This window comes from Parambassis ranga, chromosome 2, assembly GCF_900634625.1.
Source record: "Parambassis ranga chromosome 2, fParRan2.1, whole genome shotgun sequence".
Taxonomy (NCBI): Eukaryota; Metazoa; Chordata; class Actinopteri; family Ambassidae; genus Parambassis; species Parambassis ranga.
In genome coordinates, this window is record NC_041023.1 from 25095846 (window position 1) to 25156793 (window position 60948).

Genomic DNA, 60948 nt, shown 5'->3' on the forward strand with positions numbered 1-60948 from the left:
GGAATTTAACCCTTTTAAATGCCAACACAATCGTGTGCTGGGTGGGGACACGTGTGAGGGTTGGTGAACATTGTTTGGTTCTCTTCCTGATCTGATGACATGTTTCCTCTTTTTCACATTTTACACACCTCTGTGTGTCAAGGATAAAAAAGAGGGACACAACGCATTGCCTATGGCCTCAGAGGAGCTGAAGTCTGAGCATCCCTGGTTTTATAATTATGCAAGGCACAATGAAATTTTGTTTAACAGCTCTTGGCTTAAGGCACACAGCTAGACACATGGAATGAAAAAAGGCAAAATATATCTAAATAAATATAAAATAGAATAATGAATAAATCAGTAAAACTAAGTGACCAGTATGAATATATTTCAGCATATTAATGTTCAAAAGAACAGTCTGTCTGTGTAAAGACTTATTGCTCAGACTTTGGGTGGGTGGGATGTGTATGGGAAAGTGGGGTGATGGATTTCATAGCTCTGGGGAAGAAGCTGTGTCTCAGTGTGTTGGTGTGCATTCTGATGCTCCTGTACCTCTTTCCAGAGGGAAGAGGTACAAACAGTTGGTGTCCTGGGTGGGTGGGGTCTGCAGCTACACGACCAGCCCTCCTTTGAATCCGGCTGTTGTATGGAGTCCAGCTGTGGGAGAGGACTCCCCACAATCCCCTGTGCTGTCTTCAGCGCCCGGGCCAAGTCCTTCCTGTCCTGTGCAGTGCAGCTCCCATACCACACTGTTGCACTCAGACAGAGGATGCTTTCTATTGTGGCCCTGTAGAAGTTTGTCAGAAGCTGAGGGGAGAGTCCAGTCCTCTTGAGCTTCCTGAGGAAGAACAGCCTTTTTGCACTTTCTTCACTAGGTGGGACGTGTGCAGGGACCAAGACAGGTCAGATGTGATGTGGATGCCCAGGAACTTGAAGTTGTCCACCCGCTCCACCTCCTCCCAATAAATGAGGAGAGGGATGTGTTCCATCCTCCTGGATCTCCTAAAGTCCACAATGACCTCCTTGGTCTTGCTGGTGTTCAGGACAATGTTGTTGTCTGAACACCATCCTGTCAGGTGCTGGATCTCCTCTCTGTAGTGAGTCTCATCATTGTCTGATATGAGACCCACTGCGGTGGCGTCGTCTGCAAACATGAAGTGAGGCCTGAAAAACCTGCAGTAGGACTCCCGTCTTAGCCAGGCCTGTCTGTCTGTCCGTGGTCATCTGAGGCATGATTAAGCGTGATGAACCTCTTTACTGCACATATGAGCAGCTTACTGAGTGTCAAACAAACCCTGATGTGTTTGTGCTGCAGAATTCTGACATACACTGTATATAAAGGTAGGTGACATGACAGCTCCCTGAATGTGAGGCCCCCTGCTGGCTGGCTGCATTCCAGCTCATAGACCCTGCCTCCTCCATGTTGGGATGGAACATGGACCCACGTGTACCTGGCTTTAATGAGCAGGCTGTGCTCATGGCTGAGGTGGGTGACCTCACCTCTCAACCTCTACTGGCCAGATCCTGGTTCCACACCTTTTTCCAACATGGCAGCACCCATCAGTGAGATATCTTAGCTTCATTTAGTACCATAGGCAGAGCCACATTCTCCATCTCTATAGGTGGTGGAAAGTTACTAAGTAACTAAGTAAGTATTTGTACCACGTGTGTCAGGGGTTGTGAGATGGCGGACACAAATGCAGACTTAGCCGGAGGTGAAAACAAACACGGGTGATCAGTCAACGTGGCAAAGGTATCCAAAAGGCAAAGGCAAAAAAGCAGTAGTCAAATCCAAAAAAACAAGTCACACACAAGAGAATCCAAAACTTACTCGAAAACACGTAGGGAAAAAACACAAGAATCCAAACCTTGCTCGAGAACACGTAGGGAAAAATCACAAGAGCAGAAAGGCTACTTGGACGGCTGTGTCGCATGGAAGACTCACAAAACGAACTGGCCACAAGGGGCAGGAAACACACAGGCTTTATACACAGGAGGGCGGGAAGAGGCAGGTAATCACAGGTGGGGGAAGGGAGCACACATGAGGAAGGGGAAGTAAACAGAACTGAAACACAGGGGGAAGATCGAGTTTCAAAATAAAACAGGAAGTGACTAGTAAAACTACAACTAATACAAACAGAAAATGAACTACAAAATAAAAGACCTGGCTGAAACCATGACAGTACCCCCCCCTCAAGGAACGGCTCCCAGACGTTCCACTAGAAACCACCAGTCTGAACAAAAACACAGGGAGCAAAAAAAAAATCAGTCTAATAAGAGTCCAGAAAACAAAAACTCAGAAAACTGGGTAGAGACCCAGCGTGACGAAGTCTGGGGGGGCTCAGAGAGCAAGGCCAGAGGCTGAGAAGGCCGAGATTTCCCAGGGTCGAGAGAAACGGCAGGGGAACACCAGAGACGAGGTTGCAGACCCTCCAGGGTCTGGGCGGAAGAACAACAGAGATAGAGACACGGCCCCTCCAGGGTCCGGGCGGAAAAACAACAGAGACGGAGACGCGGACCCTCCAGGGTCCGGGCGGAAGACCACCAGCGATGGAGACGCGGACCCTCCAGGGTCCGGGCGGAAGACCACCAGCGAGGACGAGACGACGGACCCTCCTGGGTCCGGGCTGAAAACCAGCGAGGAAGGCAAGCCGACGGACCCTCCTGGGTCCGGGCTGAAGACCAGCGAGGAAGGCAAGACGACGGACCCTCCTGGGTCCGGGTAGAAGACCAGCGAGGAAGGCGAGACGGACCCTCCTGGGTCCGGGCAGAAGACCGGCGAAGACGATGGGGCTGACCCACCAGGTCCAGGGCAGACGGTCAGCGGAGACGAGGAGGCTGACCCACCAGACGAGGAGGCTGACCCTCCAGGGTCAGGGCAGAAGGTCGGAGACGATGAGGCTGACCCACCAGGGTCAGGGCAGAAGGTCGGCGGAGACGATGAGGCTGACCCACCAGGGTCAGGGCAGAAGGTCGGCGGAGACGAGGGTGCTGACCCACCAGGGTCAGGGCAGAAGGTCGGCGGAGACGAGGGTGCGGACCCTCCAGGGTCCGGGCAGAACGCCGGCGAGGACGAGACAGAAGACCCTCCAGGGTCCAGACTGGAAGCCAGAGCCGAAGACGAGGCAGAAGACCCTCCAGGGTCCAGACTGGAAGCCAGAACCGAAGACGAGGCAGAAGACCCTCCTGGGTCCCGACAGGAAACCAGAGAAGGGGACCCTCCGGGGTCCGGACAGGAAACCAGAGCAGGGGACCCTCCGGGGTCCGGACAGGAAACCAGAGCAAGGGACCCTCCGGGGTCCGGACAGGAAACCAGAGCAGGGGACCCTCCGGGGTCCGGACAGGAAACCAGAGCAGGGGACCCTCCGGGGTCCGGACAGGAAACCAGAGCCGAGGGAGGACCACCGGCGTCAGGGCTGAAGACCGGGAGCGGTGGACCTCCGGGGTCCGGACAGGAAACCAGAACTGAGGGAGGACCACCGGCGTCAGGGCTGAAGACCGGGAGCGGTGGACCACCGGGGTCGGAACAGGGACTCGGGAGCGGTGGACCACCGGGGTCGGAACAGGGACTCGGGAGCGGTGGACCACCGGGGTCGGAACAGGGACTCGGGAGCGGTGGACCACCGGGGTCGGAACAGGGACTCGGGAGCGGTGGACCACCGGGGTCGGGACAGGAAGCCGGGGACGGAACCCCACCAGGCTGAGGGCTAGAAACTGGAGTTGGGGGTTCCCCAGTGACAGAGTCAGTCGCTGGGGCTGAGGGTCCCTCTGGGTCAGGGCCGGGACCCAGAACAGATGGCCCTCCAAGATCAAGGCTGGATGCACCCCCTGCATCCAGACAGGTGGCCTCCAGTGTCTCTGCCACTCCAGTCTTGGCAGGAAGTCCTCTGCGGGGGGCACTGGAGGTTTCAGGGGCAGGTGGCGATGTCTGGAGCCCGCCCTCTAGCCGAGACGGGAGGAGTGATGCCGTCTGGGGCCCGCCCTCTGGCCGCGACGGGAGGAGCGACGCCGTCTGGAGCCCGCCTCCGGGCGGAACCGGAAGTGGCGACGTTGTCGGGAGCCCGCCTCCGGGCGGAACCGGAAGTGGCGACGTTGTCGGGAGCCCGCCCTCTGTCCGAGACGGGAGGAGCGGCGCCGTCTGGAGCCCGCACTCTGGCCCGCCTCCGGGCGGAACCGGAAGTGGTGACGTTATCGGGAGCCCGCCTCTGGGCGGAGCCGGAAGTGGTGACGTCATCGGGAGCCCGCCCTCAGGCGGCACTGGGGAGAACGGCGTCAACTGGAGACTGGGAAACCAGGAGGGCAGAAAGGAGGCCACAGGCGCTGGGAACTCCTCCATTTCCTGGAACGGCCCTATATAAAGGACGTGGAGCCAAGGCTCTGTGTTCTGTGCTTGGTCCATGCCAGCTTTCAGTAGCTCTTTCCAGTTCCATAATGTCCCCAGTTGCTGAAGCAGGACAACCCTGCGGTTAACCATCCGCCACATCTCCTTCTCTTCTGTGGGCGGTGAGGGCAGGTTGTCCAACAGGTTTAACTCGGCCTGGACAGTTTCCCTAAGCCGGTAAACCTGGCTCCAGAGGCGCACCATTTTAAACGGTGCCCACTGAAGGCTTCGGCTTTTAACAGCCACTCCGACCTCTTGCATGTCTGCTGCGTCCTTTACTGGCCAGTTCGTAATGTCAGGGGTTGTGAGATGGCGGACACAAATGCAGACTTAGCCGGAGGTGAAAACAAACTCAGTTCCTTTAATATAAGCCAGGGTTCGGTACACGGGTGATCAGTCAACGTGGCAAAGGTATCCAAAAGGCAAAGGCAAAAAAGCAGTAGTCAAATCCAAAAAACAAGTCACACACAAGAGAATCCAAAACTTACTCAAAAACACGTAGGGAAAAAACACAAGAATCCAAAACTTACTCGAGAACACGTAGGGAAAAATCACAAGAGCAAAAAGGCTACTTGGACGGCTGTGTCACATGGAAGACTCACAAAACGAACTGGCCACAAGGGGCAGGAAACACACAGGCTTTATACACAGGAGGGCGGGAAGACAATTGGACACAGGTGAAGCACATTAGGGCGGAGCAGGTAATCCCAGGTGGGGGAAGGGAGCACACATGAGGAAGGGGAAGTAAACAGAACTGAAACACAGGGGGAAGATCGAGTTTCAAAATAAAACAGGAAGTGACTAGTAAAACTACAACTAATACAAACAGAAAATGAACTACAAAATAAAAGACCTGGCTGAAACCATGACAACGTGTTGATGAAGATTCTCAGTCATCCAGGTCATCATACGTAGAGAAGATTGAAGCAAGGCGTCTGGACTTGATACATTTTATGAACACAGTGCTGGACTGATGTGAGGTCAGACTCTGCATGGAGGTGGTGTCACGCTGCCAGCTGTGTTTCTATAATGAGCCTCAGTCATGATGCTGGTGCACTGGCTCAGTTAGCTAACTAGTTAGCTACTGTCTGCTAACACCAGTCCATCCATTGTCTGACATGAATCATAACATTAATCTACAGCATGAATACTTACACAGCAAAAATGCTGAATGCCTGTTTTTTATTAGCAGCCTCTCTGTTCACTTGATGCTGTTGGGGCTATGTAGGTAAATTGTATCATATTTTGCTCTGTGTTAGAAAACTAGAGTCTGTATATTCTGTTCTTTGCACATTCCACTCTTTATCACTCATGTGCCAGCCAAGGCCACAGAAGGGAGTGAGGCACATGCACTCCCATGATGAAAGGGCTCCTCATTAAAAATATCAATATGTAAGCTTTTAACCCTTTACCTGCAGGCCTGTGCTCATGTAGTGTAGTTTCTGGCTTGTATATGGAGTTATAGGGAGTATTTTAGCACATAATTGTGTGTCTACACACTGTGTGTGTATGTTAGAGAGGAAGAGAGCCATTTGCACACTGTCAGGGAAGGACAGTCAGGAAAATAAAGTTACTAAGTAAGTGAAGTGTACCTAATTCAGACGTACAACGGCGATGCATAAGCATGTAAAATGAAAACATCCAGGAGTTCTGGCGTCTGAAGTTGTGGATGGGTAAAATAGCTGTTTTTTTTTTTTTTAGCTTTCGGAAAACACGTCCTCCAGTAGAGTGACTTTACTTTTAGGTTAGTGTCTCAGTTGAGATCACTGAATTATTCTAAGTGAAGTCTAAGTGCCCCTTTTCCATGGTGTGTTGCGCTCCACACGACCATACGTACATGTGCATGTTACTAAATAGACAACATAGATAGATAACTTGATAACATAATAAATAATCATTGACTAACCAAATCTACAGTTTAGTCCCCTACTAAAATTAGTATTAAAAGTAGTTTAGTAAAGTAAAGTAAAGTAAATTTGTTGCAGCCCTAAAAGTAAGTGCCGGGCCCTTTGATGCTGAGAGGTTCAGACTAAACAAAACAAAAACACTAGTGGACTTGCATGCATCCTCCTGGTCATTTAATGGTGACAAGAGCAGCAAGCAGCATGAAGAGAGGATTCACCTGTGCATGAGTGAAGGATTCACTTGTGAACGAATGAAGGATTCGCTTGTGAACAAGTGACGGATCTACTTGTGCAGCCTTCACAGCTTCACAGCCTGGCCCTTCATAGAGCCAGGCTGCACAATCATTTCCAGAGATTGTGCAGAAGTGAATCCTCTCTTCATGTTGCTTTCTGCTCTTCTCACCATCAAATGACCACAAGGTCACATGTAAGACCACTTACCTTTTTGTTTTGTTTAGTCTGCACCTGTAGACATCAAAGGGCCACACGTGCATAGCAACACTTTCTTTGTTTTTGTTTACTATGAAGACTCTGTGGTTGTGTGTACTCACAGACAACAAGATCAGTGTGCAAATGGCTCTCTTCCTCTCTAACATACACACACAGTGTGTAGACACACAATTATGTGCTAAAATACTCCCTATAACTCCATATACAAGCCAGAAACTACACTACATGAGCACAGGCCTGCAGGTAAAGGGTTAATAACGCCTGTGTAACCCACCCCAACTGTTGGTGGTAAAGACTGGGTGATACAGATATATTTTTCAGTGTATTAATTATCTTGTGGACCAGCAAATCAGAAGCCTAAACCCGCTATAGGAGAAAGGGGTATTAGCAATTTGCATTGAGTGGAAAAGTAAAACTCACAGAGCCAAAGAGTAGATTCTTATGAATGTTATTAAAAAAACAGAGCATCTATGAACATGTGAAGCATTAATCAAATTAAACAAAAGTTCACAGAACAGAATATGTCTTTACATATAAAGGCTGTTCCATACTCCGTGAGACAAAGAGCGGAGAACGCGCTCCACGGGTGGTAAGAGATAAAAAAAAAAAGTTCTTTTCGGCACGGAGGTACCATACTCCGCGAGACGTGTGTGTGCAGAACTCCTCATACGGCCCGCCCACTGCAGCGCACGTCAGACACCAAACAGGAACAACATCACACACAGCCCACCTCCAGTGTTTGCGAACAGAGGAAGGTACAGCAGCTGACATTATGGATTTTGCAGCTTTGTTAAAGGAGATGGACGAGGAGACGAACATGCATAAAGAGGAAGAAGAAGAGGAGTTGTTGCTGCTATTCACGGAGATTGCGAGAAAAAGGCAACGTAGATGGCACGTCCGGCCACTCAATGCAACGGGAGTCGAGCAGGGAGAGTACAGAGTCCAAACTATAAGGAAAGACTTTACTGAGTTTTTAACACACCACAAGGACTTGTGCCATGGCAAGAGGGCATTATACAGAGAGGGTGCCTGCAACAGCGTGAGATGTCCGGTGATGAGTTGTGAAAATGCGACATTAAAAGTAACAATAGCAAAGATTCAGTGTTTGTGCCTTTATGACCACATTTGCACATCTACTGTGTTCCAATGTTGCTAATCAAGCAAATTGTGTAGCCTACAGACATTGTTAACGAGCCTATTATGCCCGGGTATGTAGGAGTATATAGAATGGTAATAACAGTCACCATCTGGTGTGTGTGAATGGCTGTCTGGAGTTATTGGTGACAAATCACCCTTACTAGCCTTTCTTTCTTTTATTGCTCATCATGCAAAACCAGTATGGTCTTATAAAATGCAAAGATGCACTTTGGTACTGAAAACACACGTTTATTGATAAAAAAAGGGGGGGCATATACAGGGACACATGAATGATAACATTCTAAATTGTGTGACGGCCCCTGAGTGGGCTGGATCTCGTCTGTGTCTGGGGCCTTTAACTTTGCTCCCAGCTCTGCCTCCTCCTCTTCCCTTGTTTCTCTCCCTATTCTCAGGTGTTCCTGATTACGGTGCCACCTGGCGGGGGCGTGGTCGGCTAGGTTTAAAAGCCAGTTTCCAGCACTGATGGCTCTCTCTCTGCTCAGCCCTGCCAGCCCTGCTCTGCATTGGTTGTGTTGGCCTGCTCGCCAGCGGCCACCTTTTCTTTTGTTTTGGCACTTGTTTGGGTTGTTTCATTTTGTTATACTTTATTTTATGTTAATAAATTGCACTTTGATTGGCATCCCTCCCGTTTGGTGTTTTGTTTGTCCGCCTTCTGCGAGCCAGGCGTGACAAATGGGGGCTCGTCCGGGACAGCAGCGGCTGTGTCAGATGCAGCTGGAATTGGAGCAGACTAAGCTCAGAATTTTGGACGGTCAGTCTAGGTTGTCCACCGCGGGGGCGGCAGACAGGTCTGGGTCTGTGCGTACTCATGAAGGCGGGGATATGACTGCTAATCTCCGTCTTGTTCCTAAGTTTAATGAGCGAGATCCTGACACGTTTTTCGCTCTGTTTGAATGTGTGTCTGAGGCCAGACAGTGGCCAGACGTTGAAAAAATTCTTCTGCTTCAATGCGTGCTTACGGGTAAGGCGCAGGAGGCGTACTTTGCTGTGTGCGCGCAGGAGGGTTTGACGTATGAAACGGTAAAGACTACGGTGTTAAAAGCATATCAGCTGACGGCAGAGGCTTATAGGCAGAGGTTTAGGCAGTGGGTTAAATGGGAGAAACAAACACATGTGGAGTTTGTGGGGGAATTAAAGTCCCATTTTCAGCGCTGGTGTTCGGCTGTGGGGGTTAATACCTTTGACGGGCTTAGTGAGCTTATTGTTTCGGAGTAATTTAAGAATACCTTACCAGGTCGTGTTGTTAATTATTTGAACGAGCGTGAGCCAGACGGTGTGTTCAAAGCTGCTCAGTTGGCTGATGATTTTGTCTTGACACACCAAGGTGGCACCAATTTTGCTGGATTGCGTTCAGGGTCTGCGAATAAATCCGATGATTTTGTTGATGCGCACGTTGCGTCTGTTAAACGGGGCTCCTCTCGCAGGTCTGTTCAAATGGGGCGTCCTGTGAGATCTGGTAATGCAAATGTGTGCAATTACTGTCGCGGAGAAGGCCATTGGAAAGATCGATGCCCTCTGTTAAAAAGAGGTGGTGCGCCTTCCCTGGCACCAGCTATGCTGTGCGCTGTGCCGTGCGGTGAAGAGACAGTAATGCCAGAGTCCGGCGATAGCTCAGGCTTTGATCCGTTTATTACAAGCGCAAGGGTGTCTCTAACCGGTAGTGATGAGGGCGTAAACATTAAAGTGCTTCGTGACACAGGAGCCAAGCACTCATTTATCGTTGACTCTGTGTTGCCGTTCTCCAATGACACACTAACTGGTGATTCCATTGTGATGCACGGCATGGAGCTTGGTTTTGTCCCGGTCCCTCGACATCATGTTGTTTTGGACTGTGATTTAGTCAAAGGTGTGTTTCCTGTGGGTGTGCGTCCTGCCTTGCCCTTAGGAGATGTGGCTATGATTTTGGGTAATGACATCTGTGGGAGTGCCGTGTGGGCGAGTGGTCCTCCGCCTCCCGTGGTTTCCTCGGAGCCTTTGCTACCTGAAGAGTCTTGTGACAGCCAGATTTTTCCGGTTTGTGCTGTGACGCGCGCACAGAGTAAAAAGGAGGGCGATTTGGTGGAGTCACCCTCTGTTAAACCTGCAGGTGGGCCTGCGTTGTGGTCTAGTCTGCCTGTGGCCGTGTCCCGGGATGAGTGGGTTAAAGCGCAGAAAGCGGATCATACCTTGTCATCGTTGTGGGACCAGATGTTGTCAGCTGATCAAATTATGGATGCTGCGCAGGGTTACTTTGCACAGGATGATTTGTTAATGCGTAAATGGGTTCCGGTTGGCAGTGAAATGGTAGGCGACCCTGTGTTTCAGGTGGTGGTACCTGAAGTGTTTAGGACGGATGTATTGAAAGCTGCACATGATCAAAATGGTCATTTTGGGGTGCGTAAAACATACATGCACATTCTAAAGCACTTTTTCTGGCCTCGTGTCAAAAAAGATGTGGCGTCCTATATTAAATCTTGTCACGTGTGTCAGCTGACCGGCAAACCGAACCAGAGCATTAAACCAGCACCGTTACAGCCAATCCCAGCAGTGAATGAGCCGTTTGAATATCTTGTTATTGACTGCGTGGGGCCGTTGCCTGCATCAAAATCGGGTTGTAAATATTTATTGACGGTGATGTGCCAAAGTACGCGGTATCCTGCCGCTTATCCTCTGCGTTCAATCACCACAAAGGCTGTTGTCAAAGCACTTTCTCAGTTTATTTCTGTATTTGGGATTCCTAAGATTGTACAAAGTGACCGTGGGTCAAATTTTTCTTCACACATGTTTGCCCACGTTTTGAAAATTCTTGGTGTTAAGCACAATCAGTCTACAGCGTATCATGCACAGAGCCAGGGAGCACTGGAGCGCTTCCACCAGACTTTGAAATCGCTTTTACGCGCATATTGTACTGAGCTGGATAGAGACTGGGAAGAGGGGATTCCATGGTTGATGTTGGCGGCTCGTGAGGCTGTGCAGGATAGTGTGGGTTTCAGCCCGAACGAGCTCGTTTTTGGACACACGGTGCGTGGCCCTTTGGCGACTTTGAAAGATAATTTAGTTTCTACTGAAGCGCCAAAGAATTTGATTGACTTTGTAAATGGTTTTCGTCACCGCTTGTATACAGCAGGGTGTCTGGCTAAAGAGAAACTGCAGTTAGCCCAGAGGAAGATGAAAGTGAAATATGATCGCCATGCAAAGCGTCAAGAATTTAGTCCTGGGGACCAGGTCCTTGTGCTGACTCCTCTGGTTTGTTCCCCCTTTCAGGCAAAATATTCAGGTCCTTTCACTGTGAAGGAGAAAGTGACAGATTTAAATTATCTAATAACTACTCCTGGTCGTAGAAAGAGAACACAACTCTGTCACGTCAACCTCTTAAAACCTTACTATCAACGCTCCGCAGAGGGCAGCAGCGTACAGGACACAGTCTGTCCAGCCCTCGCGGTTGATACGTGCATTATTGCACAGGAGGGAGACGGGGTCTCGGACCCTGATGATGGTGTGTTGTCTGGCCGGTTGAAAAATTCTGAGTCACTCAAAAATCTTGATTTGCTGTTATCCCATTTGTCCATGTCACAACGTGCCGAATTGACTGAGATTATTAAAAAGTTTCCAGGGCTTTTTGGCGACGTGCCGTCCCGCACCAGTTGGATTGTGCATGACATTGATGTGGGAGAGGCGCAGCCCATTAAACAGCGGTTTTACCGCATGCCACCAGCGAAGCTAGAGTGTTTGAATACGGAGATTGAGTACATGTTGCAAAATAATGTTGCAGTTCCATCCTTCTCTAGTTGGGCTTCCCCTTGCATTCTGGTGCCAAAGGCTGATAAGACACTTCGTTTTTGTACGGATATGAGGAGGGTTAATTCAGTCACAAAAACTGACTCATTCCCTTTGCCTAGGATGGATGATTGTATAGATCGGGTTGGCTCAGCTAAATTTGTCTCAAAGTTTGATTTGCTTAAAGGTTATTGGCAGGTGCCGCTGTCACCGCGGGCCCAGGAGATCGCTTCTTTTGTCACTCCCTCTGGCCTGTATTCATATACTGTGATGCCTTTTGGCTTAAAAAATGCTCCAGCGACGTTTCAGCGTCTGATGAATCGAGTTACAGCAGGGTTGGATGGATGTTCGGTCTACCTGGATGACGTGGTGGTGTTTAGTGACACGTGGCATTCTCATCTGCAGAGGATTAAAGCGTTGTTTGAGCGGCTGTCGGAGGCACAGTTAACAGTAAATTTGGCAAAGTGTGAATTTGCCCAAGCGACTGTGACGTTCCTTGGACACGTGGTTGGCCAGGGTAAGGTTGCGCCTGTTGGTGCCAAGGTAGCGGCAGTGGCTGAATTTCCCCAGCCCACCACTAAAAAAGAACTTCAACGGTTTCTAGGTCTTGTGGGTTATTATAGGAGCTTCTGCAGAAATTTCTCGACGGTAGTCTTCCCTCTGACAGAGCTGTTAAAAGCTCGAGTAAAATTTATCTGGTCGTCAGATTGCCAACAAGCGTTTGAAAATGTTAAAACACTTCTGTGCTCTCGCCCTGTTCTAGCGGCCCCTCGGTGTGACAGGCCTTTTGAGCTCCAGGTGGACGCCAGCCAGGTTGGGGCTGGTGCCGTCCTGCTCCAGGGGGGTGACGATGGGGTAATGAGACCAGTATGCTTCTTCTCTAAAAAGTTTAATCGCTACCAGGGCAATTACTCTGTTATTGAAAAGGAGGCGCTTGCATTAGTTTGGGCGCTGCAGCATTTTGAAGTCTATGTGGGCAGTGTGGCGCCTCTAGTGGTCTACACCGATCACAACCCCCTGACTTTTCTGAAGAGTTTAAAATCTCCTAATCAGAGGTTGATTAGGTGGTCCCTATTCTTACAGGGCTACGATTTGGACATCCGACTTATTAAAGGGCATGATAATATCTTGGCAGACGCTCTGTCCTGGGCCCCATTGGCCTCTCTTGATTAGGGTTCGTTAACATGGACACTGAGTGAATAGGGTTTATTGTCCTGGTCTGTGGTTGTTTGCTGTTGTCTCTGCTGACTTAATCTCTGTTTCTCAGTCTCTCTTAAATATGCTCCAAGGTACCTGGTGGCGGAGAGGTGAGTACTGGGCAGAAGTTGGTGGGTGACTAGATGTAACCGCTGGTCATTTACTGTGAACCTTAGTGGTCCACAGCTTAAGGGGAGGGGTGTGACGGCCCCTGAGTGGGCTGGATCTCGTCTGTGTCTGGGGCCTTTAACTTTGCTCCCAGCTCTGCCTCCTCCTCTTCCCTTGTTTCTCTCCCTATTCTCAGGTGTTCCTGATTACGGTGCCACCTGGCGGGGGCGTGGTCGGCTAGGTTTAAAAGCCAGTTTCCAGCACTGATGGCTCTCTCTCTGCTCAGCCCTGCCAGCCCTGCTCTGCATTGGTTGTGTTGGCCTGCTCGCCAGCGGCCACCTTTTCTTTTGTTTTGGCACTTGTTTGGGTTGTTTCATTTTGTTATACTTTATTTTATGTTAATAAATTGCACTTTGATTGGCATCCCTCCCGTTTGGTGTTTTGTTTGTCCGCCTTCTGCGAGCCAGGCGTGACAATTGCAGCATTGTCTTGTTCGACCTCTTGCTCAGTTTCGTACATGAGGTTCTGCAACTGCCTCTTGAATTTTCTGAGTGCATGTGGTGGTAGTGTCGGCAACATGAAGCACATATCTGCCACAGGGGTCCGTCAACTGCTGTGCAGCGTCCCTCCTCATCTGTCCCGCCTGCAGCATTCTCCACATTCATCACGCCCACAATAAATTCCGACCAATCACAGCATGGTTGCCGCACAGCCTTGAAAGAAAAAGTTCGGCCCGGACCCTGTGCACAAGAGTGCGGAACAGCGGGCGGTCAGAGACAAAAAATGACGTCATTTTGTGGGTGTAACGTCTGCATGGGGGAGAAAGTTCTTTGTCTCGCGGAGTATGGATCCAGCTTAAATAAAGACATATAAACACATGTATACACAACCATATACATTAAAACATGGTCTCTCAATTATAATTATTCTCATTGTCCATCAACTGAACAGATTATAAACATTAACATGAGACAATTTGGCTGGACCATTACTTTCCATACTAGAACTACTCATCACCTATTTTCTTTTTTTGTTTTTCAAACCTCTCACTCTCAAAAAAAACAGAGAGGAAAATGTATTTTAACATGGTAATATAAAAAATATTTTTAAGCAAAACACATGAATTGAACGCCTCCTTAATCCATATTAACATTAGCAAATGCACAATTAACCTCCACTTAAAACTAGTATCATCAGTTTTACTCACCAGAGGCTCAAACGTCATATACACATGCACACCAGCATAAACGCAGATCACACGGCTCTCAACAGTCCAGGTTCAGCTTTTGAAGAAACAGGGACACAGGAGTTCAGCAATGCACAATATCAATTCGGTGTTTAGCAAAAGCACGTGTGGCTACCAGCCTAAGCTAGCGACTACTAAGCACAACTTATTTTCTCCTTCGTTTCCCTTGCGGAACACATGGTCCACTAATCGATCCACCGCAAACAGAAAAACTCTGTTGCCCACCGCGGTGATTACAGTGACAAAGAAATGATCTATATCTGGTTCTCTAGCACAAAAAACCCGATAATATCCACAGCAAACAGAGTAAGCGCGCAGCTACCTTGACGTTTGTCCCACAACAACACATACGCCATTAACAGCATCTGATTGGTCACATTGCATCACGTGAACTCCTCATGTTCCTGTTGCTTGTACACAGAGAGGCACATTCGTGACACCTCAAGTAAAACACCCGTTTTAACAGATATAAAAACTCACATACATTATTTTTTCTGGTTTCTTTGTTAACATATTTAAGATTTTTTTAATCAGAAACACTATTAATTTCCCGTTTTCGCTCTAATAAGGTTATTCCAAAAAAACTATTTATTTATAAAATGATTCATTTCACCAATGAATTGGTAAACTGGACTAATGATGAGAACCTGTTAACCTGGGATGATTTATTATTTGTGCTTATTAAAACTGCTCACAGGGAAAAGAGAAGTTGGAGATTGTCAGTGGCACTGGTGGTGCACTTCTCCCCTTGCAAGTAAAAAGAGTGTCTGAGAATCTTTGTCTTGCAGAAGTGAATAGGTCTGTGTTTTAGACCTCACAGATGCCCACAGCCTGCCTCATGACACACAGACCTGTCCATAGCTGGTTCTGTACTGAAAATGTAAATTAACTACACATTGGCCATTTTAATTTTAAGATGATTTCTTTGATTATTTTAACCTGTTCAGATCCTTTGCAATGGAAATTAATAATATGTATTCGGTGTGAGTACTTTTACTTTTAATACTTTAAGTATATTTAAAAGTAAGTACTTAAGACATTTACTTAAATAGGATTGTTGATGCAGTACTTTTACTTTTACTTGAGTATATATTTTGCTGGGTATGTATTTTTACTTAAGTACCGAGCTTCAGTACTTCCTCCACCACTGGTCTTTATACAGAATCTGTGGGTGCCATGCTGAACTGTGCAGATGCTGCTCTAGCTGTTGTTGCCACTTGTTGGAAAGAAACGACATATGTGGTCTCAGACTGAGAGGCTACAGTCTGGGTTCTGGGTGTTTATTACTATCTTATCTTATCTTATCTTTTTCAGGTCTCCAAGACCCTAAACACACTCAGGCATGTGTTCTGTTCCTGTGCTTTTACTGTGGAATTTGTAGCTGTTGATTGTTGGTGGTTCGGGGAAGCTTCATGTCACAGTTCAGTTTTGAACATTGCTGTCTATGGCTGCATCATGGCAGTGTTTCCGACTGAACTAGTTTCATTTTAGCACCTTGTGTTTTTTTCTTTGAAGCTGTGAAGTTTGAAGTTTGTAAAAACTCCGGCCTTCACTCTGACAGCACCCACACGTTTGTGTCCTCTTAAAACTGATCCTGCTTACACACTCCAGGCTCCATCTCACTGAGTCACTGCCAGCTCTAACCTCTGACCTCCTCAAGGAGGCTTTTCCTCCAGAAGCTTCCTGCACCCTCTGATCAAACCGGATTGGTGTGCATGTACAGACGTATTCAGGTGTTGCTCTTTGACTGTAAGGACCCTGGCATCTGTTGGAAACTTTTTCTGTGCAAAAATCTGGTTTCCACTTTGGGCAGACTGCAGGCAGACTGGAAACCACAACCCATAAACAAATCACACGTCAAAACATGACACTTCCTGCAGCATTCGTCCCTCCAGCCCTCCAGACTGTTTCAGTTTCTGTTATGCTACTGTTTTAACTCCTTTTCTATTTTCAAACTGGTGGCAAAAAAAATGTCTTAATGGCCTCGCCCCACAGTATCTGTCTGACCTGCTTCAGCCATACACTCTCTCACGCTCGCTCAGGTCAGCAGATCAGTCTCTTTTAGTAATCCCAAAAACAAAGAGGAAATCCAGAGGTGACCGTGCTTTCTCAGTCACTGCCCCCAAACTATGGAACAATCTGCCCCTGCACATTAGGCAGGCTGACTCTCTTCAGCTTTTAAATCCTGTCTGAAAACATACCTTTTCTCTTTGGCTTTTAACTCAGTCTGAGATGTTGACTTTTACTGTTTACTGTTTACTATGTTTTTATTGTTTTTTATCTTCATGTGTTTTATATGTTTTATATGCTTTTGTATTGGTGGACAGCACTTTGGCCAACAGGGTTGATTTTAAAGTGCTCTATAAATAAAGCTGAGTTGAATGAAAAGACATGGAGGTGAAACATCCTCTGTTCTCACAGCAGAGCAGCTCTGGGTGACAAACACAGAGATAGTGTCCACAGAATGAAGATTAATGCTGAGCAGTGGCGTCAGACCCAGGTGCACCAACCACCAACCATGCCCAGCCACTGCAGAAAGAAAGGTTCCTCCCACCGGGGGGCGGAGAAAAACTGAACACGGGCGCAACACCACAGACTGTCCATAAAATCCCCTCCACATAACACCCCGAGCAGTATTACCACTTTCAGTGTTTGTGGTTCCTCTTCTGTGGACCATGAATATGCACTATAAATCTGAGAGTGCATCTGAGAGTGGAGAATATAGGATTATTAGTCTGTGCCTGAAATATGACAGGGTTTATTCTCTGTAGAGGAACGTGAGGGACTATAAATGTAGTTTTAACAGGGATTCATAGAAAAAAAGGGTTTACCATATGTTGATGCCAGAGGTTTATCTTGACACCAAATACACCTGGGTTCATCATCTGTGATCATGAAAAAAGTATTTTTATTGAGTATTCCTCTGTTAAAAGTCAGGACCTTTAGACCAGTCTGTCGTGGTGAAGAAGGAGCTGAGCTAAAAGGCAAAGCTCTCGATTTACCAGTCAATCTACGTTCCCACCCTCACCTAAGGTCATGAGCTCTGGGTAGTGAATACAGGTGGCCGAAATGATTTTCCTTGGAAAGGTGGCTTGGTGCTCCCTTAGAGATAGAGTGAGGAGCTCGGTCACCCGAGAGGAGCTCGGAGTAGAGCCGCTGCTCCTACACATCGAGAGGAGCCAGCTGAGGTGGCTCCTGCATCTGTTTCGGATGCCTGCTGGATGCCTCCCTGGGGTGGTGCTCCGGGTATGTCCCACTGGGAGGAGACCCCGGGGAAGACTCAGGACGCAGTGAAGAGACTATGTCTCTCGACTGGCCTGGGAACGCCTCGGGATTCCACTGGAAGAGCTGGAGGAAGTGTTCAGTGAGAGGGAAGTCTGGGTCTGGGTGTCCCTGCTTAGACTGCTGCCCCCACAACCCGGCCCCGGACAAGATGTCAAAGATGGATGGATGGATGGATGCTTATTTTTGTGATGGCTAGTCCTCCTTGTGATGGTAAAAGGGCATAAAGAAAGGTCAAGACTGTTCCTCTGTGGACCATGAACTTGACTTGTGTCTTGTGTCTTGTATCACTTGATCTTGAACATTCCATCAGAGACTCTGTGTGTGTGTGTGGTTGATCCTTTGTTGGTTTTACTGGTCTTTCTATCAGTGTTGAAAAAAGTGCAGCGAGCTCACGACGAGCAGCCATCGCCTGTAGTTCATGGTGGTTTTAATGGCATAATGGAGGCAGTGAGCAGGAAGCCTCCCCTTCACGGTCGTTATCTCTGTGCAGACACACACGGGAGCTGTTATGGAAATTTCTCTAATTTGATGTATGAATGATGAGACTAATGAAGTTTCACCAGAAGAGTTGATTGCACAAGAAGAAGAGGGAGACAGGACAGAGAGGATGAAGAAGAGAGAGAGAGAGAGAGAAGAGAAGAAGAGGGAGACGGGACAGAGAGGATGAAGAAGAGGGAGACAGGACAGAGAGGATGAAGAAGAGAGGAGAAGAAGAGGGAGACAGGACAGAGAGGATGAAGCTGGTTTGATCTTCAGTTTCAGGGTTTCTAATGACCCCAAAAGTCACGAGTGCAACAAACATTTGTTTATGTTTATTTCAAGAGTCCAGAAAACACACATTTTGAAATGATGATCATCCTGCTGCTAACAGGCTCCTCTCCACTCATCACGCTGCTCATTTGTCCATGTTTACCCTGCTGCCATGGCGACAGCAGAGCCTCCTGCTGATGGAGTCAGCCTGCTGGACGCTCAGCACAGCAGCAGCAGACTCACAGCTAATATGATTGGAGCTGTCGGTCATCTGCGGGGCAGCCATGACAGAACGCAGGCAGGATTTATGACAGCATCATAGACACAGCGCCACCTACAGGCCAGCACATAAATCCATCCAGACTGAACCCCTCACTCTGAATCCACATGAGGCCTCATCCAGGCTACATGGCAGCACAAACAGTCTGCTCAATGCTTTCAGAGGCTTTTATTAAACCACATTTCTCACAAGGCCGAGGGGCATTTTTACAGTAAACGTCATCGTTAGAGTTTCAGTGGGAGTGAAGTCTGCTAGGAAGGGATGAGAGGAGAGAATTGTAAACAGGTGAGAGCTGATGCCTCAGCCCTCCTCTGTTTAGAGAGGGTTTTTTTCAATTTCCAGTTTCCAGTTTTGTGTCTTTAGTTTGAAGGTGTCAATAGTGAAATGGAAAAAAGTTGGCTCTGTGCCTTTCTCAGAATGGTTTCCACCCTGTGTGTGATAGCCAGATTTGAAAATAGGTATGAACATATCCAGTTTAAAGGATTTCTGGATTCAATCCTACTCTAGCTGGATGACTTTCTCCAGTGTGAACGGGTCTAAGACTCTTCTATTAGTACTGGATTAACTGTCACTTTCCCACGGTGTTAAATAAGCCAATCAGCAGCAGGTTCTCCTCTCTGTGTCTGCAGAGACGCTGTGCTGCTCTGACATTCAGCAGTGAGGACACATCAATGCTAACCGGACTAACAGTGACGTGCGCTTCAGTCATTAGCTTAGCTCTTATCCCACACAGACTGTGGGGAGAACTTCCCCGGCCTGGCCCATAGGGGGGCGCTAACTAAAAGTCCAAAAAAACTATTTTGACTCAGAGGCAAGGCTCGAGGTGATGTCAGGGTCACATGTGTGACCTCAGAAAGTCCACCTCTGCTGTCTCATTCTGGGCTGAGCGGGACTGGGTCAGTGTCAGAGACATGAAGACATCTGGTCTCATCTCTGATCTATGTGAGTGCAGAGAGCGGGTCATCTTTGTGCCCAGAGTCAATATATTAGAGACATGTATGGTGAGGGTTAGTATCTAAGAATCACCATGAGCCCACTGATCAATAATGAAAATGATTGTAAGGTGTGGGACTACAAAGAAGCCGGTTTGAGCTGGATTGGGCGTGGATACATGTGTGCGATAAACCGGATTTGTAAACCGGTCTTAACATATCCAGCTTTAAAGCAATCCGGATTCAATCCCAGGGATCTGGATTGACTTTCCTCGGTCTGAACAGGCTCCAATGTCCTGTGTGTGGTTGGCTAACTTCAATCATCAGTGTCAGACCTGTTGTCGGTCAGATGGTGGTTTCTTCCGGAGCAGGGCTCATGTCTGACACTGTGAAGCAGAAGAGTCAACAGCTTTTAAGAACAAGGGTGTATCTTCAGAGGAAGGTAAAGATGCAGCCGTGATGGCATTCACACACAGAGAGTCTGAAGAAATGTTCAAGGTTCCTGCAAGTGGCCTCTCTTATCTAAACAGCCGTAAAGCTGAGTGACAGGGTGAACCTGCTCCCGGTCTGGAGGTCAAACATGAGTTCACACATTCATCATCAGGGTAACTACTGTGAACTGGATGAGGCAGCGGAGACAACCACAAAACAAACAGGGTTATGTAATCCCAGTAATGTGAGTGTGGGGCAGCCTGGCAAGCGCTGCAGCTTCCACTTTCTCCTCTGTTTGAATAAAGATGTCGCAACACACAAGCAGATCCAGAACAGGAAATACCAGCATGGCCTGGGAGCCGGGAACTTCCAGAGGCAGATCCTGGAAAGCAGCGTCACTCCACGTGACATGGGATGCACGCCTTTGTGTAAAAGTACAGTACAGTACTGTTGTTCACAGTATGAAATACACGTGTTTAAAAAGCAATTTAATATTTCACCACAAGATGGCAGCAAATGTGGCCAAACTCTGGTGACCCTGTTTTGCCAGTGATCTGTTTTTTGTAAGTAAGAAAAGGAAGGTTGAAGGAGAGGGCCACTGTTTCCAGGACAAATGGAAGAACAGTGTGAGGGCAAGACTCAGGGACTCCCACCTGCGTGTCTTCTTGTGCATTAAAACCTTTGTTTTTGAGCCAGACCTGCCCTATTTACTGCAGCTGAGATCTGTTTCACCCTTACATTAGTGGACCCTCGTTAGTCTCAGGAGTTACGTTCTAAAAATAACCCACAATAAGTAGTCAGCTTTATTTTTTACAATTATTATCGATGTTTTAAGGCTGTAAAACCCCTCTCTACACACTTTATACACCTTTCTCTCTTGTTTAAGAGTTTAGAGTTCAAACCTTCGTAGAAAAATAAGTCCAGTATTATAGAATGAAACCAAAGATCAAACCTGTTTTCAGTACACATTCTGTACTGTACAGGAGACACGGCACAGAGGAGATTGATTGACACTGGTCTACGGACGCAGAACACAATGCACTGTAAAAAAACAAAACAACAAAAAAAATGTATTATTACATTTAAAAAAACATAAACTAGGGACCACTGTAATGCAAACATGTTATTTGTTGATTCTGGTGAATAAAGTTTTGATTTAAATTTCACAACATAACTTAACTGCACTTATTTGCATTTAATTTTTTTTTATTCATTCATCCATGTCAGCAAGGTTTTAGCTCCACCTGCAGGCAGCAGAGTAAAAAAAGCAAAATAAAAAGAAATATAAAAAGCAATCCCCCAGCCGCCAGCATGTAAAATTCATGTTGACCTGTATGACCATTTTTTTAAGTCGATGTGGCCCCTGAGCCGAAAAGTTTGGACACCCCTGCGATAGTGTAACGTCACTTCCTGTTTCTGCTTAGCTGTGTCCGTGCACGAGTTTGAAACCGTGTTGGAGAGAATGGAGGACAAGATGTGTGTGGATGAATGTTACACATCATAACGACAGTTCACCTGATCTGTTTTACCTCAGTGGTAGCCTGATTGAATTTGATTAGTTGGTTAGCTTAGAGGCTAACACTACACCCACAGGGACTGAAGGAGAAAATTAAAACTCAAACTCAGCTGGTCCCAAACAAAGACCAGCAAAGAGAGGAGGGAAGCACCACCCAAAGAAAAACTCAGGTGCTCATTTCCTGTTATTATTTCAAAATAAAACAGGAAAGGACCAAAAAACAAACAAACAAAAACACACACAGTTCAGAGACAGAAACCAGCAGCAGTTTCACAGCACGGCAACTTTTATTAAAAACCTGAAACATGATTTAGTGTTTTGTGACGCATGAGGTTATCTCCTCATTAAATACACAACACGGCTGGTGAAGCATCATAACACACTCGGCTCACACATGGCAACATTTACTCATGTCTCTGCTCCCATCTTGTGACCGCAGGATGAAACTGCACGCTGAAAACTGGATTAATGAAGCGCTCCTAAAATCTGGCATCCAGCAGCTGCTCCTCCACAGTCAGAGGAGTCAGAGTGCTGACAACAACAACACTTCCTCCTCCTCCACACTTCAAACGGCCATAAAAACTCAGTCACAGCAAAGTCACTGCTTCGTCAGATTTAATTTTAATTTAATTTAATTTTTGGGTCAGAGGTCAGGGGTCAGAGGTCAGGTCAGGGATGGTTTTGGCTGGTATTTCACTCTGTTGAAGTCGTCGACCGTCGTTTCCACTGGAGGCGTCTTCCAGTACTCCTCCAGACCCAGAGCCAGACACAGAGCGATGGCCGCCATCTGCAACACACACACACACAGGGTTCTGGATGCTGGAAACATTTCTTCTGTTTCTGTGTTATTAGTGTGTGTTTACCGTGATGGTGGCGAAAGCCGAGATGATTCCAATCCTCAGTTTGATGGGAAAACTCAGGTAGCTCTTCAGGATCGGGCCACAGGGCTGCCACACACAGAGGTCAAAGGTCAACAACAGTGTTCACCTGCTGCGGGTGACTCAGTAAAACAGCTTAAAACCCTCATAAAGTTTTTTTTATCAGTTTGAACATGTTTGGTCAGAAAGTCTGTGAGAAAAGACGTAAAGATGCTGAGGGACAAAACCCACAGGAGGACACAGAGGACACTGGAGGATGGACAGGAGACAAACAGCGCAGTGAAACAGAGACACGAAGACAACCAGAGAGAAAAGAGACAGGAAGTGATTAAATCTTTCACCTTTGAGTGCACCCATAATTCACCCTGTGAGCTCAGAAGGTGAAGGTCACCGCCGACCATCACACAGGAGCCATCTGAGCTGGAGTTATGGACCCGAGAGCTGAAGAGAAGAAGAAGACAGGAAGTATCATCAAGAAGAGGACGTTCCCGATGGGGGCGCTAGTGTGCAATAATGGAGTAAGACGTGTTTTGCTGAGCTCCGTGTCAATTCCCCTCATATGGCAATTAAACCACTGCACCCGACCGCTACTGTGCATTTTTTGATTCCTGAGCTACTTTGCAGATTGCTGTTTCATTATGCCGAAAAGGGAGGACAGCCAAAGCCAGAAATCTGCCTCTCATCACGGTGGCTCCGCGGCTGTTAGCAACGAGGATATCCCAGCCGCCATTACGAAACAACGTGCCGAGCTAACTAAAGTCTCTACACTTATGGACGATTTGAAGAAGTCCATGGAGGGGCGTCTCGACTCAATTGAGGCATGCTTGTCTACACTACAAAATAAGCACACTGAGACAGAGCGCCGTATTGGTGACATGGATGAGGCTCTCTCCTCTGCTGACCATCGCATCACAGCATTAGAAGCTACTTGCAGGGAGCTACATGTGGCTAACGGTCTAATCAAAGCCAAGGTAAATGATTTGGAGGGACGCTCTCGCAGGCTGAACATCAGGATCGTCGGGATAAAAGAAGAGTCAGAAAGCGGGCACCCAACTGATTTCGTTTCAATGTTACTCCCGGAGCTGCTTGGCCAGGATAATTTTAGCAGACCCATCAAGATTGATAGAGCGCACCGCAGCCTGAGACCTAAGCCAATGCCTAACGAACGGCCACGGGTTATTATGGCCAAGGTCCACAACGACCGTGATGTGAGTGATATTCTCCATCTCAGCCGACAGCATGCTCCACTTTCATACCGTGGAGAGAAGGTTTGGATTTTTCCTGATTATACAGCGGAGGTGTCAGCTCAACGGCAAGCTTTCAGTGCTGCTCGGAAGAAGTTGGTTGACGCAGGAGTTAAGTGCTACCTGCGCTTTCCGGCTAAACTCCAGGTGGTGCACAACAACAAAATCAGTGTGTTTGAGTCACCAACGGATGCTGAGCGTTTTGCTGATTCTGTTGTGGACACAGCCTGATTTGTACTGTTTAACCGGCTGCACTACTGTATACTTTTGATTGAGAAAGGTCTTTACCTTTTGTGATTTACATTGTTTTGTTTTTAGCTGCTGCAACTCATAGCTTTTGCATTCTTTATATGCTTCTTATCACGACGTTTGATAGGTGCAGATAGTTTATTTCATCTTTATGTCTTATAAATGGGGAACACACGGGCTGTCAGGTAGAGTTAAAGAGTTGTTTTAGCTCAGCTGGCTCCGTTATCCGGCAGCCTCCAGTACAGTATGTGGGATCTGCCGCTTTGTTCTTTGTTGCGGCTTTGGGTAAGTTTTGGGGAGGATGTTGTTTTTGTTTGCTGTAGTACTGCCACTTTGTCAAATCTCATGTCGGTTTACATTTGTTATACTTTTGTTTTAAATACTGGATAAACAGTCTCAGTTGTTAGGAGCAAGCCCCATCACTTTTACTTCATGGAACTGTAAAGGTCTTGGTGGTGCCTTAAAGAGGGGCAGAGTACTCGCACATCTTAAATCTCTGTCTTCTGATATTATTTTTCTACAGGAAACCCACATTCAGCCAACTGAACGGGGGCGTTTAAGAGCCTTATGGATTTCTCAAGTATATCAGTCTACCTTTTCATCCAAGGCAAGAGGGGTCGCTATCCTCATCCGTAAAACTGTCCCATTTGTTTTCAAGTCCATGGTTTCAGACCCAGGTGGGAGATTTATTCTTGTCACAGGCTCTATTAATTCACTTCCTTTAGTTCTGTTAAACATTTATGCTCCAAATTCTGACAGCCCTGACTTCTTCTGTAAAACATTCGATTTTATCACTGATCACAATATACTCATTGGAGGGGACTTCAACTGCTATTTCGACCCCCTCGTAGACCGATCTTCAACTAAACCCCCCACTCCTTTAAAATCTGTGCCGGTCCTCAATAGTTTGATTGACTCTTTGGATGTGGTGGACATTTGGAGGCTTCAGCATCCCACTGAGAAGCAATATTCTTTTTTTTCTCCTGTACATGGTAGTTTCTCTCGAATTGATTATTTTCTGATTAGCTCCAGCTTAATATCAAATGTAATCAGCACAACATACCACAGCATCCTAGTCTCTGACCATGCCCCTCTTTCACTTAAGATCAGTTTCAACATCGGGCCCCCTCAGCACAACTGGAAATTTAATCCTTCTTTATACTCGGACAATGTTTTTTGTGAATAGATTGTTACTAAGATCTCAGATTTTTTATCTATCAATGACAATGGTGCAGTTTCTGATTCGACCCTTTGGGAGTCTTTTAAGGTGGTACTGAGAGGTTGCATCATTTCGTACCAGTCATTTGCTAAAAGAGCTAGGCTAAAACATCTGTCTGACACTGAGACTAAGCTTGCTGCTTTAGAGGAATCATATCATATTTCGAAAACTGAAGATACTCTTAATGCCATGTTGAAAATAAAATACGAATATAACCATATGCTGGGGGAGCAGGTATTAAAACATATTCGAAAGCTTAAGCAAGCACACTTTGAGTTAGGTGATAAAGCTGATAAACTGCTTGCCAGGCAGCTAAAAGGAGTTCAAGCTGAAAGAGCGATCCACAAAATTTTTTCTTTATCTGGACAGTTATTAACTGATCCCAGTCTGATTAACAATACATTTTTCCAATATTACAGTCAGCTCTATGCTTCTAAATCAGATGCCACTGATGATGACATATTTACCTTTCTCAATTCATTGGAGATTCCAGTTTTGAATGAATCATCTAGGCTTGAATTGGACTCTGATTTTACTCTTGAAGAAATTAAATCTACAATTCGCTCCCTGCCTAATGGCAAAGCTTACGGGCCAGACGGGTTTGGAATTGAATTTTATAAAACTCATATAGACACTATTGCTCCACTCTTACTCCGGATGGTAAATTGTTCTGTGAAGGAGGGCGTATTTCCAGGAACATTATATGAAGCACAAGTTTGCCTCCTTCTAAAAAAGGATAGATGCAACTAATGTTGCCTCATATCGCCCCTTAAGTTTACTAAACAGTGATCAAAAAATGATTGCAAAAGTTCTGACTAGTAGGTTGAGTAAGCATATTGGTACACTAATTCATGCTGATCAGACGGGGTTTATTCCTGAAAGATTTTCCTTTTCTAATACTCGACGTTTGTTAGATATTATGTATTCTACCAAACTTCCTCATTCAGCGGTTATATCCCTGGACGCACAGCAAGCCTTTGATCAGATTGAATGGAATTACATGTTTGCTGTACTTGAAAAATTCAGCTTTGGCAGGAGCTTTATAACCTTTCTAAAAATGCTTTACGCTTACCCTAAATCCACTATATTGACTAACCACAATAGATCCCCCACCCTTTTGCTTCAACATGGAACTCGACAGGGGTGCTCTCTCTCTCCTATGCTCTTTGCCCTGGCCCTTGAGCCTCTGGCCATTTCAATTAGACATTGTTCTCAAATCACAGGAATAGTTTGTGGCCCCAGTGAATACACCATCGGTCTGTATGCTGATGACATGATCCTGACTCTAGCGGATGCTAAGAAGTGCCTTTCTCCCCTTCTTACGCTGATAAGTGATTTTGGACAGCTCTCTGGATTTACTGGGCAAAAAGTTTGTTTATTCCTTTGTCTGATGGCCTAGACTCCACTTTTTTGGATAATTTGCCCCTCAAAATTGCTAAGGAACATTTTACATACCTAGGCATTGTTATCCCTAGAAACTCAAAGCTGCTGTTTAAGTTGAATTATTCAGAGTTGCTGGAGAAGGTCCGGAACATGATTGATAGGTGGAAACTCCTCCCTCTCTCCCTAATTGGCCGTGTTAATATTATTAAAATGGTAGTACTCCCTAAATTTCTATATCTCTTTCAAAATACGCCTATATTTCTTGCATCTTCTTTTTTCAAAGCATTGGATTCCATGGTCATGCCCTTTATTTGGGCTAACAAGCCTCCCCGCATCTCTAAGGTGCACTTACAGAAACCCACTGCTGAAGGTGGACTTGGCTTGCCTGTTTTTCGTCATTATTATTGGGCGTGTAATGCTAGAACGTGGGTCTTTTGGAATGACACCCCACCGGGTCTAAGTGATAGTTCCAAACCTAGCTGGCCACAGATTGAATCAAGTAGAGCATTAACATTGACTGGAGCATCCTTAAAGGCTATTTTGTTTTCTCATCTAAATCCACCTACGAAACAACTGAAGGCTGATTTCATCCTCCGCAATTCATTGAAGATTTTAAAACAGATCAGGGGAGTTCTTGGCCTTCCACAGCTATCTATCCACTCACCTATATGTCAGAACCCCTGTTTTAAACCAGGGCTTATGGATGCGGTCTTTGTACAATGGTCAGAAAAGGATCTGTCTGTAATTAAAGATCTTTACATTAACAAAAAATTTGCATCTTTCACACAACTTCAGACTAAATTTAATCTCCCCCCTGGGCACTTTTTCCGGTACTTACAGATCAGGCACTTTGTTAGGCAGTCAGTCCGTAGTTATGAAACCATCCCCTGTCGACATGCTTTTTATGAGCTTATGTTGAGGAATCCCAACTCTAAACATTTAATTTCACATTTTGTTTCCCTTTTTCCACTGGCAACCTCCTCGCTACACATTAAGGAAGCATGGGTTAAAGAAATGGGAACTGATATTCCAGATGACTTGTGGACAACTGGACTGAATCGAATCAAAGCATGCTCCGTGAATGCTAGACTCCAACTCATCCAGTTTAAAGTTATTCATCGCCTGCATTATTCAAAGACCAAACTTAACAAGATCTTTCCTTCCATTTCTCCTACGTGTGATAGATGTAAATCGGATGAGGGTACTTATTTTTGACCTGCACTAAGCTTGATAAATTTTGGACTGATATTTTTAATTTGTATAGTACTATTTACAATAGAAAGTTGACCCCTGACGGCCTATTGGTGATATTAGGATGCTCCAGTGAGTCATTATCTCTTCCCCCCACTCTGCAGTATGCGCTAATGTTTGGATTGGTTATTGCTAAACGAATTATACTAAGGGAATGGAAATCTGCCTCTTCACCTTGTTCTAAGAAATGGCTGAATGAACTGGTTTCCTGTTTGTACCTCGAAGAGGTGCGTTACAAACTTTCTGATACTTACTCCAAATATCATGCCATTTGGGGTCCCTTTAAGGATCACATCAACAAAGGAGAAAGACATTCTCTACAGACAATTTAAACAGACTGGAGCACCGGGCCTGGCATGCATCCATATCGCTTCTGCTCCTCTATGGTGGCTTAATCTTTGGGACTTGCTCTTAATTTATTTTTTGCACACTTCATTTATATGTACAGACATGTTGAATTTGATTTGGTTTTTTGTGATGGCAGTACTGTTGCTGTGTTCTTGTTTTTTTTGTATCTTATTTTAGGTGTCTTACTGTTGTTGTCTATAAAAAAGAAAACTTTGCATAAATAAAATGTTTAAAAAAAAAAAAGAAGAGGACGTTCCCCTCAAACCCCCATCTCAGCCGAAAAACCAAGCAATTTACAGAGTGCTCTGGAACTTTTCTCTTTTCGACGAACTTCATGATAATTCTACAAATAGTGACAGTGCAAATAAACACACAGACTTATAAATCCCACAAAGTTCGAACCTGTTTTCAGGTCAGTGTTTGTGTGTCGTTGTCGTACCTCGGCTCCAGCTCAGAGGAGGGACTGGGCCGTGTGCAGAAGCAGGAAACAGGAAGTTGATTCTCCCAGTCCTCAAAACTCTTCAAACCACAACAAGAGTCCTCAAAACATAAAAATCAAACATCACGACCGAGTCAAACCTCGAGAGGATCACACACAGGCACTTTAAGTCCTGTTTATTTTGGTCTCTTACTGAAGCCTGGAGCTTGTTGAGCTCCTTCTGGATGTACGGCTCGGCTCTGTGGAGCGGAGTCACGTTCAGGAACAATTCGTCCACAGTGCTGCCCATCTGCAACACACACAACTCAACATTTGATTTTAAATCTAAGCCCCAGATTTTACCATGTTGTGGGCTGTGATGCAGACTGCAGCCTCAAGGTGGCAGCAGAGGACACAAAGACGTTTACCTGAGCTTGGACCTGGACTAGCGGTGAGGCCACGATCAGCAGAGCCACAAACTCCACAAAGATCAGGGCAGAAAACTGGAAGAGATGACCACAGGTCAACCCCGCCCCCTGTGTGTGTGTGTCTGTGTGTGTGCTTGTATATCGATTGTTGTGTTGACTCTTCTCACCAGCAGCAGCAGGGGTTTCAGGTCCAGAGACGCAGCACAGATTCCCAGAACAGACAAAACCACCGTCAGCGGGCCGAACACCTGCAGCACCACCAACCCGTCACTGCTGGAAAACTGGTTGAACAACTGGGAGAGGAGTAGAAGAAGAAGAAGAAGAAGAAGAAAAAGAGAAGAAGAAGAGGACAAGAAGAAGAGTAGAAGAAAAAGAGAAGAAGAGGAGAGGAAGAATAGACAAAGAAGAGTCGCTGTGTCAATCCTGACTGAAGTGCACCATGAGAGTTGTAGTCATCTGTATTTTTATTTATAATTCAACCAGGGGCTCCCTTAGCACAGGTTCATCCAGCTGACTACATTACCCACAATGCCTCAGCTCAGCTGTCACGTTTGTTTACTGACTTGCTGTGATGTCACTGCACACATGGAGGTTTGTTCCTCTCATTAATCATCTCTTTGGCCCCCTCTACGGCAGAGTGAGACCCAGGAGGGGCCCCGAGTTGGAAACCAGTCAGACAAATTAACCTCAAATTTGACATCATTTTATATGTTTCTTATGTTTTAGAAACTACTGCCACATATACAGCTATACACACACACACACATACCTCTGTCACTGGCACGTTTCCATCGATGGAGGAAAATCCAACGCCGATCATCACGACCCCGGACACCTGCAGGGGGAGAGACAGCGAGGTGAGACGCAGCGGACGGGTTTGTGTCGGTTCCTCAGAGGAGGAAGCAGCATTCCTCTGAAAGTGTTCCTCATCCCCAGAGAGACGCTCATCAGACTCCCATCAGCTGGAAACTGTGACGTCGCCGTCTGACAGTCTGACAAACAGCACTGCTGCACAGACAGAGAAACACTCGCTGTTCACACTGAGGCTCGTTCTGACCTATCAGCTGCAAGTGATGCAGAACAACCACATGACACAGCATGACCACAAACTGACCACAAAACACACAACATGACCTTAAACTATGTGCACAGAGTGGCACAAGAAATGATGCAAAATGATGTTTAACACACACACACAGTGAATCTTTTTCTAGTTCTGAAGTAAAGTGAACTTCCAACTGAAAAACAAACATTGTGATCAGCTGATAAACAACAGCAGACAGGAAGCAGAAAAAAAACAGGAAGCAGGAAGGAGTGATGGAGCTGCAACATCACAAATGATTCTAGAAGAATGCTGCTTAGTCTGATTTATTTAGCATCAGGGGAGGAATGAAGGCAGTGAGGCAAGGAGAGGAAACATGAAGAGGGGAGGAGGACCGGAGGGTTAACCACTCACTACCCAAACAAACAAACACATGTCAGTACAGACCGTCCGCTCTGACATCAACACAGGCAGGCATCCAGACACTGTTTATAATCGGAAAACTTAATTATCGATATTTGTAATTAAAAAGTCTCAGCTGGTCTGATGTCATCAGGAAAACTCAACATACAGCGGAGGACCGGCAGCATACATGAGGACCTAAAATCCATCCCTGAGGAACTCCACAAGTTTATTATGGAAGTAAATCTGCAGTTTAAATGTGCCTAAAACAGTTTTTAGTTTTTAAAATCAATTACAAAATTCAAAAATCCAACATGTCAGACCAAAAGAACAACATAAAACACTGATATAAATATAAACATACAACATCTACATCACAAAGTGTTAAATAAACTGGTGACAGACAAACACTGAGCACTGTCACTTTAAATCACTGTTTATACATGTGTGATCAATGATCATCAAAAACACAAACATTCAATTAGCAGTTAGCAATTAGCTTACCAGCAGCAGCACAGTGACGCAGATGGCGAGTCCTCGTAAGTAACTCCAGCAGCGAGCCATGACTGCCGTCTGAGAGAGTGGAGCTAAAATAGAAGGAGAAAAAGACCAGAGCCGACCCCTGTGTGTGTGTGTGTGTGTGTGTGTGTGTGTGTGTGTGATAGATGTTGTTTAAACCTCAGGAGTGTTTGGCTGCAGGACAGAGAACATGACCAAGTTTGGAAGATCAGCTGAAAGGAGGAAGAGAAGGAGAAGTAAGAGGAGGAGGATGAAGTGGTGGATGAGGAAAAGAAAGAGAACAAGAAGAGGAGGGGAGGAGAAAGAAGAGGAAGAGTAGGACATCAAGGGCAGCAGGGGAGGAAGAGGAGAGTAGAAAAACATAGAGATTAGAGAGAGTTGAAAAACAAGTAATAGGAGGAAGAAAAGAAAGAGGAAGAGGAGGAAGAGGAAGTTGGTTCAGGTTAAACATGAGTCAGAACAATGAGAGGCTGAAAAAAGATTTGAATTTTGAATGAAGCAGAAGGAGATAAAAGTGACAGTGATGAAGAGGAGGTGAAGACAGGAAAAGAAGAATCACACTTTAAACACAACCACACAAACGAACAACAAGTTACACTTGTTTTGAGATTTTTTAAAAAATCTTTCACACGTTAAACAGAAACAAATGTTAAAATAATCTGGATTAAAGTAATCTGGATTCATCATCACAGCTCTTATCTTGATGTCTGATGATGTCTCTTTGGTGCAGCCTGTTGGACAGAACAGAGCAGATTCCAGCCGAGTGTTGACTCAGGACTAAAAATAACTGAAGTGGATGGACAGCCTGTTTATGTCTGAGCCAGTGTGTGTTAGAGAGACGCTCATAAACACACTCTGCTTCAGAGCGTGCTCAGTGATGATGACGATGATGAACACACACCTCAGCTGCTGTGGAACATCCATTCTTCCATTGCTGCTGTTTACACGTCTGCATGTCAGCCAGCAGGCGGCGACATTCAGACCTTACTCAGAATTGAATGAAGACAATGACCGTTCACAGAGTCAAATCATGCTCGTCCGACAAAAACAAGCTGCAGTTTGTTGGCTTTGGAGCCAGCCCTCAAGTGGACACAAGAGGAACTGCAGTTTTGGAGGCTTCATTGCCTCAGAGGTTGGAACAGGTGGAATTAACTTCAGCTGTAAACTCACAGTAACTACACATCTTTTGTCTTTAAATTAAATTTGACTGCAGTTCCTCCAGTGTCTGGAGGGCTGGCTCCAAAAGACAGTCAGTCTCCACAGACCACCATGTTAGAGAAATAAACAGCCTGGTGCAGAAGCTGCAGGAAGAGAAACTGCAGGCAGTAAACAGGTGGGTGCTGACGGAGAACGCTGCGACTGCAAATTTGCTGCTTTCTGTTCAAACAAAGAATAAATCATGACAAACTCAGCCGTGACTCAGACTGAATCGTGTGTTTCTTTTCAGCTCGAGCTGTTAAATCATGAGTTTGTTTTACAGTGTGGATCCTGAAGCTGATGCTCCTGTGATGAAGAGTGTGTGTGGAGCAGGAAGGAGCGGGAAGGAGCAGGAAGGAAGGAGCAGGTAGGAGCAGTGAGTCCTGCTCTTCATCAGAATGAGTTCACCTGCGACGGACAGCCGGGTCTCCCCTTCATCATTTATCCTGTTTGGACAGCTGAACCGTGACACAAAGTGCAGCCCACAGACCACCAGAGGTCCTGGGTGGAGGTCAGAGGGTCCACACAGAAAAAAAAGTCAGAAGCAGTAGTTTACTTTTACTTTACTTACTGAACAGTAAAAATAAAACATATAATGCAACTCAGAAGTCATTTTTGGACATGTTTATTTAATGATCTGTTACACAACCAAGGTAAATGATCCTTCTGTATGGAACGACACAAAAATAAAAATCAGTGCCAAAAAAAGATAGTAGAGATCCAGTGTTGCTCCACACATTTAAACAGCTGTTACACTAACACATGTGCAATTTTTGACAGCTCACCCCACAGCTTCCTGAGGACTACTGTGTAAATATTTCCCAAATATGGCAGCAGGTGTAACAGTATGGAGGACCATTCCTACCACAAATATTCAAAACCAACTATGGCTGAGAAATAATAAAATATTTGAGGTGACAAAATTATACATTTGTGAAAAAGGCGGTGATTATGACAAAATATAAAATCAATGTAAGCTTTTATTAAATGTAACTGAATGTATTTCTGTGAACAGTAATAGGCTTCCATACATCATCTGTATTTTTGGACACCTTTCCCATGTTTGCTCCTTGAGGACGTACTTGTTGTCGTTAACATGTGCTTTAGTAAAATGTCCACATATTTTTGCTAACTACATTTTCATCTACACAAAAACACTTCATCACATGTGCTCTTCATCATGTCGGACACATTTATTATTTGACACCATATCACACACACCTAAATATTAGTTATATATTTGTCATCGATGGGACTCCATACACACACACAAACACCAGCGTGCTCCTTCACAGTAAAAGCACAGGGAAAGGTTACAGTAGCACAGGATGTTATACGAGTCATTTTTTAGGGGCACTGCTGATTGGCTGTCGCCAGGGAGCGATGGCGGCGGCTCAGGCAGTGGTGGCACCTTCCTTCCTGCCGATCTGACAGTAGAGAGTCATGGAGAAGGCCATGCCAAAAATCTGCCGAGACCAAAGAACTGTTAAAACTGGAGCCTGTGTGTGTGTTGGTGTGTGTGTGTGTGTGTGTGTTTCCTGACCAGCAGGATGGCGATGGCGAAGGCGATTCCTATCACTATCTCCATCTGACTCTTCATCAGCTCGATGACCCGGTCGGTGCAGGTCTGCAGGAAGAGAAGCAAACATCATCAGGCTGTTTGAGCGTGTGTGTGTGTGTGTAGGTGTGTGTGTGTGTGTAGGCAGAGCTTCAGTCAAAGCTCTTGCTCTCACCGTGCTGTAGACGGCAGGTGAGGTGCACGCAGTATCAGTGGTGTTGCAGCGGCAGGAGTCAGGGATCTTCTCCCAGTCTCCTGGTCCATTCAGGATCCCACAGCACTTCATCTGGAAGAACAAGGCACAAGTAAGGTCAGACACGACGCTCTGTGAGACACACCAAGCAGACCCAAAACTGTGGCGGACATCCTCAGGCAGTCTGAAGCAGGCTCATCCCCTGCTGGGCTGCCAGGCTAAATAAAGGCCGATATCAAGCAGATCAATTTATTCAACAGACCTTCAAAAGTACAACAAAAACAATAAACAGTCGGAGTGTTTGTGTGTGAGACCTGTTTCTGTAGCTTCTCCAGGTCTTCGATAACGTCTGCTGGTTGTTTAGACAGCGGCGTTAACTCTTTCATGCGGTCCTTCACCCAGTTCTGCACCTGCAAACACAAACAACGACACGTGAAGCTTCCCTGAAACCCAGCGATCTGCCAGGGGACAGAACCACTTCCTGTCTTACTTGTTTCTCACCAACAGCTCCCAGGATGCCCGCCGCAACCAGGAGGATAAAGATGATGAGGAGGCTGATGAAGAACTGAAGGAACAGAGAGATATCACATTTTTAATCAGAAACTCATTAGAGTCTGACCACAGAAACCGTCTTTAATTTAGTAACAGAGTGTGGGCAGTGTCAGGTGTCGGACATGAAGCGTGAGATGCTTCTCACCAGCAGCAGCATGCAGCGGTTCTCTTTGATGGCGCCGCAGCAGCCCAGGAAGCCGAGCACCATGATGATCACTCCGATGGCGATCATCAGGTCGATTCCAGGGAGAGACTGGTTGGTGATCTGAGGAGCACAGAGACAAGCTGAGCGACAACTCTCAGTCACACTGAAGGTACTTTTTTAGAACGTTTCTGTGAGACTGACCTTGTTTCCATCTTTGGTTACTTTCAGGTAGATGGAGGCGGCCAGAATGATGCAGCCACTCAGCTGGAAGGACAGAAAGACATCAACCATAAACACAAAGAGAAGAGGTCAGCGAGGAGAGGCTGGCACCACCTGGTGGACAAATACCTGCAGCACCTCAAATCCACAAGAACCAACTGTCAAATGTGTTCAAAACAAAAGAGGGTCACATCTGCAGCCACCAAATGCTGTTCTGCACTGAGCCTGACACCCACATGCTGCACTGAAGTACTGTGAGGCTGCCACCATGTGGTCAAAGTGCAAATTACATCATCACAGTCTGTGTGTAGGAAACTGTTACACAAAATGCTGTTGGCATTTACCAATACATTTCTAATGCAGTTAGCAAAATGGCTGCTCCTGGTGGCTAATGTCTGTGCTGTGACGGACTGTTGTCTTGTTTTCCCCAATAACAGAGGACAGAAGTCAGCATGAGCCACAGCAAGCAGCACAAAACAACGTGTCAGTGCAGGAATTCTGATTCATACTGTAAACACTGCTTCAGGCTGACTCACTCACCGCCTGAATGAACACAAAAAGACCTCACACAGTGGAAACACATTACATGTAAGGCTGCCACACCCTCAGCCATTCACACTGTCTACACACACACACACCTAACCAGTGAAACCAGTGCAATCAGCGTTTGTTCTCTGACCTTTCTTTGTGTTCAGTTTCAGTGTGTTTAATGTGTTTGATCCTCACAAGAAGAACAACCAGCGCTGGCTCACTGTATTCAAAGCAACTGAAATGACTGCATCTCACCCAACCCCACCCCTATATGACACCGTACAGAACGAAGTGAATTGGTAAGCAGATGTCCGTGCCGTGCACACACAAGGTACAACAGGAGAGAAGTGCTGGGCCTGCACAGAAAACCAGGAAGGACCAGGAAGAGTCTGAAGGTTTCACTGTGGTTACAGTACATATCTGTGCCGCAGTGAGGCGTTTCCACTGACGGGTTTAATCTGAGGCGGTGCCCTAACCTGCAGAACAACATACCGACACCAGAAAGACAAACGTGGGCTCACAGCTGCAGGCTGCACAAAAACCAGAGGAGACGACCAGAAACCAGGACCTTAATCTGAATTAAGATCGTTTAGGACTACACTTAATTCAAATTAGCAGTCAAACACAATGTACATGTCTGAAACATGTTAACAGTTAACACTAATATTACCTCATATTTTATCCTAATGTCCAGGAATATAACTATAAATCTGGATTATGTCTGATTAAGATCACAGAACATCAGGACATACAGTTAATAATGAGGATCATAGATAATGTCTGATCAGGATTACATCCATCAGGAATTTAATCAAAAACAGATTATCTAAATTTAAAGATGTTCACCTAATCTGGATTATATCTGATCTGTTTCACATTAATTCAGTGATTACATCAGGACACATTATTCCAGATTACAGACTTGATATGATGATCCCTTCTAACATGGGTTACACAACCAGAATCTGGATTAAATTTGAATCTGAACAGATTCAAAGTTCATAAGGATTGTTTCTCAGGCTAAGGGAGAAGCTAATAAGATTACATTTTAAATGGTTTAGATTTTGATGAATACTCAGATATGTGACTGGGATTATATCTTATCTGGATTACAGTTTCAGTGTGTTTCTCCACGCATGTTCTGCATACTTCCATTATCTGCTTCTCTTTCTCTTTCTCTTTCTCTGAGTTCACAGTCAAACTGTCTCGTAGGAAACACAAACACAGAAAAAATGTGTGCACAGCCTGACACCTGAGTCTGATCTGATAATCCACATCTGTTAGAGGTGAACATGGATTACCTTCTCATTTTTGTACCTGCTGGGACCCTGTAGGTCTGCACCACCACACCAAGTTTGTTACTCTGTGTTTTTAACCTTGCAGCTGTGAATGTTTCATTCCTCAGTAGTGTCTCACAGGTGGGTGCTAACACACTGTCAGTGAGTCACACTGGATTAGATTGAGATTATCCCTTTGCATGCATGCATGAACCCACCCACAGTGCCCGGGGCCTCGCTCCGGCTCCACAGGGGACCACTTACAAGAACCACTCCTACTGCAGAGGAGCAACAACAGCCTGACAGACACACAAAGTGTTGTGTAACCACCATGTTGTGTGTCTTTATTGCTACTTCTGGTGGTTTAGTGACTGGAGTGGACTCGCTGTCTGCCTGTGGTTATTGCGTGTTTGTTATGAGCCTCTTTAAGGAGGCCGAGTCCTTCTGAGTCTCTTTGTGATCATTTTGTGTTCATGTCTGGTTGTTGTGAATCTTGTTGTTGTATGATGGACATGCATTCTGTACAGTTGTGGCTGAGTCTGACAGCTGCATCAGGGTTCTTTCCTGAGAAAGATTAAAGTTATTAAAGACAAACATGTTTGCTTGCTGTTCATCTGCAGCCTGCTGTGGAGCTAAACACTCCGTTTCCTCAGCAGCATAAATCATGAGCACTCTGCATCCTGCTGGACGTTAATGTTCTCCTCTCACAGGTTAGGGTTAAAAATGCATTAGTGTTTGGAAAGATGCTTTGATGATGCAGGCCAACAGGAGGCCACACACACACACACACACACGTCAGTCTAGCTGCAAACAGAAACTCTGCAGTAGTGAGTTTTTACAGTAAATAAACCAGCCTTCCCCACCCTGACATCATCATTATCATCATTAGATAAACACGTGTCCAGCATGTCCTCTCAGCGATATGAATCAAGTTAACATTGATTTAACTGTGTTTCTGGGAACATGAGCAGGCCACTGAAATAACCTGAACAGGCAGCAGGAGGACGCCGGCTAAAAGGTGGACTGGTGATCAGTGTGGATTATTTTTGGAACATAAACAAAGGATATGATTGAGAAAAACATCTGAAGTGTGGAGGGTGGGACTGCGTTTCCTATTTCTGAGCGAGAGACCAGCTTATCCAGCAACAGTCACGGCAAACATTGCTCAACCACCTGATCGCTAGCAGCAGTTAGCAAGTCTGTCGAGTATGACTGTCAACTTTAGGAGGGAAATATGAGTTTTAGTCAAATCAAGTAGAGAGAGAAGACTTTATGAAGCCTGACTGGTCACCCACAGAACAGCTGACACCAGCCAAACCAGTGAAGTCAATGTGAAGATGCTTTTATTTTGTAGCAATCAAGATGTCAGCAGACTTCCAGAACAAGCTGCCTAAAGCCAGGGTGTATCGAGCAACAACTTGACTGAATGATTAATCATTAATCAGCTCCAGTTCTTTGGTTTTAATGGGAAGCCTCTCAGCAGAGAGTTACAGGGCACACACTCATGTCAGACTGAAGCAAGTCAAGTAAATCTGAACCAAAAAATGCATGAAGTGAATCTAAAGAGCAGCAGAGGAGTGAGACGACGCAGCAGAGAGGACACACCCTGAGACTGAACAAATGTGTTTCTGGAGGGAGCGGCCCAAAGAACCTGTTCTACAGCACAGAGGTCAGAAAGAGCAAGGGCAGAAAGAGCAGGAACACCAGGAACAGCAGGAACACCAGGTAAAAAGAGGTGAGGAGCCACAAACTGAGGCTTAAAGCTCATCAATCAATCAATCAATCAACACTGATTAAAGTTCTGCCAAGACAAAATGCACAAACATCAAACAAGCTGAACAAAGACGTCTGTCGTTCACAACCTTTAAAACAACTACAGTGAAGATATGGTGACTCACCCAGAAGAGCAGGTTGAAGAAGAAGAGCAGATACTTGATGCACTTATTCACAGCCATGGCGTGGGCTCGGTGTGATCCTCAGCAGAGCGTCTCACAGACTGCAGGCAGAGACAGAGAGCACCACAGAGCAGAGAACAGTCCGGCTGGCTCTACCTGTTTCATCTCCTCCCTCCTCCCCTGCAGCTCCTCCCCTTCTCTCCACTCCTCGCTCTGCCTTCTCCTTCTTCTTCCACAGGATCCCTGCATGTCTTCAAATGTCAAATATAAAGGTTTAAAGACAAAGTCCTGATTCCTGAGGAAACAACACCATCATGAACACAAGCAGCGACAACTCAGACATGTCTGTGTCACGATCACACAGACATCATAAGAAAAGTATTGATTATTAATCACTCTGATGGCCTCAAACATGTCATCCCAAGACATCCAGGGGTAACGAGGCATAAGATAAAAAGCAAAGGGGAAACAAACAACAAAAAGGCTCCTCTCCTCCTCTCCTCCTCCTCCTCTCCTTCTCCTCCTCTCCTCCTCTCCTCCTCCTCTCCTCCTCCCCTCCTCCTCCTCAGTAAAACCGTTGCACTGAAGAACTTGGAGTTCCAGGATTTTTTCACGTCAGAAATGTTGCAAGACACCCACTCTGTTAGTGGCATGCAGAGCTAGAAAGAGCTGCCACTACAAGGACTGCTGATCTCTACACTTAAAAGTCTTAAACTTAAATTTAAGTTAGTTTCTATTCAATTTAGTCATTTACATAAAAACACAATGCTTCTGGTAGTAAAATAAGGTAAAAAATTGGAAAAAAAAAACAATTTCCCCAAAATTAAAACGGAAAAAACTGATTTTGAGAAAAAGTAAAACGGATTTTATAGGGCCCTACTCCTGTTTTTGCAGTGCAGCTCTCACAGATCAGGCTTAGTCGGTTTTTGTCTGATTGAACACAGAGCTGAACATCAACAGCCACACCATCACAGACCGAGAATCAATAATCAGTGATTGACATCAAAGCTGTGACATGATGAGAGCACCAACAACACGTCACATATCACAGAGATACTCTACAGCATATTGATGAAGATGATTAATTTCACTCAACACCTTGACCTGCTGCACTACAGGATTGCACAGACATTTCCCTCTTCTTCTTCTTCTGGGTCAAGTGCCTTCACCAAAAAGATTGGTCTTCCCCCTGGTGGTGAAAGTGAACACTGCAGTATTATTCAGAGAATGAATCACTCACACAGAAGTAGCTGCGGCCTTTGCAGAACATATTTATATATATTATATTGTTCCTACAGGTGCTGCACACTCTTTCATGAGCTTTGCTGTCTCACAGACTTCCTGAATAATGGATAATATTTCTGTTTTTTCTTTCAGAATGAAAAGACACACCAAAACAACAAGGAGCCAAAGACAACCAGAAGGACAGCAGGACACACCTAACTGTCTCATCAGCACTCAGCAGATGTTCCAGCCCTGGATGAGGGCAGAAATGATCAGAACCATGGGATGGCGCTGTTGTCTCATCAGGAACTTTATTATCAGGAATGGAGAAACCACTGCGATTTCCCCCTCAGGGTCTAAATCAGGCCGAAGCAATCCATATCAGGATCATGCATTAAGGCTGTTCTAGTCGAACACAGATCACAGGAGGAGAAGAGTCAACAATGACTTACATATTTTATTTATTTGACCTCCCAACTCTCTTTTTATAATCATTGTGCCTTTTTCCTTTTACCATTTACCGAGTGGCCATTTTACAGCTGGTTTATTATTTTAAGCATGAGTTACTCCATTTTAACAAATGGTTTTGTTATATCCATGTCAAAATAACTGCATGTTCTTCGATAGTAATTTCTGAATAACCTTAATACTTGATTTGTTTATTTATCTCTGCGTGTGCATGTGTATAATGTAACTTGTTCTGTTAGTTTTCTTTTTTTTTTATATGTAACAAAATAAAGAATAAGGAAACCTCCAACCCGGTGTAGCAGTCAGAGAAATACAGAATTTACACATCATATCTCTTATTTCTTATAAGCATCGTCATCAAAGGCTACATCCATACCTGCAGGAGTGGGAGGAAATCTCTCCCTCAAGTCAGCTCAAGCAGTGCATCAGCTGTGGCTGAAAAAGGTGTGTGTGAGTGAGTGTGTGTGTCTCTACATCACTCTCTGAAGCTGGCGCTGGTCAGTCCGAGGCAAGTGAGGTCACAGGGCAGTGAGGCTCCTCTCTTCTGCAGTTGTCGGCCTGTGGGCAGTCTCTATACCAGTGTCCAAATTGGCCACACTGAAAGCACTGGTTTGGGCCATATTGATTCCTTCCACATCCTCCTCCTCCTCTTCCTCTCTGACTCCGGCAGTAATCTCTGCCCCGCTGTGGTGCTGGAAAACCTCTAAACCGAAGACTTAAAGCTTCCAGGTCAGCTTTGTCAGACCTCCTTTGTTTCCTCTCATTGACCTTTTGCTCCATGTGCTCGGCATGTTTGAGAATTTCCTTGATATGGTTTTGAGACCATCCACCCACCAGTTTGGTCTGCATGTGAGTGGAAACAGGGTTCTGCTGCCACCTTCATGTCACCATCATACCTGTAAGACAGAACTGACTGGCCTTCTGCACCGGGAAATTCAATCATTGGTGCAGCTATTACCTGGGACAAAGACCTGCTGGATCCTTTCCATCTTAGCTCCTGAATCGGTTGAGGAGGTGATGGGGTAGGGGGGATTTGTTGCAGAATGACCCTCTTCTTCATCTAATGTTCGGATGGGAGAGGACTGTCCAGAGGTTGGAGGTGGTGTTGGATCAGAGGAGTAGGTGGTGCTCTCCTCAGCTTCTGATAAACTTCTACAAAAACTGCTCCTGTACCTCTTCCCTCTGGAAAGAGGTACAGGAGCATCAGAATGCACACCAACAGACTGAGATACAGCTTCTTCCCCAGAGCTGTGAAATCCATCACCCCACTTTCCCATACACATCCCACCCACCCAAAGGCTGAGCAATAAACCTCTGTACACAGACACTTTGCACTTTAAACCATTAATACACTGCATTTTTTACAATATATTCATACTGGTCACTTTAAATTTAATTTGCACTGTTAGTTTTACTCTTTTTATTCTTTATTGTATTATATATTTATCTAGGTATATTTTAAGCATGTCTCTGTTTTATTTTATTTGTCCAACTGTGTGCCTAAGCCAAGAGCTGCTGAACAAAATTTCATTGTGCCTTGCATAGTGACAATAAAGATTCTGGATTCTGAATTCTTGCTGATGGGTAACAAGGAGCACAGTTGTCATCTTCATGTTGCTGTTTGCCTTGGAGCCCAGCCAGAGAGCGGCAGAGACACACAGGTGTGTTATCAGATGCTTTTCCCTGCTAATCCTGTCTCTCTTTGTTGTGTCTTCTTCACATTCACAATCATTAACACTTGGACACGTTTCTTTCTGTAATTGTTGTCTGGGGCTTGCCAGTGGCACGCCGAGCAGCTTGGCACACAGCCACTGGAATGCCTGGTGTGTCATGGCTGCTGCTGCATCATGCTGAGCTCCTTGTGCACAATGAAGCTGTTATTGACAGCAATGTCCAAAAGGTGCTGAAAAGCTGTCATGGACCACCTCTTAGTTTTTCTGTGCACTGAGTGTGTTTTCAGTATGTGCTCAGAGGTGTCCACTCCCCCCATGTACTTGTTATACTGACTCAGAGCTGTGGGTCTGGGGACAGGGACCCTCTGACTACACCCGTCATTGGTCTTCTTCCACCACAGATGTGCACATGTTGTCCATCCATTTTATGAGGAGTAGCTCACCATCCTGGATCCACCTGATGGTGTCTCTCTTTGACTTTCTGTCCAGGGCATTCTCCTGAGCTGTAGCTGAAGACCACTATCAAAGTGGTATGTGCCATTCTGTGGCTCACATGTCTCTGTTTTAAGCAACATGCCTCTGTTTTGGTTGATGTTTTGGTAGCATTTAATGTCTGTTTTGGATTTTATCACTTGGGCAGTCTGTTCTAGCACTATGTACCACTGAAATGGTGTATGTACTGACCTCAAAGTGTTAGTGTTAGTGTAGCTCCACGCTACTGTTTTTGGGGATTTCTTGGTGGCATTTAGTGCCCATTTTGGACATTTATCACATAGACCATCCAATCTTGTGCTTTGTATCACTCATATAATGTATGTACTGCTAAAATTGGTTTGTATGGATCTTCGAGTGGTATGTACCGATCTCAAAGTGTCATAGCTGGCTGTTTAGGTGGTAAGTAAGGATGAAATATGTATATAAGCTGTACAAAGATGGAATTAAATTAATATCCATTAACAGTAACACTGAACAGAGAGCAGGGACCCCATCTTTGTTTACTCTAAAGGCTTCTGGAGGCTTTGCTTCCTGTGTTGATATCAGGACATAAATGTCAGAATGTGCTTCTTCAGTTAGTGAGTGTTAGTGTCAGGATGGCCGAGCGGTCTAAGGCGCCAGACTCAAGTTCTGGTCTCCGAATGGAGGCGTGGGTTCGAATCCCACTTCTGACACATAACTTTAATGGGACAACAGTGGCGAAGTGGTATAGCAGGGTTGTCTAGTAACTGGAAGGTTGGTGGTTCGATCCCAACTCCTCCCTAGTCACTGTTGTGTGTTCTTGGGTTCTGTGGCGCGCCTTGCTAGTCATTGTATGACGCTGTAAAGAATTTCCCTCTGGGATTAATACAGTATCTAAAATAAAAAAAAAAATAGTTTGCAGGATCAGTGTGGAGCCAGCAGCCTTTAGTTTAAGCAGATAATGGTCTGTTTCACTTTCTTTTTGTGTCAGGGTGTTATCGTTTTCTTTGCTCAGTCTAAATGAGCCGGATGTGTTCTGGTGAGGAAGTGACGTCAGTCACACTATTTCTGTTGAAGCCAGACCACAGCAGCACTGAGCAGGCCCATCAGTGGCAGGCTGCTCCACTCACACTGTAGGGAGGTGTTCGCTCTGAGTAAGATAAAGATAATAAACTGCTTCACACACACACACACACACACACACACACACACACACACACACACTAGGGTTGGGCAGTATTAAGGCATACAGGTAGCAATGGTATCATTTTTAATACTGTCAATAAAAAAATCCAATCCACTTATATAGAAGATACGGATCAAATATTAAACATTTTATTTGGGGGTTGGTAGCGAGTCAGCAATGGAGTAAGCACTGTATTGAGCTCCTGCCACAACTCTCCTAAAACTTCATTTCATTGCGCTTCTGCGGCTAGCTTAACACGTGTACTACTGTAATCCTTATAGGCAGTGCTATTGTAAGTTTGAGCCGTTAGCGTTGAGTAAATGGCAAGTATTCTCCATAAATACAAATACACTCCAGAGGGAAATATGGATGCTATGGCCTTAAAGCAGAAGTCCTAGCCTCCTTCAGAGCCAACATTGCCTTAATCATCAGGTCTGAGCTGAAAAGTGTTCTTTCCGATGAACTTAACAGTGTTAGAAACAAGTTAAAACTCTGATTGGGACTGTGTGAAGGCCACGGTTGCTAGTGTGGAGGAAGGCTTAACAACATGGTCAGATGAAGTCACTGCATTACAAACTACTGTGGCCGAGCTGAAAACAGAGGTTGGGGGGGAGAGATCAGTTTGACTCAGGCGGTTTTATTGACCTGAGTGTTTCTGTTTTTGTGATGCCTTCACTTTAATTTTATTCACTTTAAACCAGCTCGACAAAGGGCTGTTTTTGTTTGATTTTGTAAACTGGAAAATGCAAATAAACAGACCTTGAACAAAAAAAAACATATTTTATTTGATGCCATGTGTGGTTGAATTTTCAGTTTTACCTCAGTAGTGTAATATATTTTACTTTTGAAGACTTTTGATAAGGTTTATGAACATGACGTGACAGCGCTGTGGTGAGACGTATCATCGCCCTCTGTGTTGGTTTTCTTTTGTAGTGTTTTTTGATTTCTGGTTTCCCTCTCTTTTTGTTTCAGGCGCTCTGTTCTGACTGCAGTTCCTACTGGGCGGAGTACTGGGCTGATTGGTCTCACCTGTTCTTCATCTCCACTCATCTCTCTGCCTACGTAGGAGTTCACGCACCTACCCTCCTCGTCAGCTCTTCCGTTCACATCGCGGTAAACAGATGGTCCTCCTTCCTGAGCTTTTTGATGCAACTTACCCTTTTTTCTTCCTCTCAGCCATGGTCCCGTCCAGTTCCCTGCTGCAGTCTTCAGAGCGTCTTCAAAGACCTTTCGCCCTTGTGGTTGTTTTTCATTCTTTTGCCTTAAAATAAACTTGTACACCTTTTTGAGACCTGCACTTAGATTCAGCCTTTATTGACACATAACAAGCACAGAGAAGAGAGAGAGAGTTGCCGTTTGGATGCAGTTCAGCAGACACCGGGGGTGGGGCTCACGGCATTTCCGTGTACTGGGGGTAAAATGTGGAGGTGTACCATTTCAAAATTTGGATACCGCCCAACCCTAACACAGACACACACATAGTACATGCCCACCACAGTATTAAGCGCCCTAATGTTTATTTAAAGTTCACAGTTGTGCAATAACTCTGTTTAGGTTAACAGTGCCCTTTCATCAATGCAGATTATTAGCAGTTTAACCTCACCCAGATAGCGATAGTCAATATGGCCCTCTTCTGGCATTAATACGGAACTGGTGGCCTTCATCTGGCCCTGATGAAATGGATGTGAGCCTCTACTTTATTAATCATTAGACTGGGAGTCCGTTCTCCTCCAAAATCATCCATGTTTTCCCCATTTATGAATGAATTATGTGCCCTGTACAGTAAAGATGCTGACGGGAAGCCTGAAGCTCTATTAGACACTTGACACACACACTTGCAGCCGCTCGACGGTGGCAGTGATAACACTTCCTATAACTGCCTGCTGCTACACAGAGGTACACGTATTAGTGTGGTGCAGAGCGCTGACAGCTTCACACCCTCTCAGCAAAGTCGCACCTTCACTTAGCGCTCATACATTTGAACTGGGTGAGTCTGATTTCAGATTGAATTATTTAGATTTTGATGTATTTAAACTAGCATCCTTTTTACTTGTGGTTTAAAGAAAGTACTTTAACTGTACCACTGTCAGAAAACAAAACTGATAATATTTTACAGCTGAGACTTTATGATGTATGTTCAGATGGCAAACAAAAGAAAAATAATAATTTAGAGTGTGCAGGCTGTGTGTGACTGATGTCATATATAATTACCTGATATGAAAATGTGTTCTTTGAGTTTTGAGACAGTGTGTCTGTGCGTCACACTTCAGCTACCAGCACAGGAAACAACACTTCTGCTGCAGAGTTAGAGGAGAGAACATGTGTGTTTTAGGTATAAACAGCAGTGGGAGAAGAATCCACTGTGAGCAGACTTCCAGCTGACTTTATTGAAAAATCAATTCTCAGAACAAAATTCCATCAGCATGGGACTTTATGTTATCTGCATGCATACCTGCCATCCACAGGACTACATGTTGTGTTTGCACTTCCTGTTGTGACAGTGGAGGTGCCCTGAAAGTGAAGCCTGCAGAGGAAGCATCCCCCCCACCCAGAGCAGGTCTGATGCCAGACCACCTTGGATGATTTGGTTTTTCCACACAAGTGTAAAGGCTTTACATGTTGAGTAATACTCACACCAGCGACAGACTCCACAATGTTTTCAGTCTGTCACAGGAGAGTCACAGCAGCATCCATCTTCCCCATGTTTGATTCTTGAGTCTTTACCCCACACTGAGCTCTGCCAGTCTGAATGATTGTGTCAGAGGTGACACGGAGGGTGTCCGGGTCGCGTACAAAAAGCTGTGTGTAAACAACTGTCAAACTGTCAAACTACGACAGCTTTGCCCCGAGTTTATTTTCCACAGGGTTACAAAGGAATAAACTGCTGTTTGAACCAAAAAAAGGGAAAGAACGAGTGACACGAGACAAAAGAAAAACGCACGACACATGCGCACACGTGGTCCCACCGTGGCCTTAACAGACTCTGTATATTATGAGGCGCCACCTAGTGGTTTGGAGGACAACAAACAAGCCGGATTAAGCTGGCTTGCGCGCGGACACACGTGTGTGATAGCCAGATTTGAAAATAGGTCTGAATGTATCCAGTGTAAAGGCTATCTGGATTAAATCCTACTCTAGCTGGATTGACTTTCTCCAGTGTGAACGGGGCCTGAGTGCTGTTACAGGCAACTGAATTAGCATGTAGCACAAACACGATCCACCAAGTTAGCAACAGACATTAAGCAGAAGAGCTGAGACTCTGCTGAGGTTTGGTTGTTTCTTCCCGTTTCTTTTGGGAATCATGAAGTCTGGATCAGCTCTCCTCTGTCCATGTGTGGACCAAAGCTGTCCTGTCAAATGTCTGTGGACGCTGCAGACAGAGACTCCAGCAGCTGTCCATGCCCGGTTGGTACCAGCAGCTCTGCATTCAGGATTTCAGCCGGTAAATGAAGCTTTATGTGACAAAAGAACCAGAAACAGGCAGATAGAAGGTTAACCATGTTTTTAATGCCATCCAATCAGAAAACACAAGAAACCTAAAACAGGAAGTAGGATTAAAGTCTTCTCTCTGACTTCCTTTTAAAGTAGTTAGTCTTTAGTTCTGTGTGTGTGGTGTCTCTGGGTGTAACTTTTATGCCCTGTAAGGAGTAAGCTCTAAAAAAAAAAACCACAGACACACATCACAAGGCCAGGAGCAGCTAACACTGTGGTTAGCCAGGTTCGCTCACTGTTAAATCAAACATACAGACATGTGTAACAGTTAAAACCTGCTTTATTCCTGCCCAGCTACTGCACACCACTTTCAAATATGTCGCACATCAAGGCCCAGTTGTCCATTTATTCATAAAACTGACTGAAGAAGAGAAAACACCCACATCTGAGGCTGCTTTCATACAGGTATTCTTTCCTTTTCTTTTTTTGCAGAGCTGAAATGGACAGACTGCTTTTCCGAACCCTGGAGAACCTCAAACAAAAGGATTTCAAAACATTTAAGTGGTACCTAGAGAAAGACAACATCCTGGAAGGTCAAAAAGGCATCCCCCCTTCAAAGCTGGAGAAGGCAGACAGGCAGGGCACGGTGGACACAATGATACTCAAGTACAACAATGAAGGAGCTCTGGAGCTGACCAAGAGGATTCTGAAGGAGATGGACATGAATAAGCTGGAGAGTGAACTACCAAGTTCAGGACCGAAGGACAAGGTGGAGGAAGGTACGACTCAAACATGGCTTCACGCAGCAAGTTAGCGGAAATGAAAGCACGTCTCAGGGGTGTCATTCAAAAACGAAACCAGCCAAATTAAAAAGAAAAAGAAAAAACAAACACTTCTGCATTACAAGCAGTGTGACACTTCAAACACACAGGAGGAAGAAGCACTTCCTCATCATCCTGTCCTTCTGACAACACCTCAGCCACACAGCAACTGAGAGCTTGTTAAGAACATTTCTGTTATATAAAGGAACTCAAAAAACACAGCAGTCCTTTCTCTCATGTCTTCTTTCCTCTCTCCATTCAGGGCAGACCTACAGAACTTTTCTGAACATATTTTACACTCTGATTGGAAATCCCTGGCTCAGGAAACATGCGGCACCACCTGCAGGTAAGAACAGAACTCTGACTCGGAAACACTACCTTAGCCGCATCAAGCCTGCTGCCAGCCCAGGACCTTTTCAAACCTAAAGCTGGATCAAACATGGCACATTCTGTCAGAAGAGGCAGACATGAGAGGGTCTGAGTTTAGAGTCATAAATCTGACAGCATAAAAAGCAGGAACGGCAGTTAAAGGTCTCTGAGTGTGTGGGGCTGACAGGAGGTGGTAAGACCATCCTGGGCCCTTACAGTACTGTAGAATCTGAGGTGGCACAGTACATCAATATGTCTCCACTTCCTCTGTGGCCTATTGAGCCCACAAAGTCTCGTCACAGGACGTATTCTCACTTTTTTTATCTGTTTGCAGCAGCGGAAATGTGTGGGCGGCCCCGCACTGCAGAGAAATGCTGTTTTTATAGTAAACTGGCTGCCAGAAGGTTTCTGTAAAGAAAAACACAGTAAAACTTCATAGAACATTCTGTAAAATAACCCACCAAGCAAACAACTCTGCTGAACTGAACTGATGAGATCTGCATGCAGGATGTTTTCTGAAGAAGAACTTATGTCAAAACACATGGCTGACTGCATGTGTGTGTGTAACGCCTCGTTTCAGATGGCCAGACGCACAACCGTGGCACCTGGAAGCAAGCATATCACCACAACTTCGTTCGGCCGCCTGTCAATCACACACCAAAACTCAAAACGCAAGACTTGACTGCTCCACCAGAAGAACGTGAAGGAAGGCGGGTGGCAGCACTGGAGGACTTGAAGCGGTACGCCGTGGACATCACTCTGAACCGTAACTCCGCTCATCCTAATCTCATCCTGTCTGAGGACGGGAAGCAGGTTCATGACAGTGACCTAAGGCAACAGCTCCCGTACGACCGCAGGAGGTTCACGACGTGTGTCAGCGTGTTAGGAGAGCAGGGATTCTCTTCAGGGAGGTTTTACTTTGAGGTTCAGGTCAGAGGAAAGACCGCCTGGACTTTAGGAGTAGCAGCAGAGTCCATTGAGAGGAAGGGAGAGATCAATGTCGCTCCTGACGACGGCTTCTGGACCATAAGGTTAAGAAACAGAGACGACTACACGGCTCTGAACAACCACCTGCTTTACCTTACACTGAGTCAGCAGCTGTATAAAGTGGGAGTGTTTGTGGATTATGAGGGGGGTCTGGTCTCCTTCTATAACGCTGACACAGCAGATCAGCTCTACTCCTTCACCGGCTGCCACTTCACTGAGAAACTCTTCCCCTACATCAGTCCTTGCTGTAATTATGGCGGCATAAACTCCGCCCCCCTAATCATATCCCCCGTTAACTTAACACAGTAACTCATTTCAGGACGGCACACAGTGTCGGCCTGGGTGATGGAGTCTCTCAGCACTCCAGTCCAGTCTAAAGGTAGTCCTTCCTGCTGATGTCTTCAAACTGCTGCCTCCTCACAACACAGTCCAAGTAACGTCTAAACAAACTGTGAATGCAACTCTGACTTTTCCGTGTTGATATTGCTGTCCTAGCCTCTTATTGTGAACTCCATCTATGCACTTAAACCTGATCCCCGTGTGTGAAACCAGGCCTTCACTTTAGTGACGGTCCTACAAACACGACAACTCTGAGCCTCGCTCAGTCCCAAATACTCCACGTTAAGCACTGCTGAAGGTGCTCCTTCTCCCACAAACACCCAGGCTGTGTCCGAAATCATTCCCTAATCACTATATATAGAGCCTCCGCTAGTTTGTAGTGCTGTCCGAATTCTTAGTGAGAAATTATAGACCCCATATTAGGCTCGCAATGTATCCCACAATGCATCTTGAAAAGCAGTGTCCATTCGATGGTCACTACTCTTAGCAATATGTCCCATCATGCATTGCACAGACCAGCAAAGAGAACGGGAACATAAGTGGCGTCACCTGTCTTATAAATATAATGATGTTTAAAGAACGTAGCATGACCGGTTGTGTCTGTTTATTTATGTTTAAAAATAAAAATGCTTATTGGGCTATAACGGCACAAATTATAACTGCTAAAAACAGAGATTGTTTCGCTGGCAGAGATCGGCTCCTTTAATTTGTGACAGCAATGACGTCATTAACGGCAAAAGAAAATGAGAGAGGTAGTGTCTGAAATGTCTGAAAGTGCTTTCAATGAGTTGACTGTATGGAGCCCTACATTGAACTCACCATATGAGGAGTAGGAAGTGATTTCGAACACAGCTCCAGTAATGGCTGAGCCAATGAAATCACTCCCGGCAGCCATGACACAGACTGTGATGCTGCATGCTGAGCCCATGTTGTGTTGTTATCATGATTTTCTTTGTTAATTGTTTATCATTTCTGCACTTATTAACAGTACTGATTTGTGCTTGAGTGCCAAAACTCAAACCAGCTGAACTCAAACCGACTGTGAACCTGCAGACATCAGATTCTGTAGCATGTATATTTTATATTTTAATTTTATGAGCCTTCAGTATTTCTGCTGTTTTATTCTCACTGTTCATGTAATTATAACCAGATAAAATGTGCTGTTTGCAACATGTTTTTAATGTGAAAAAAACATGTTGAAACTGTTTTTTCTAAATAAAATTTTACACTCAAAACTCACAACAAAATGTTCCTGAATTGTCAGTTTTGTGTAATAACATGTACAATGACTGACCCTGTTTTAGCAGAACTAGCTCTTTTCACTGATTTTGACTCATCCTTCATCATTTAAACTGCTACAAAGAACTTTGGAACCTTTTCTGCTGAAACTGAACTTATTCATTTTACTGAAAACAGTCCAAAACAGTCCAACAGTCCAAAGAACTTGACTTCTACTGGTAAATTAACAAAACAAAACTTTTAAAGAAAGTAAATACATTTTTGTTCAGATAAGTAAGACGCCCGGTCTAAGTCTAAGGCCCTGCTCAGCTTCCGTACTCTCTGCTGAAATGCTTGTTGACTTTGGAGACAGAGACGCAGACGATGAGGCTGATGAGCAGGAACTGCTGCGGCTCCTTCAACATGACCAGCTTCATCTTCACCTGACCGTCCGACTCAAAGTGCTCCATCTCAAAGTGATCGCCGCCGTAGTCCACGGAGTGCGGGCTCCTCGCCAGCCTGTTGAGGACGGGCGAGCAGACGCACCAGAAGGGTTTCTTGAACTCGTCCAGCAGAGTTAAGGTCATGATGCAGCAGTTCTACGCAGCGCAGAAAACAACCATCAGTCGGAGAGTGAGGATCGTGTTACCACACACAGCAACAGGCAGCATGCCACGCCTGTACCAAAGGTGAGCCTGCTGACATCACACAGGTGACCTTTTAGTTTAGTTTTAAACCCCAAATTAGAATCAGTGCATCATGAAAGCTTCTGAAAGCATTCAGATGGTGAGCAGACAGAACAAGAAGAACGTGGGACAGACTTTACCTCCACTGAGCCCTCCAGCCCCTCGCTCCTCCAGGGCAGCCCGATGCTTCCAGACAGCAATCTGTGCTTAGACAAATTGGTCTGGTTGATGACCTTCAGCTCCACCAGTCCATGTCTGAACTGATCTGACCACAGTCAGGAAAGAGGACATTTAGTTGGAACATGAGATGAGAACTTTTAAAACTGGGACTGACATGTGAGCGTCACAGACGGTCATAAAGATCAGACCTGAGTCAACCTGAACCAACCCCCTGCAGGTAGGTCTGCCTGTCTGTTTACTGTAGCTGTATGATCGATATAATCCAGTACGAACTGACAGTAACTGCTAAACTTAAAAACTGTAATCTGGGTGCAGTGTGTAATCAGATTACCTCTGCCACAGGAGAGCTGGCAGAACTGTCCCGACAGCATCACATTGCAGGTGTTGTGCAGGATGAAGTGCAGAGAGAAGCCATGCAGACCATACTTAGGGTCCGAGTCATCCGCGGGCGGCAGGTGGGGGGGCTCAGAGTACGGGCTGCAGGGAGGAACAAACAGAGTGACGACGTGACGACGCAGCCACCAGAACGACTATTTAGAGCAGGGGTCACCAAACTTTTTTCTCTGCGGGCCACATTATCATCTGTGATGGGGGCCGGGCCGGTTCAGCTATACAACATAGAGTTGTATGACACCAAAATGACCACCAGCAGGCCTCATTGTGTAATAGAGATAACTAACCTGGCACAGTCACCGTTTCACCTTTAGACTGGAGGAAGGTGTTTATTTCGGGTAGCAGGAAACAGCGCAACACTTTGCCCCGGCTTAACCATCTTAAAATTTAAATGGATCGTGTTTAATGAACACAATTAAATTAAAACATTTATCAAATGTACTCATACAAATTAGGGTCAAACTAGTCAAGTCTGAACATACTGAATATCAAAGCCAGTTATTTCTCCTCCCATCTCATGCCATAAAAATATGGGGGGGTCCTGCCCCAGGAAATTTTTAACTTCCTAGATGCCATTTCCTGCATTCTGGTCGATTTTAACAGGTCATTAAACACCTATTTCACCTACAGTAGTAAACGCTCTCCTTTGCTGTGTTTTAAGCTGGGAGCAAACAAACAAGAACAAAGAACTTTCTTCTCACTCTCGGAGAGATTGTTCGGCAGCTCTTACAGCCTGTTCTCGACACATGGCCCGGGCAGAACTTTTTCTCAGTGGTGATGTCATGAGCCAGGGTCTTGGCTCCTTGTCTTTTATTATATTGTTTATTTTGTTATTTAGTTTTCAGTGTTTGTCCTCTTTCTCTGCTCCTCCTCAGTCCTTCCCTCTCTCCTTCTCTTCCTCCCTCCTCTTTCTCTGCTCCTCCTCAGTCCTTCCCTCTCTCCTTCTCTTCCTCCCTCCTCTTTCTCTGCTCCTCCTCAGTCCTTCCCTCTCTCCTTCTGTTCCTCCTCCCTCCTGTTCTCTGCTCCTCAGTCCTTCCCTCTCTCCTCCTCTAGCCTCCTCCCTGATTATCAGCTCCTCCCTAATTGTGTTCACCTGTGTCGTCTCTCCTCTTTTTAAGCCCTGTGCCTTCCCTTTGTCTTTGTCAGTTCTTCCCTTGTGATTCCCCGTGTGCACCCCCGTGTGTACTCCCTTGTGATCCATCTCTTCGTCCTTCTTCTTCCTCCGTGTTTCCTCATGTTTCCCCGATCATCCTCAGGTTTGGTTTGGTTTATTCTTTTGTGTTTATTTTGTACTTTTTACCTTTTGTCTGGCACTGTTTCCAGTAGCCCTCCTTTCGTTTACCTGCTCCTTTGGACTGCTTTTGTTATTTAGCTTTGAATAAAGCTCCTTTTGTTGAACATTATTTTTGTCTGCGCCTGGGTCCTATTAAAACCCCACACTTCACATAACAGAAGAACTGACCAGTTATGGACCCAGCAGACTTGTTTGATGACTCTGTGGAGCTCTTGTTCGATTGGGAGGCCTTAAATGAGCACATGGAAAGACTCCAGGACGCTGTGAACTGGGTGGACCACATGCCATCTCCCCCCTCAGATGGTAGGGAGATTCGGCAGTGGTGTGCTCACCGAATGTCCCTGCTGTTGCGCCTAGGGGCCCTCCACGGGGAGATGGAGGAGCTACAGGCTAAGATGGAGGAGGTCCTGGTCACTGAGCCATGGATGCTCTCAACCTACCGCCCGGTGTTCCGGAAGATGGAGGAGTTCCCCCCTCCGGTGGCTCCAGCACTCCCTGCCTGGGCCGTTCGCCCAGCCCCTGCCACCTCTTCAGCTACTCCTTCCTCGCCTGTTCCTGCTTCATCTGGCAGGTCGACAATGTCGCCCCCAGCTCATCTCTCCCTGGGTGTTCCTGCAGAGGCCGATGGCTCCGTTCAACCCAGGGGGGCAGGTCTTCCCGCTCCGTCAGAGCTCCTCCCCGCTCCGTCAGAGGGCGGACTCCAGACGACGTCGCTCCTCGCCGCTCCTTCTGAGGGCGGATTCCAGACAGCGTCACTCCTCCCCGCTCCGTTAGAGGGCAAACTCCAGACGACGTTGCTCCTCCCTGCTCTGTCAGAGGGCGGACTCCAGATGACGTCGCTCCTTTCCGCTCCGTCAGGGCTCCTCCCCGCTCCGTCAGAGGGCGGATTCCAGACGGCGTCGCTCCTCCCCGCTCCGTCAGAGGGCGGATTCCAGACGGCGCCGCTCCTCCCCGCTCCGTCAGAGGGAGGACTCCAGACGGCGTCGCTTCCCCCGTCTCGGCCAGAGGGCGGGCTCCAGACGACGCCACCTGCCACAGAGACCTCCAGTGCCCCCCGCAGAGGACTTCCTGCCAAGACAGGGGTGGCAGAGACACTGGAGGTCACCTGTCAGGATGCTGGGGATGCATCCAGCCTTGACCCTGGAGGGTCATCAGATCTGGATCCACGCCCTGACCCAGAAAGACTCTCAGCCCCAGCGACTGGTTCAGTCACTGGGGAACCCCCAACTCTGGCTTCCAGCCCTGACCCTGGAGGGTCCCCTGCTCTGGTTTCCTGTCGGGACCCTGGAGGGTCCCCTGCTCTGGTTTCCTGTCAGGACCCTGGAGGGTCCCCTGCTCTGGTTTCCTGTCGGGACCCTGGAGGGTCCTCGTCTCTGGTTTCCTGTCCGGACCCCGGAGGGTCCTCTGCCTTGGCTTCCTGTCCGGACCCCGGAGGGTCCTCTGCCTCGGCTTCCTGTCCGGACCCCGGAGGGTCCGCAGCCTCGTCTTCGTCTCTGGCTTCCTGTCCGGACCCCGGAGGGTCCGCAGCCTCGTCTTCGTCTCTGGCTTCCTGTCCGGACCCCGGAGGGTCCGCAGCCTCGTCTCCGCCGACCTTCTGCCCTGACCCTGGTGGGTCAGCCTCATCGTCTCCGCCGACCTTCTGCCCTGACCCTGGTGGGTCAGCCTCATCATCTCCGCTGACCTTCTGCCCGGACCCTGGAGGGTCCGCAGCCTCGTCTCCGCCAACCTTCTGCCCTGACCCTGGAGGGTCAGCCTCCTCGTCTGGTGGGTCAGCCTCCTCATCTCCGCTGACCGTCTGCCCTGAACCTGGTGGGTTAGCCCCATCGTCTTCGCCGGTCTTCTGCCCGGACCCAGGAGGGTCCGTCTCGCCTTCATCGCTGGTGGTCTTCCGCCCGGACCCTGGAGGGCCCGCGTCTCCATCGTTGGTGGGCTTCCGCCCGGACCCCAGAGGGTCCGCGTCTCCATCGCTGGTGGTCTTCTGCCCGGACCCCAGAGAGCCCTCAGCCATGTCCCTGCTGTGCTGCCACCCGGACCCCGGAGGGTCCTCACCCCTGTCCATGCTGGGCTTCCGACCGGACCCTGGAGGGCCCGCGACTCTGCCCCCACTGGCCCTTTTGCCCTTTTCCTTGCCTCTGTTGGGCAGCTGCCAGGACCCAGAAGGTCCCAAACCCCTGACTGTTTTGGCCCCCTGGCCATTTATGAACTTTGTCTTCTTCCCGAACTTTTGCCCATTGGGTCACCTTGTGTTGAACTCTGGCCTTGTAATTTTGTTTTGGTCCCTCCTCCGGACCTCCCCCCACCCTCCCGGCTCAGTTTTGGACTCTTGTTGTTTATTTTTTCCTTCAGGGACGTCTGGGAGCCGTCCCTTGAGGGGGGGGTACTGTCATGAGCCAGGGTCTTGGCTCCTTGTCTTTTATTATATTGTTTATTTTGTTATTTAGTTTTCAGTGTTTGTCCTCTTTCTCTGCTCCTCCTCAGTCCTTCCCTCTCTCCTTCTCTTCCTCCCTCCTCTTTCTCTGCTCCTCCTCAGTCCTTCCCTCTCTCCTTCTGTTCCTCCTCCCTCCTGTTCTCTGCTCCTCAGTCCTTCCCTCTCTCCTCCTCTAGCCTCCTCCCTGATTATCAGCTCCTCCCTAATTGTGTTCACCTGTGTCGTCTCTCCTCTTTTTAAGCCCTGTGCCTTCCCTTTGTCTTTGTCAGTTCTTCCCTTGTGATTCCCCGTGTGCACCCCCGTGTGTACTCCCTTGTGATCCATCTCTTCGTCCTTCTTCTTCCTCCGTGTTTCCTCATGTTTCCCCGATCATCCTCAGGTTTGGTTTGGTTTATTCTTTTGTGTTTATTTTGTACTTTTTACCTTTTGTCTGGCACTGTTTCCAGTAGCCCTCCTTTCGTTTACCTGCTCCTCTGGACTGCTTTTGTTATTTAGCTTTGAATAAAGCTCCTTTTGTTGAACATTATTTTTGTCTGCGCCTGGGTCCTATTAAAACCCCACACTTCACATAACAGGTGATGAGTAAAATTCTGTGATTGGTCGGAATTTTGTGGGCATGATGAATGTGGTGAAGCGCAAGAACTTCTTCAGGTGCAGAACACACAGACAGAAGGAGGAAGTACAGCGACGATGGACAGTTTAGATGAGCAGCTAGCAAACAGCTCCTGGAAGGAGAAACAGGGCGCACAGGGGAGAGAGTCTGTCCAAAAGGTGGCGATAAAAAATAATCCCAGTATTGATCACGGCATTACAGTCGCTCGCGCACATTAAACACCGGGAGACGGGATGTATTATTGCAGACAGTCATCCACACATTCACAGAATTAAACTCACAAAGACCAGAGGTCTGCTACAGTCAGCTACACTAACCTTCTATCTATTGTCATGCTGTACGCCCTCTTCCCTGAACATTATCAGCTCGTTAGGCCAGGTAACCACAACTGTGCACACAATTTGCAATACAATTGCAGTGTCAACCTTTGTGTGTGGCATGCGCTGCAGTGGGAGGGCCGTATGGGGAGTGTGAATACTCCGTGCTGAAATGAACTTTTTTCCTGTTCTTGCCACCCAGGGAGCAAGAAGAGAGTTCTTTGTTCTCGTAGAGTATGGATCCAGCTGTAGTCAGTTCATACCAGTCTCAATATGCTCTTAATAAGTTCTTAACTAAAACATTGCACCCATCTCAGCCTACACTGTTTACATCTATGTCAACTACACTGACTTGCACTATTAACATCTTTGCACTCTGTGCACTGCACTGTGCCTTCATCTTTGTGCCTTGTATTTTGTGTGTGCCTCATTGTAGCTACATTTTTACATCTTATATTTATTCTTTCTTAGTTATATGTTGTGGAGTTGAGAGTAACACAGTTTGAATTCTCTGTATGTCCAGCACATATGGCAGTTTTGACAATAAAGCTGACTTTGACTTGACTAAGGAAAAAAAGCTGCAGTGGGTCCTTTTTGCCACCAGATGTCGTCACACTACAATCAGACCTGACTGAGCTTCAATTAAACTTCCTGGATTAATTTACTTAACTTTTGGGTGTCATGTGACATCTGAGTTAACCCTTCCATAAACAAGACACAAAAAGCCTTCAATGTACACTGATGTATTACTGTTATTGCATATATATTAAGGTTTAAGCTGAATTATTATTAAAAAAGAGAACTCACCACACAGGCGTCCCCAGCAGACTCTTCTCCACCAGCTTGTGGAAGTGCAGGCTGATCATTATGAAGGCCACCTGACTGTGACCCTGCAACACCCACACACATGCACACTATTTAAGTATTTTAACAAACCTGAAATGATGATGAGTGTGATGTCCTGCTGGACGTTTACCCTCCAGACACCGATGATGATGCCCGGGGACAGATGCATCATGGTCATCAGTCTGTCTTTGCCCATCAGCTGATGTGGACGCATCAGCGTGTTGACTTTTAGAATCAGAGAGCTCCAGCTGTGCCTGCAGCAGGAGAACAGGGTCCCATCATCACTTGGACTGGACTGCAGGCGGGCTGGCAGAGACCGCTGTGGGAGGTGTGTCTTACTTCCTGGTTCTGAGGCCCCTCTTCTTCTGGATGCCGTGCAGCAGGATGCTGCTGAAGTCGTCGTACAGTGGGAAGCTGTCGCTGCTCCAGCGGATAATGACGGAGGACTTAAAGAAGTGTGCCTGACTGGGCTCCACACTGGTCCTGTACCCCCACCGGTCGTACACCGTCAGCTCCCAGGTAATGTTCAAGCTCCTGTAGAATATATAAAAACATCCAGTGAGTGTCTTTACAGGTGCACAGCGTCTGTGAGGTGATGGTACCTGAGTATGCGCTCGGTCTGCATGGGCAGGCCGCTGCATGGACTGACGTCTCCCAGCTCTCTCCTCCACTTGTTGATCTCTTGTCCAGCAGTGGTCCTGAAGTACTCGTTCTTCCAGTGGAGCGCAGGGCCATCCTCCACCTCCACCGAGTCCTTCGCTGAAGCCTCCCTGCCAAACGCTGGCTTCCATGTCTGTCCCCCAAACTCGGACACATAAATCCTGTACCATATGATGCTGCGGGACCAAAGCAGGCAGACAGGTGAGGGACTGAGCCAGCTGATCTGTACATGTGGCGGGGTTGGGTGAGGACTTTAGGACTGAGCTTTTATTGAATGATCTCTACGCCATCTTACTTCTCATTGGCGAGCCTGTTGAGGAGCCTGCTGACGTGGCTGATGCAGATCAGAGAGGATGGGTCCAGGAACATTAGGATCTTGATCAGAATCTCAGGTGGTAATCTGAAATAGACATGATGTTACCATGACAACATGATTCCAATCAACACACCGATCAGAGGACAGAGTCCCAGCTGTCCCAGACTGAGCTGACCGAACATAAAACCTCTCTGAGGCCACAGTGAAGGGTTAAATAAAGTGACCAACCTCACTTCCTGTGTGTTTTAACTGTGTTCAGTCATCCGAGCTGCTTTACAGCAGGTCACACTAAACATCATTTAAACAGCTGACAGGACATCTGTATTGTTTTTGTCCGGTGATGTTAACTCTTTACAGGTATTCTCTTGAAGTACAACTCATTTACAGTCACTAACAGAGCTGCCAACTCACACGCTTTCGCCATGTGACACACGATTTTGCCTGTCTTCACACGCACTAGGGTTGGGCGGTATTAAGGTATACCAGTGGGGCACACAGGTAGCGACTGTATCATTTTTAATACCGTCAATAAAAAAAATGCAATGTACTTATATAGAAAATAAGGATCAAATACTAAACATATTATATTTGATTCCTTTTGTGGTTGAATCTTCAGTTTTACTTCAGTAGTATAATATATTTTACTTTTGGAGACCTTTGATAAAGTATATGAACATGACGTGACAGCACGGCGGAGAGAGAGAGAGCGCTATAGTTGCACCTGTGACCGGGTCCCTTAGAAGAACACTGCTGCGCTTCAGAGGACAAGCCAGAGCTGAGATGGTATTTAGTTTCTGAATGGTGTAGGCACAAGCCAACAGTTTGGTGCCGCTGTCTGAGCCTACATTTATAACTCTAACGGCACAGTATTCACGTATACCGGGGTAAAATGTGGAGAGCGTTTGATGGTATCAAAATTTGGTTCCGCCCAACCCTAACACGCCGCACATCCATTTATTACGCTTAAAAAAAATCAGGTTAGGTTTGTTGCTTTGCAAACTCCACCATGGTAGATGGTACTGAGAAGCTCCACTGTATTCACTGCATATCCAATCAGTCCCATTGGATCAGTTCCGAGACAGAGAAGAAGAGCTACAAGGAGACAAATTTCCTCCATGAAGGCCACAGGCCAGTACAATATATATATATATATATATATATATATATATATATATATATATATATATATATATATATATATATATATACACACACACACACACATATATACACATTTTCAGTGAAGAATTGGTTGAATACCATTGATCACAATGCCAATACCTTGGTCAAATCTTAAACACTAGTCTATCATTGAATAAGGCTATACTGTGGTCCATACACAGTTGTTGGGTCAAGTTGGGTTTTCTGGTTGAATGTTCAGCTCAGGGTTAGAAGGCCCTACAAGTCCTGATCAGATGAACACGACTCAGCATCAGGTGCTGCACATCTTTAGCAGACCACCCAAAAATCCACTTGAATGCAGAAAATCACATCTACTTAATCCAGATGTTCCTGGGGCAGACCTTCAGCTGAATATAACTATTAATGTCCATCTCCAGTAGGCCGCCGTATCCATGGGTTTTGGCTCCACAAACCGCCAGAATGCACAACATGAGTACAACACATATGTGGCTGCGTGCAGGGGAAAATGGTCACATCCTACAGAATCTCACTCCAAGGTGTTTGAAACGTTGGCAGCTCTGCACTAAACATCTCAGCTAGGCTAAGCTAAGCTAGCTTACCGTTCCAGCAGGTTTTCTTTGTGAAGAGAAACTTTTATTTGGTGGAACTCCGGCTTTGTCTCTGAGCTTCTTTCAAGAGAGCTGGGGGTAAAACCGGATTAAAAAGCGACCATAACGTTGATCTATAATGTCAACAAACACTCCATGATAGGCTCGCCCTGTCACCTGCGCGCCTGCACCGGGCTCTGTCCTCTCTTCGGCTGCCTTTTCTCCCCCCCGCCGCCCGCCTGTCGTCCTCTCCTCGGACCATACAGCTGCGGAGCTCTCCCCGGGGCCGGTTGGTCGGACTTCTTCTTCAAAACCTGCAGGAAGCTGTAAGAAAAATCCTGCCCTCCAGCCGCCATCTTGAAGCCGTTTAAAGCTGCCGCGGTCACCGCCAGACTTGAGACTTCCGGCTTGATATACGAGCGGCCGCTAGGTGGCAGACGCGTTTCTCTACAGGACAGCCAGTACATTACAAGCCTTTATTTCCTGGTAGGTGGTTTTTAAAAATCCTTATTTTGAATACTCAATATTTACAACGGATTTATATATATTTATATTTTTTATTCAGACTGCTGGGTTTTAAGTTAGCTGACTTTGTATTTAAAAAAAGCTGAGACTTTTGATATTTACTGTCATCATGCTGGGCAAATCATCCAGATAAATGTGTCGAGTTGACCTGAAACCATTTTAATATTTAACTTTTATTTTAAAAGTCTATATTTTGTGGGTTCTGATTGTTAGCTGGATAGGAGGCGTTTGTGTGCATCGCTGTGAACTTCATGATGCTGTGATGGATGTTTAATCAATCAGATTGATCAATAACATGAAATTAATCTTCATTTCACTGGCTGTGGTCAGTTATTTAAGTTATTGTGTGTGTGTGCGTGTGTTACATGCAGCTCTGTAATTTAACTAAAAGCTGTGAAACCTGAGCTCACACACACATGCGCGCTCTGGTGTCAGCAGCTCTTTGTATGTGATGTCGGTCTCCAA

At 46.2% G+C, this 60948-nt stretch overlaps 4 protein-coding genes and 1 non-coding gene across 8 annotated transcripts; 2 read left to right on the forward strand and 3 right to left on the reverse strand.

Annotated features, from left to right (window-relative positions):
• Window positions 1–21972: 21972 nt before the first annotated feature.
• LOC114432117 (23 kDa integral membrane protein-like) lies at window positions 21973–31507 on the reverse strand. Its single transcript, XM_028399928.1, has 9 exons — window positions 30741–31507; window positions 29562–29627; window positions 28960–29085; window positions 28793–28867; window positions 28579–28674; window positions 28386–28486; window positions 22594–22693; window positions 22238–22321; window positions 21973–22161 (listed from the first exon to the last, which is right to left on the reverse strand). The coding sequence occupies exons 1-9, from the start codon at window positions 30798–30800 to the stop codon at window positions 22039–22041; spliced, it is 831 nt and encodes a 276-aa protein (XP_028255729.1). The 5' UTR covers window positions 30801–31507; the 3' UTR covers window positions 21973–22038.
• A 1054-nt stretch (window positions 31508–32561) lies between these two features.
• Window positions 32562–38477, reverse strand: LOC114432120 (tetraspanin-8-like). Its single transcript, XM_028399932.1, has 8 exons — window positions 38326–38477; window positions 34602–34664; window positions 34401–34520; window positions 34194–34268; window positions 34018–34113; window positions 33686–33796; window positions 33496–33579; window positions 32562–33418 (listed from the first exon to the last, which is right to left on the reverse strand). Exons 1-8 carry the CDS (start codon window positions 38380–38382, stop codon window positions 33347–33349), a joined length of 678 nt encoding a protein of 225 aa, XP_028255733.1. The 5' UTR covers window positions 38383–38477; the 3' UTR covers window positions 32562–33346.
• A 4295-nt stretch (window positions 38478–42772) lies between these two features.
• On the forward strand, window positions 42773–42856 carry trnal-caa (transfer RNA leucine (anticodon CAA)). The gene has a single exon. It is a non-coding gene; the product is annotated as a tRNA-Leu (tRNA).
• A 2357-nt stretch (window positions 42857–45213) lies between these two features.
• LOC114432116 (E3 ubiquitin-protein ligase TRIM21-like) lies at window positions 45214–50413 on the forward strand. Its single transcript, XM_028399927.1, has 4 exons — window positions 45214–45316; window positions 47254–47540; window positions 47845–47928; window positions 48532–50413. Exons 2-4 carry the CDS (start codon window positions 47261–47263, stop codon window positions 49245–49247), a joined length of 1080 nt encoding a protein of 359 aa, XP_028255728.1. The 5' UTR covers window positions 45214–45316; window positions 47254–47260; the 3' UTR covers window positions 49248–50413.
• Window positions 50414–50435: 22 nt separating this feature from the next.
• Window positions 50436–60325, reverse strand: LOC114432112 (F-box only protein 15-like). Of its 4 annotated transcripts, none has more exons than XM_028399919.1 (10): window positions 60136–60325; window positions 59971–60051; window positions 58208–58312; window positions 57855–58088; window positions 57592–57786; window positions 57383–57506; window positions 57214–57296; window positions 51693–51838; window positions 51322–51446; window positions 50436–51094 (listed from the first exon to the last, which is right to left on the reverse strand). In XM_028399919.1, exons 1-10 carry the CDS (start codon window positions 60312–60314, stop codon window positions 50822–50824), a joined length of 1545 nt encoding a protein of 514 aa, XP_028255720.1. In that variant the 5' UTR covers window positions 60315–60325; the 3' UTR covers window positions 50436–50821. The 4 variants fall into 4 exon arrangements, with proteins under 4 accessions (XP_028255720.1, XP_028255721.1, XP_028255723.1 ...); XM_028399922.1 differs by having other exon boundaries at window positions 50953–51190; XM_028399921.1 differs by having other exon boundaries at window positions 50953–51193.
• Window positions 60326–60948: the final 623 nt, after the last annotated feature.

Excerpts from the sequence above, each read along its gene's own strand:
- LOC114432117 (XM_028399928.1), bottom strand. The coding sequence starts at position 30,800 with ATGGCTCGCTGCTGGAGTTACTTACGAGGACTCGCCATCTGCGTCACT. Across the intron at positions 28,675-28,792 it reads TAGTCCAGGTCCAAGCTCAG|ATGGGCAGCACTGTGGACGA; the intron begins GTAAACGTCTTT and ends TGTGTGTTGCAG. Across the intron at positions 28,487-28,578 it reads TCAACAAGCTCCAGGCTTCA|GACTCTTGTTGTGGTTTGAA; the intron begins GTAAGAGACCAA and ends TTATGTTTTGAG.
- LOC114432120 (XM_028399932.1), bottom strand. The coding sequence starts at position 38,382 with ATGGCTGTGAATAAGTGCATCAAGTATCTGCTCTTCTTCTTCAACCTG. Across the intron at positions 34,665-38,325 it reads TCTTCAACCTGCTCTTCTGG|CTGAGTGGCTGCATCATTCT; the intron begins GTGAGTCACCAT and ends CTGTCCTTCCAG. Across the intron at positions 33,797-34,017 it reads TGGAGAAGCTACAGAAACAG|ATGAAGTGCTGTGGGATCCT; the intron begins GTCTCACACACA and ends TTGTTCTTCCAG.
- LOC114432116 (XM_028399927.1), top strand. The coding sequence starts at position 47,261 with ATGGACAGACTGCTTTTCCGAACCCTGGAGAACCTCAAACAAAAGGAT. Across the intron at positions 47,541-47,844 it reads GAAGGACAAGGTGGAGGAAG|GGCAGACCTACAGAACTTTT; the intron begins GTACGACTCAAA and ends CTCTCCATTCAG. Across the intron at positions 47,929-48,531 it reads ACATGCGGCACCACCTGCAG|ATGGCCAGACGCACAACCGT; the intron begins GTAAGAACAGAA and ends GCCTCGTTTCAG.
- LOC114432112 (XM_028399919.1), bottom strand. The coding sequence starts at position 60,314 with ATGGCGGCTGGAGGGCAGGATTTTTCTTACAGCTTCCTGCAGGTTTTG. Across the intron at positions 58,313-59,970 it reads AAAGAAAACCTGCTGGAACG|ATTACCACCTGAGATTCTGA; the intron begins GTAAGCTAGCTT and ends TGTCTATTTCAG. Across the intron at positions 58,089-58,207 it reads AACAGGCTCGCCAATGAGAA|CATCATATGGTACAGGATTT; the intron begins GTAAGATGGCGT and ends TTGGTCCCGCAG.